The 72089-nt window shown below is 36.8% G+C and overlaps 3 protein-coding genes across 5 annotated transcripts in view; 2 read left to right on the plus strand and 1 right to left on the minus strand.

Annotated features, from left to right (window-relative positions):
- The first annotated feature begins 33723 nt into the window (after positions 1–33723).
- On the plus strand, positions 33724–35491 carry LOC136226737 (zinc finger protein ZAT12-like). The gene is made up of 2 exons (XM_066015374.1): positions 33724–35120; positions 35421–35491. Exon 1 carries the CDS (start codon positions 33806–33808, stop codon positions 34388–34390), a length of 585 nt encoding a protein of 194 aa, XP_065871446.1. The 5' UTR covers positions 33724–33805; the 3' UTR covers positions 34391–35120; positions 35421–35491.
- Positions 35492–40938: 5447 nt separating this feature from the next.
- LOC136225650 (uncharacterized) lies at positions 40939–41696 on the minus strand. 2 transcript variants are annotated; one of them, XR_010687211.1, is made up of 2 exons: positions 41458–41696; positions 40939–41379 (listed from the first exon to the last, which is right to left on the minus strand). XR_010687211.1 is itself a non-coding variant. In XM_066013753.1 (2 exons), exons 1-2 carry the CDS (start codon positions 41569–41571, stop codon positions 41281–41283), a joined length of 177 nt encoding a protein of 58 aa, XP_065869825.1. In that variant the 5' UTR covers positions 41572–41696; the 3' UTR covers positions 40939–41280. The 2 variants fall into 2 exon arrangements, 1 of the variants encoding a protein (XP_065869825.1); XM_066013753.1 differs by having other exon boundaries at positions 41494–41696.
- A 24016-nt stretch (positions 41697–65712) lies between these two features.
- LOC136226859 (uncharacterized) overlaps positions 65713–72089 on the plus strand; it is a 12045-nt gene continuing 5668 nt past the window's right edge. Inside the window, exons 1-2 of one of the 2 annotated variants that reach the window (XM_066015531.1) lie at positions 65713–65851; positions 66111–66323. In XM_066015531.1, coding sequence (XP_065871603.1) covers positions 66321–66323 — 3 coding nt within the window. In that variant the 5' untranslated portion in view covers positions 65713–65851; positions 66111–66320. Of the gene's footprint in view, positions 65852–66081; positions 66324–72089 lie in introns of both variants that reach the window. The other variant, XM_066015532.1, reaches the window with a different exon arrangement.

Genomic DNA, 72089 nt, shown 5'->3' on the forward strand with positions numbered 1-72089 from the left:
ACCCTTATGAGATGTAATCAAAATAGATTACCTCTAATTAACCAACACAAGATCAAGGAGAAAGAGGGATGAATTAGATTAATCAATCGATGGAATGCCGAATGAATTCTTGTCCACGAACTTGGGGATGGAATTCACTTTCTCTCTCTAGCTAGTAGATTTCAAAAATCACAAGGGGTGGGGCTAGAGTGTGTGTCGAAATTCACTAGGTAAGGGGTATATATATTATCTTATCTCTAAACCCTAGTTAGATAGGATTAGGTTACTTAATAGCAATCCAATTCGGAATAGGATTTCTAATTAGTATCTTACTATATATCTAATATAATTAGGATAATAATAAGTAACCTAGTTAGATAATAATAGGAGGACATTAATCCAATTAATAACTCCTAACTTGATTATCTCTTAATTAATTTAATTTCACAATCCTAATCCAATTAGGAAGAGTGGAATAAATTAATTCCCTTCCTTTAATACATATAATTTCGACCCCCCTTATCCATGGGCCTTACTAGGCTCAACTGGGCTTCCATCTATTAATCAGATCCATCTCTCTTTTGTTTCCAAGTCTTATGTGTGATCCATTAGGTCCTTACTACTTCTGGCCGTATGCAACTATTAAATTAATTTCTCCAAGAATTATATTTAATCCTTGCATAACGGAATGATGAACAGAGCATGTTATCGGCATGTCCGTAATCATTCCCCCAGAGTCCGTTAAGAAGACAGGTTGATTCTGCCATTAACCCTTCCGTATTAGTTACAGTATAATTCGATCCTTTATCAACTACATCCTTGAACTGAATCTTATGACTATGGATGATGTCAAGTCATATATAGCGAGACGTTCGTTTTACTTGTACAGGCCGAGTCAACTCAAATAGATAGGTTAAGTGAAATCTGTATTTCTACTCTTAAGCTATCACCTTGCAAGGATTTAGAGTCGAGTCTTCCACAAGCGATCCTTGGACGTATCTCCCATTCGTCGGGAGTGATAAATGCTCAATCCAATGTATAACTACCCTGACATTACCTCATGTGACACCCAACCTTTGCAGTTCACACCCCAGAGCCATCTCTGTTAAGGATCGTGGGACCACGCGATCAAAGTCTCACATTCAGTAATTCAGGATGACCAATTAACATTCCTTTGAGTCTGAGGATTATTTATACCTATTAATACCAATGAGATGAATAGGTGACAAGGACGAATCTACCCATCCTGTTATCTCAAATCGGATCCCCAATCCTAATGAACGACGTTTCATCGGATCTATGTAACTGTCCAGATATCTATATATGTGAAGCTTGTGAGATCAGCTTTCTATCGGACAGAAGACATTGTTACATACAAGTCTCAACAGTGATATGTCAATCCTAAACATCTCACTTGACTTGGGGTGGTTTTAAGTTTATTAGTTTATTATAAAGTCTTGTCTCACTTCATGCTTGTATGAACACTTTATAATCACTTTAAACAAACTTACGGATTTCCTTTTATTAGACTTTATTTAGTGCCGTAAAAGGGTTTGCCTTTATATAGTTATCAAACATATATCTTATTAAAACAAATGATATAAAGAACAATTCATTTACAATAAGTTTGCATCCTACAACCATTGTCTTTAGGACACTAAACCCCAACATACTCCCACTTGGACTAAAGCCAATTGTTTCTAAAACTTATCCCAGTAGAAGTCAAATGATGATCATGTACTTTCTGGGCTAACGGCTTTGTCAACGAATCTGCAACGTTGTCCTCGGTAGGTACTCTTTCTATTCTCACATCTCCTCTAGCCACAATCTCTCTGATGATGTGGTATCGCTTTAGGTAGTGTTTGGATGCATTATGAGACCGTGGTTCCTTTGCTTGCGCAATGGCTCCATTGTTATCACAGTACAGAGTAATGGGATTGACAATGTCAGGCACCACTTCTAGTTCTGTAATGAACTTTCTAATCCAAACCGCTTCCTTTGCCGCTTCCGCAGCAGCGATGTACTCTGACTCGGTCGTAGAGAAAGCCACGCTTCCCTGCTTGGAACTCTTCCAACTGACCGCGCCCCCATTCAAGATAAACAGGTATCCTGATTGGGATTTAAAATCATTCTCATCTGTGAGATGACTAGCGTCTGAAAATCCTTCAATTTTCAGATCTCCTTCTCCGTACACTAGGAACATATCTTTAGTCCTTCTCAAGTACTTAAGAATGTTCTTGACGGCAATCCAATGCTCGTCTCCCGGATTCCCTTGGTAACGACTCGTTACTGATAACGCGAACGCTACGTCAGGTCTAGTGCATAGCATAGCATACATAATCGAACCGATCGCGCTGGCATATGGGACTACAGCCATGCGTCGTTTGTCATCATCAGTTTTAGGACATTGATGATTGTTTAACTTCACTCCATGTACCATGGGTAAGTTACCTCGTTTCGATTCAAGCATGCTAAACCGATTTAGCACCTTTTCAATGTATGTAGCCTGTGAAAGACCAAGCAGTCTACGCGATCTATCTCTATAGATCTTTATACCAAGTATATAGGCTGCTTCACCAAGGTCTTTCATTGAGAAGTTACCGGATAACCATACTTTTACCGATTGTAATAGAGCAATGTCATTTCCCATTAATAGTATATCGTCCACATATAGTATGAGAAATGCTATAGAGCTCCCACTTGCTTTCTTGTAAATGCAAGCTTCCTCGCAATTTTGTTTGAAACCAAATTGTTTTATGGTTTCGTCAAAACGCTTATTCTAGCTTCTAGATGCTTGCTTGAGTCCATAAATGGATCTCTGAAGTTTGCAAACTTTATTTGCATCCTTTGATATGAAACCTTCAGGTTGCATCATGTATACATCCTCAAGCAGGTTTCCGTTTAGGAAAGCTGTTTTCACATCCATTTGCCAAATCTCATAATCAAAATGAGCGGCAATTGCAAGCATGATTCTGATTGATTTGGACATAGCAACTGGAGAGAAGGTTTCGTCATAATCAACACCTTATTTTTGACGATATCCTTTCGCTACCAACCTAGCCTTGTAGGTGCTAACCTTTCCATCCATGTCAGTCTTCCTTTTGAAGATCCACCTGCACCCGATGGGTTTTATTCCTTCGGGTGGATCAACCAAAGTCCACACTTGGTTAGTATACATGGAATCCATTTCAGAATCCATGGCCTCAAGCCATGCTTTAGAATCTGGACTAGTAAGAGCCTCTTCGTAGTTTTCGGGTTCGTCGTCTAGCACGGGAACCTCGTCATCATCTCCCACTAGAAAACCATATCTAACTGGGAGTTCACGAACTCTTCGTGATCTACGAATAGGTGCCACTGGAGTCTCATCTAATGGGACTTCTTCGGGTACTTCAACCGCTTCTGTTGTTTCAGCCGGCGTCTCTTCCTCTTAAACTTCGTCGAGTTCAATCACGCTTCCCTTTTGTGTTTCTTCGAGAAACTCTTTCTCTAAGAAGGTTGTGTATCTGGATACTATTACTTTCTGATCATTTGGATGATAGAAGTAATACCCTACGGTTTCTTTGGGATATCCAATGAAGAAACATTTATCAGATTTAGAATCTAATTTTTCGGACGCAATGCGTTTGACATATGCCGAACAACCCCATACTCTCATAAATGAGAACACAGGTTTCCTACCAACGAACAATTCATACGGTGTGGAACTAGCGGATTTAGTTGGTACTCGATTTAGGGTGAAGAGGGAAGTTTCTAAGGCATAGCCCCAGAACATCTTTGGAAGTAAGGCCATGCTCATCATGGACCGTACCATATCTAATAGGGTACGGTTTCTCCTCTCGGATACACCATTGTGTTGTGGTGTATAGGGAGGTGTCCATTGCGAGCATATCCCACATTCAGTTAGATAATTCAGAAAATTATTAGAAAGATATTCGCCACCTCGATCGGATCGAAGCGTCTTTATTTTCTTTCCTAATTGATTTTCTACTTCATTCTTGAAGCATTTGAACTTGTCAAAAGCTTCTGACTTGTGCTTCATCAAGTAGACATAACCATATCGAGTATGGTCATCTATGAAGCTAATGAAGTATCTGAATCCTCCTCTTGCTTGGACTGACATAGGACCACATACATCCGAATGAATGAGTCCTAGAGTGTCTGATACACGCTCACCTTTATTGCTAAAGGGTGTCTTTGTCATTTTACCTTTTAAACATGATTCGCATGTTTCCAATGATTCCGAATCAATTGAATCTATAAGCCCATCTGAATGAAGCTTTAGCATGCGTCTCTTGGTTATATGGCCTAAACGACAATGCCACAAGTAAGTTGAATTATCTAGTTTATGTCTTTTGGTATCAATTGCAAAAACAGGAGTTTTATCATCTAACACATAAATCCCATTTTGTGATATTCCTGAAAAATAAAAGATCGAATCTTTATAAAAATTGCAACTATTGTTCTTTATTGAAATATGAAAACCGTCGTCAACAAGACGGCTAATAGAAATAATGTTACGAGACATCTCAGGAACGTATAAACAATTCCTTAATTCTATTACAAGCCCAGAGGGCAAAAGTAAAACATAATCTCCAATTGCGATGGCGGCAACTCTTGCTCCATTTCCCACTCGCAAGTTTATGCTTCCTTTCTTAAGTTCCCTAGTCTGTTTTAGCTCCTGCATATTTGTACAAATATGAGATCCACATCCGGTATCAAGTACCCAAGATTCAGACAATGAAACTGTATTTATTTCAATATAGAACATACCAGATGTAGAAGCATCGCCCTTTCCCTTCTTGAGGGTGGCTAGATACTCCTTGCAGTTTCTCTTCCAATGCCCATCTTTACCACAGAAGTGGCACTCTCCTTTGGGCTTCTTCACTTCCTTTCCCTTGGACACAGCTTTCTTACCTTTCTTGGGATGTTTAGGATTGGGAAAATTCCCTTTCCTCTTCTTTGATCCCTCAATTACAAGAGCCGGTATGGCCTTGTCTTTCTTCATATTGGGCTCAACTGACTTGAGCATGTTTGCAAGCTCTTCAAGAGAAGTTTGCAAGTCATTCATCTGATAGTTCATGATGAACTGTGAATAACTCTCTGGGAGGGATTGAAGAATCAAGTCTATACTTAATTCGTTGTCCATCACAAATCCAATACTAGAAAGTTTGGTAATGTAGCCAATCATCTTGACACAATGTGTCATGACTGATGTGCCCTCTTGCATCCGGCAACGATATAGCAATTTGGATATCTCGTAGCGTTCGCACCTGGTCTGTTTCCCAAACAGTTCCTTTAGGTGCATGATGACGGAATAGGCATCCATCTCCTCATGTTGCCTTTGTAATTCCGACGTCATCGATGCAGGTATGATGCAACCGGCATGATCATCGTCAGCCTTGTGCTTCTGGTAAGCATCAATTTCCTCGATGGGAGCATCATCTTCCGGGATAGGAGGTATCGGTGTATCAAGTACATACCCAATTTTCTCGAACTTCAAAACAATTTTGAGGTTACGAAACCAGTCGGTGAAGTTTGAACCATTCAACTTGTTATCGGTAAGAATGTTTTGCAGATTGGTTTTAGTCATGATTTTAAGAGTATATGTTTAAACAAAAACCTGAGAGTGAGAAAGAGTAAACGTATGTTATTCATTTGTTTTAATGTGTAACAATCTAAAATTATAGGCCTTTTAATTTATTTCAGATTGCTCCCACTATTTTGCCAAATTAATAACCCTCCATATTAATTCGAAGAATTTCACAAATCCTTTAGTGAGCTAGGATCCTAACTCCTGAGATTTCGCCTTAACTTTAGCCAACAAACTAGTCTCATTCATTAGGTAGATTCATTCAATCAATCACATCTCGAATGTGACTCCTAGGTTATTGGGTTACTAACCACATTAGTAACTAATATGTCATTCATATTAATCCCAACCATTTTGCCCATTAGTGTATGAACAACATGACTTTTGCCAACCAATTGTCATACTCTAATTTAAGTATTACCCCATATTCATGAAAGAACTATTTTCGATAATCCAGGTGTTACCATAAGACCCCGAGCTTGACTTTTGCCAACAACCCAAAGGCCCCCAGTACTGCCGGCTGAATTATAATATTAGGGAGGGGCAACCGATTTTAATAACTTGTTTATTTACTTAACTTTTTAATGAGGGATTTTTATTTAAGTCTCATAATCTAACTTAGTCTTGATTTGCTTTAGCATACATCAGACATGCATTCACACATACATTGGCGTTATGGACATATCATCTAAATTATTCCGTCGAGCCAGAGACGGAATAAAAGGGCAAACCTAAGGAAATACTAACTATTACATATTTCTCTTTAGGTCCTCCGTCTTCTCCATGGCGCCTTGAAAATTACACATTAATTTTCTATACTACTAAAGAAAACTTCAATTGAAAATTGAAGGGAATAGATGAGAATAGAAATTACAATAGATAGTAGAAAGGCAGGACGCGCAGGCCCTATTTCAAAAATACCAAAAGAATAAAAGAGGGTCCAAATATGTCCATAACTCCAAACATGCAAAGACTCAATTAAATAAATTTAAGGGTAAATTCCAAAAAAAACCCCTGTGGTTTGATGTTGTTCCAAAAAAAACCCTTGTGGTTTGGTTTTACAAAAAAAAAGGCCCGTGGTTTCGCCGTTACCCGAAAAACGGAAAAGGCTTTAACACCGTTAAAAATGCTGACGTGGCAAGGGGTAGAGTTGGAAATTCGAATTTTTTTTTTATTATTTTTTTAATTTTTCTCTCTCTCTCTCTCCTCTTCTTCTCCTTCCTCCTCCTCCTTCTTCTTCTTCCTTCTTCTCCTCTTCCTCCTTCTTCTCCTCCTTCTTCCTTCTTCTTCTCCTTCTTCCAGAAATCTGGAATTTTCATTGCACGATTTCGTAATCTCCACCAGCGATCTTGATCTGAAACAGAAAGCTTCCGTTTCGTCCAACGATCGCATTAACAGCTGGTTTTTCAGTTTCAGGAAATCATCTGGATCCATTAACAGATGTAAATCCTCTATTTCCGATAGTAGTTTCCAGATTCTCTCTAGCATGTAGCAATCGCTTGATGCCATTTCAAATTTCTTCGCCTCGATTCTTTCAATTACGCGTTTAATTACCTCTTTAGTTACCTGAATCCATGACTCAAGTATCTGGTGTGTAGTGTACAGCGTTTGATTCTCGTGATTGTGTATTTGCTCGTACGGATTTTTGTTCAGATTGTGAACGTCGTTTGGCTTGCAAACCGCGAGTGTACGGACAACTCCTCATCTCACATTCGATCGAGTAAAGGATTTTCTGCGCGATGAGATTTTTGGAAATCTGGAAAAATTCCAGATTTCTGGAAATATTCCAGAAATCTGGAATTTTTCCAGATTTCCAGAAATCTGGAATTTTTCGAAACTTACAAAAAAAGAAAAAAAAAGGTAGAAGGAGGAGGAAGAAGAAGAAGAAGAAGAAGGGGGAAGAAGGAGGGGGGAGAAGAATAAGGAAGAAGGAGAAGAAGAAGGAAGAAGGAGGAAGAGGAGAAGAAGGAAGAAGAAGAAGGAGGAGGAGGAAGGAGAAGAAGAGGAGAGAGAAAAATTAAAAAAAAAAAAAATTCGAATTTCCAACTCTACCTCTTGCCACGTCAGCATTTTTAACGGTGTTAAAGCCTTTTCCGTTTTTCGGGTAACGGCGAAACCACAGGCCTTTTTTTTGTTAAACCAAACCACAAGGGTTTTTTTGGAACAACATCAAACCACAGGGGTTTTTTTTGGAATTTACCCTAAATTTAATTGGTTGATTACATAACTGATTTATGTAATATTTATGTTAATCACATTAACTTATCAAATTAATTTCCATCTAATTTTACTTCTAACCGTTTTGTATCTTTATATTAATTCTTAGATTAATATAACCATACAAAACTTCAATTATGCATGTCCCAATTATTTTGATTTCAATTCATTTAACGCTTTGATTTACAACTTGGTAAAAACAAACTTTTAAACGAATTTTCATTCGATAATCAAAACAGAAAACTATTAATTTCCGAAACGTGTATATATATATTTTATATTCAAAACTAATTTTAAATTTCATATATATATCAGATTTTCAATACGGTTGAAAAGCGATTTTCAGAAATAGGAAAAACTACAATAGTTTTCCATTTTATCTTTAGAATCAATAAAACTAATTTTATTAATCTAACCATAAAACTAATAGATTTTGTTATAATGATTATCAACCGAAATAATTAGGAACATACGCATAATCTATTTCACTTATTTATCTTTAGAATTAATTAACCAAACAATTTGTTAATTAATCCTAACCATAAATATTCATTCAATCCTATTGAAAGCTTCTAAATTTCATATATGAAATAACGGATTTAACGATGGCTCTGATACCACTGTTGGAAATAGGGCTAAGGTATAGCAGCGGAAATATAAAAATTTTAGCCTACTTCCTTTTAACCATAGGATCCGTTAATCGTTATTTCATATAAAGAGGGATAAGAAGATATACCTTTCGATGATCAATCTACCGTTGCAAACGAAGTGCCCACAACTTCAAAGGAGATGTAAACTGTTTACCAATCTGCCCCTATTCGAAATAGACCTTCCAGACCTCCGAACGACGATCCCTTCGGTGGAAACGTGGAAGAATGTGTCTAGAAGCTACTGTCCAAACATCGCGACGATCCGACGGTTCAATCTCCGGGAATCCTCGAAATAGTGAACTGACCTGATGTAGGCGAAGAAAAACGAATTTCTCCCTTTTGATTGTTTTTCTTCTTTCGTGAACACGGTGAGATTAAGTTAGAATCAACCCTTATGAGATGTAATCAAAATAGATTACCTCTAATTAACCAACACAAGATCAAGGAGAAAGAAGGATGAATTAGATTAATCAATCGATGGAATGCCGAATGAATTCTTATCCACGAACTTGGGGATGGAATTCACGTTCTCTCTCTAGCTAGTAGATTTCGAAAATCACAAGGGGTGGGGCTAGAGTGTGTGTCGAAATTCACTAGGTAAGGGGTATATATATTATCTTGTCTCTAAACCCTAGTTAGATAGGATTAGGTTACTTAATAGCAATCCAATTCGGAATAGGATTTCTAATTATTATCTTACTATATATCTAATATAATTAGGATAATAATAAGTAACCTAGTTAGATAATAATAGGAGGACATTAATCCAATTAATAACTCCTAACTTGATTATCTCTTAATTAATTTAATTTCACAATCCTAATCCAATTAGGAAGAGTGGAATAAATTAATTCCCTTCCTTTAATACATATAATTTCGACCCCCCTTATCCATGGGCCTTACTAGGCTCAACTGGGCTTCCATCTATTAATCAGATCCATCTCTCTTTTGTTTCCAAGTCTTATATGTGATCCATTAGGTCCTTACTACTTCTGGCCGTATGCAACTATTACATTAATTTCTCCAAGAATTATATTTAATCCTTGCATAACGGAATGATGAACAGAGCATGTTATCGGCATGTCCGTAATCATTCCCCCAGAGTCCGTTAAGAAGACAGGTTGATTCTGCCGTTAACCCTTCCGTATTAGTTACAGTATAATTCGATCCTTTATCAACTACATCCTTGAACTGAATCTTATGACTATGGATGATGTCAAGTCATATATAGCGAGACGTTCGTTTTACTTGTACAGACCGAGTCAACTCAAATAGATAGGTTAAGTGAAATCTGTATTTCTACTCTTAAGCTATCACCTTGCAAGGATTTAGAGTCGAGTCTTCCACAAGTGATCCTTGGACGTATCTCCCATTCGTCGGGAGTGATAAATGCTCAATCCAATGTATAACTACCCTGACATTACCTCTTGTGACACCCAACCTTTGCAGTTCACACCCCAGAGTCATCTCTCTTAAGGATCGTGGGACCACGCGATCAAAGTCTCACATTCAGTAATTCAAGATGAACAATTAACATTCCTTTGAGTCTGAGGATTATTTATACCTATTAATACCAATGAGATGAACAGGTGACAAGGACGAATCTACCCATCCTGTTATCTCAAATCGGATCCCCAATCCTAATGAACGACGTTTCATCGGATCTATGTAACTGTCCAGATATCTATATATGTGAAGCTTGTGAGATCAGCTTTCTGTCGGACAGAAGACATTGTTACATACAAGTCTCAACAGTGATATGTCAATCCTAAACATCTCACTTGACTTGGGGTGGTTTTAAGTTTATTAGTTTATTATAAAGTCTTGTCTCACTTCATGCTTGTATGAACACTTTATAATCACTTTAAACAAACTTACGGATTTCCTTTTATTAGACTTTATTTAGTGATGTAAAAGGGTTTGCCTTTATATAGTTATCAAACATATATCTTATTAAAACAAATGATATAAAGAACAATTCATTTACAATAAGTTTGCATCCTACAACCATTGTCTTTAGGACACTAAACCCCAACACAACCTAGAAGTCCTAAAGTGCCGCTGGTTCTCTCCCAGCTTCGTTACCTCCGAAAAGCCATTCTGTGAATGGATTGAGAAGAACGAATGGACATGCCTCTTCTCTCTCCCCGGAACCACCTATCCTCGGTTGGTTAGGGAATTCTACTCCGGTCTCCATGTTGACAAGGACGATGCTGACTATTTGGAGACGCACGTTAAAGGTCACAAGATTGTAATCACTCCGTCCTACTTGGCAACCTTACTCAACTTGCCTAACAAAGGAACCGAGTTTAGAACAACAAAAGAAAAGGTATCAACGGAAAAGCTTGACCAGATGAAGGGATTTTTCAAACCCAAAAATTACAAAGGAGAAATCCCCAGCACCAGTATGGGTCAAAACCAGAAGATGGCGCACTACCTATTCACTAACTTCATCTTCCCTAAACTCAACTCAGTCTCGTCTGCCTCCAACTTTGAGCAGTGCTTTATATGGCACATGCTAACCTATTGCCCACTCAATATGCCTGTATTTTTGGTAGGAGCACTTCAACGTGGGGGTAAGAAACTTCGACTAGGTTCTCTAATCACCAAGATCCTTGAAGATCACAAGATTGAGACCATCACTGAAACTAAAAGCTTGGGAAGAGAAATAACCGCGGCTCTACTATTTGGGTTATTGTTCAACCAACCTCTAAAGGGAGGTGAAGATGTTGAGGAAGATGAGGAAGAAAATGATGCTGAACAAGAAATTGAAACTGAGCTAGCAGCAGATGATGCTGAGCCAGAAGTTGAACCAGAGGAAGCTCCTGCCGATTCCCCTAAGGCAAAGAAGAAGAGAAAGACACTTGCCACTTGTGCAAAGGATATTGAAACTGTGCCCAGAAAGAAGAGGGCTATGACCAGAGGAAAGAATGTTGATGCTGACCTACCTCAGGTTACACCTCAGTCAGCAGAGAAAAGGAAAGGGCAAGCTGAGCCCGAGGAAGAAAGTCAAGAATCCCCAGAACAACCTCTGAGGAAGAAAAGTCAAAGTTCTGGATTGAAAGTTGTTGAAGCTGATCCAATTGATTGGGTTGTGACACCCAAATATCACTGCACTCAGAACATTGGGATTGATCTTGAGAAAACTCCAGTTGAGCAAGCTGATGAAGGAGAAGAACAAAGACAGGTTGATACTCAGCTTAATGCTGAAAAAACAGATCATGCTGAGTCACATAATGTTGAGCAAAATCAGGAGGCACATGTTGAACAAGAAGAAGAGGAACATCAAAAAGAGGATCTGAATGTTGAAGCCGAGGTTGAGGATGTCCATGTTCAAACTGACCCGTCACCTCCAAAAACTAAGTCCCTCAAACGACTGAAAAAGAAAGCTGTCAAAACCCCTCTTATTGATCTCCTGGCTGAGTCTCCATCTTTGGAGCAGATTACGGATCCATCTGAAATCCAGTTCGAGTATTTTTCCCATCATGTTGAGTCTCCTCCCAAGGAATCAGAGCAAAATCAAGCCTCTGTTACTCGCACTGAGGAACATGCCAAGACTCCACAGAATCCAAATCCTGCCGAGCAAGAGCTCGAAGATCCAGCCACTCAACACGGGGAGAAAGCTACGGATCCACCTGTTCAACCTCAACATCCTAGTATTGCACCTCATCAAGACCCAATTACTCAAGCTAGTAAGCACCCAACTCTACCACCATCCAGCTCCACCTCCATTCCTGCGTCTGAGCCAACTTCCACTGAGCAACATGCATACCTTAGTGCAACTCAGTCTGGCCGTCGAATCATAGAAACGGCTTAATCTCTTCTCAAGGAGTTCGCCACTTCTGATGCTGCTAGGTCTGCTCATCCCGAGTCAACAAATATCTCTGCCATCACTCAAATTCTTACTGAAATTAAGGGACTCAAGGATCTTATCAGTGTTGTAACCACCGTCCAATCACAGCAACCTAAGAAAGATCACATTGCCAAACTGACTGAGCTATTCCTTCTGATGATAAACCACATGAACTCCCTTGAAGGTAAATTCACAAATCTCTCTGCACCTACTCCAGGATATGCAACTTCGGCTGAGTTAGATCACCACTTTGCCAAGCTGAGAACAGAACTGCCCAACCTTGGGACAACGGCCAATCCTGAGTATGCCACATCCGCTGAGTTGCAGGGATGCTTTGCCAAGCTGACTGCTGATCTCACTTGTACACGAGAGCTTATTTCCTCCACTTCTCAATGTACAATTGATCAACTCAGTGAAGCCATCAGTCTTCTAAATGTCAACAAAGCTCAGATGGACGTTGATCCCAGCACCAATGATAAACTTTCACAAAGTATTCTGCAGGCCATTCGCTATGACAGTGCTCAACGCATCTTCAATGATTCTGCCCTATTGAAGATGTATCGTCAATCCTTTGCTCAGATTACCAGCTCTCTTACTTGGCTTAGCAAGTCCCATGAATGTATTATCAACTTGATCACTGGATCCATCCCAGTTCCTCAAAACATTCGAGATGATTGTGTTCCTGTAATCGATGGCTAGAGTGAGAGCATAAAGAGATTACAACGCTATTCCAATGTTCTATCCTCTGCTGCACGGAATGACACCTTTGTCTACAAACCCAATGCTGGAAAAACGGGGGAGAGAACTCAATATGGACTCAACAAAAGACAGGTGCATCAGGGAGCAAAGTAAAAGGAAAGGGTAAGGTTGTAGAGTGAGAAAAGAAAGGGTTAAGACTGTGCTTGAAGCACAAGTGAATCTTAAGACTAGTGAAACTTTTTTTTATGACTCTATTTTATGTGAGCACAAGTATTTTGCATTTGTATGTTTTACTCTAAGTTCCAATGAACTGTGTTTTTCATTCTGTTCAAATGCCATGCTTGTCAATACACATTAACATAAGCAAATTGAACAAACAAATACTCAGTATACATAATGACGAGTAAATCAAACTGAGTATTCAAGTATTTCTGAAAGCTGACCTAGACTCAAAATAAATTAGAACTGAATCTAGTCAGCACACACATCCTTAGTTTGTCTCAAAATAAAATCTTGGAAGGTTTAAGAGGTAAATTAACAGATGCAACCCTTACGGGGGAGAAATTTCAGAAACATGAAAAATAAATCAATCATGGGGAATTTCAAAACTGAGTTCCATAATTATGCATTTTGCCAACATCAAAATGGGGGAGTTTGTTGAAACACCTTTCCACAAGATTTTGATTTGACAAAATCATCCATGATTCAGAGACAATTAAATTTAAGTGCTTTATTTTAATTGTACTAATCCGTTTGTTCAATGTTGAGTATGAAAATAAAGATAAATATAAAAAGTAAGACAGGTAGAAGTCAGCATGAAGTGAACAAAACAAACCAAGTAAATGAAGGTCAGCATAAAAGCCTAAAGTATCAAGCTGAGTGGAATCAACCTTAGCATCAAGAGACTAAGACATAAAAGTCCAACAAAGAGAAGCGAAATGCAACTCAGCATAAGCAACAGCAAACAACAACTGTCTTATGAAGCTGAGCTGACTAAAAGCATACTTAGCCCAGGAATTGCCAAAGACAATGATTTACGTGATAGAAGCTGAGTGATTCTTCAGGACAGCATGAAAAAGTCGTTTACTAAAAGACAATGATTATCGCCCCTCTGTACCAATAATTGAATCCTTGGAAATACGCAGAAGACACATTCCGAGATGTATGGGTCAATGGATTATTGGTAAAGGACAACTGGCATAAAAAGACAAGCCAAACGCAAGAAGACAAGCTTGACGTCTGAAGGAATGCAGAGGAAGGGAATGGTCGGAACAATCTGAAGCTGGCCAGAATCTGTCCCCTAAAAGAGCCGTTTTAACATCAACGGCTAAATCATTTCAAAATGATCCATCACAGATTTTCCTATATAAGGACAATCAAACTTCTTGGATCATTGCCGAACTACAAAAAGAAAAATACAAGAGAGAAAAGATAAAAAAAAAAGCACTTAGATACAAAAAGAGATCTTACACCCATCTTCTATTCCTTGTGTAAATGCTAGAGTGATTACTTGTAATCTTCTAAAGTGTTCTTTATTTGAAAAGGAACAAGCGTTTATCAATTGTAAAATTGAGAGTGTTGTGCTGCGTGTTTGGTTGTAAACATTTAGTGGTAGAGAAATCTAGGTGCTGGGTTGTAGCACTTAGTAGGAGTTGAGTAGACGAATAGAGGAAGGTACTCTTGCATATTCAACTGCCTTGTAATTGGTTTGTGCTCTACCTTTAAAGAGCTCAGTATTGGATTCTAAAAGCCCGGAAGACTCTGGGGACTAGACGTAGGCGGAGAGGTCGAACCAGGATAAGTGATACTGAGTAATCTCTAAACTCTCTCTCAATATATATATGTGCATGTGTTGTGTGTGAAGTTTACTCAACATATAAAATTGTTTAAAGTTGACTCTGAGTAATTTCAAGTGCTGAGTTAGAAGCTGACCTCCAAGAGTGTCAATATCTAACTTATAAATAAAACAACCTTAGTCAATATCCGACCAAAGCTGTCTTATAGCATATCTGGCCAAGCTGACCAAAAGCTGAGTTGACAAACTCGCAAAAATAACAAAGTTAGCATACAATTAAATGAAAAAAGTTATATTAGTTCCTAACCCCCCCCCCCCCCCTTGGAACTAATCACACGGGACCAACACTCCACACCTCTTCTGGAGTTTTGTTTTCAATAGTTGCAGTTGGACATCGATTTTGAATGTGCACACACCATCTTTCAGCTTCAGACCAGAAAGTTTTGGGAACTTTCCTTTCAATTAACATTGATCGAACATCATTCATTATGGTCCTGTTCTTTCTCTCGGCAACGCCATTCTGTTGAGGTGTGTAGGCAGCCGTCAATTGTCTACTAATTCCTTATGATTTACAAAATTCTCCAAACTCAAGTGAGGTGAACTCACCACCTCTATCAGTCCTCAAACACATTATGAATGCACCTATCTCTTTTTCAACACTAGCTTTATAATTTTTAAAAATAGCAAAAGCTTCTGACTTTTCATGTAAGAAATAAATCCAAGTTTTACGACTAAAGTCATCAATAAAACTTAGGATATACCTCTTATCACTGTGTGAGGCTGGTTTGATAGGTCCACATATATCTGAGTGCACTAGCTGGAGTGGGTTTGATGCTCTCCATAGACTTCTCATTGGCATGGATTCTCAATGTTGTTTCCCGGTTAAGCAAGTTGTACATATTTCTTTAGGAGACTTCAAAATAGGTAAGCCAACCACCATCTTCTTGAAGGCTAATATTCTTAACCACTTGTGATCCAAGTGCCCGAATCGACAATGCCAAATGCGGGCTTCCTTATCAGATACATCTTCAGTTTGTAGGCACATGAAATTTCTTTGTGGAATAGATTCTAACAAGGATAACATTCTATTTCCACTCATATTAGTTTGCATAATCAAACCCTTCTTAGGGTGATATGCTTTACAAGTGCCTTCCTAAATTAAAATAGCTAACCCTCTTTCTTGAAGCTGCCCTATGCTCAAAAGGTTATTTTTAAGTTCATGAATATAATAGACATCAGATATTACCTGAATTATGCCATTTACTAGCACTCTTATACTCCCTTTTGCTACTACAACCATCCTTGTATCATTGCCCAGTTTTACTGTTCGGTTGAAATTTTCTGTCAAATCTGAGAACCATTCTTTGTTCCCTGTCATGTAATTGCTGCATCTAGAATCAAGAAACCATATATCTTCTCTCCTTGCTTGATGAGATTCAACAAAGGACATCAATAAGAGCTCTTCTTCCTCCAATTCTGCATAATTTGCTCTCCTCTCTAATTCTGGACACTCATATTGAAAGTGTCCCAAATTATGATATCTGAATCATTCAATGAGAGCTTTGTTTAGGGGTTGTCTCCCTCTACTTCTACCACGGCCACCTCTAAACGTGCCTCGACCTCTTTCTCTTCTTGATCTATCATCTTGAGTTACCTTTAGCACTTGTTCTTCCTCCTGATATCCCTGCATTCTTTGTTCATGAACCAGCAGACTTCCATGTAATTCATCAATACTGAAAATGCTTAGATCATTTGATTCCTCAATTGAGCATACCAGATAATTGAATTTAGCAGTCAACGATCTAAGTATCTTACTAACTACTGTGCTCTGCTCCATTGTTTCACCATTTGACTTCATTTTGTTCACTACAGTCAGGGTTCGCCCCAAGAAGTTATCTACTTTCTCTCCTTCTTTCACTGCCAACAACTCAAACTCATTTCTTAAGGCCTGAAGTTGTGCTCTCTTCACCTTCGTGGACCCTTGATACTTCTGCTTCATTGAGTCCCAAATTGCCTTTGATGTACTCTTGTTAAGAATTGTTTCAAGGATTTCTTTGTCAATTGCCTGAAACAGAAAGTTTTTGACCTTCAAATCCTTTAGCTTGGCCTCTTCCATCGTATTTCTCAGCACTTCACTTGCTGGAGCTGTCCCAATCGCAGTTGGAGGTATTCCTTCATCAACCAGGTTCCACATCTCTTTGCTCCTAAAGAAGTTCTCCATTGTCATTGACCAATAATCATAGTGGCCATCAAATTTTGGAATGGCTGGTTGCACAAACTTTTCTGAATTTGTCATTCTCACACTCTCAATTTCACACACCCAACTTGACCCACTGATATAACTCACACTCTCTCAATTTCACACACCCAATTTGGCCCTTTGCTCAGCTCTGATACCAAATGTTAGATTCGAAGTAACACTTGAATTTGCTGGAAAAAAAAGGATCAATATTATTCAAGAATAAAGAGGCTATAAATAGCCTTACAGCAAAACAGGAAACCACGCTTAACAGGCTAAGATCGTGGAGTAGAAAACATAATATAGATAAACTCTGTTATTCCTAAATATTAGGTCTCCCTACAAAACAAAACTCTCTTTAACAAATAGAAGACTTATTCAAAACAAATAAATAACTAACAATTTCTACCTTGTTAAACTCTCATATAATGAATCATCTCCTATTTAATGACAATATTATTAATGACTTTGCCTACTCTCGGGACAAAACTACCTTGATTAGGATGCATAAGAGTATACAGCAAATCAGGAACACTATTCGCTATAATCCTGGTCACTGTCTTATAAATCACATTACACAAGCTAATATGTCGGTAGGGTGTTGGACCTTAGGAGTCAAAACCAACAGGGTTTTATTAGCTTTAGCAATATCTCCCGTTATAATCTTCGACGGAATGGCTCTCTCTGAAGCAAAGAGATCATTATTTTTGCAAATGAGATGGGAATGGTTTAAACTACGAAAGGGAAGATTGAAAAAAAAATAATGCTCAGACGAACCCAAATCAAAGACTCCACAGTTGATGACCAAGGCAACTATTAAGGCAGTGATAAGCCTCGCCTTTCAGCATAGTTCATCAATTTACCATTTGATACTCTTGAAATAAAAAGAGTATAACATGAATGGAGAGAAAACAAGTTCTTTCTCATTGATTTTGGAAGATGAAAATACAGACTATATATCCGTTGCACAAAGCAAACGGTTACAATTTTGGAGGAAAGAGAAAAAGTACAGCTGTGCTAAAAAGGACAAAAGGAATGTGTGAGGTAGTGAAAAGGGAGTGGCAATGAGGTGTGTGGACAGCTGGAAGAAAAGGTAAAATATCTAAAACATAAAGGTATTAAAAAGCAATAATTCTTCACCCTCCCTCAAGCTTGGCAGGGAACAAATTGAGCAATCCAAGCTTGGAAACTAAGTACTGAAACTGAGGCGAATGCTGAGCCTTTGTGAAGATATCTGCAACCTGCAATGCAGTGGGAATTGGCATCAAACGAATCAGGCCGGAGAGAACTCTTTCACGAATGACATGACAGTCAATATCAATGTGCTTAGTACGTTCATGAAAAACCAGATTTTGAGCAATGTGGATTGCTGATGTGTTGTCGCAGAAAAGCAAGGCTGACTGGGGGTGTGAAATGAAGAGATTGTTTAGAAGACTCAAAATCCACTGTAATTCACAAGAAACAGAGGCCATGGCCCTGTATTCAGCTTCTGAAGACGATATGGAAACTGTACTCTGCTTCTTTGATCTCCAAGATATCAGAGAGTCTCCCAAATACACTGTATATCCTGTAATGGATCTTCTTGTCTCTGTGCAGGTGGCCCAATCTGAATCAGAGAAGGCTTGAACCTGTAATGTTGAGTTTGAGGGGAAAAACAAGCCCAAACCTGGGGACCCTTTAAGGTACCTGAGGACTCTATATGCCCTTGACAAATCCTCAGTTGATGGACTACTAAGATATTGTGATAGCTGATTAACAATATATGAGATCTCAGGTCTAGTGTGTGTGACATAAAGCAACTTGCCAATTAGTCTCCTGTACTCAGTTATATCCTTGAGAGGAGTGCTTATAGGGGAAGCTTTGTAATTTGGTAGAGCTGGGGTGAGAGTTGGCTTGCTGCCAAGGAAGTCATGCTCTTGTAATAGCTCGAGAACATACTTACGTTGACAAATATGAAAACCCTTTGATGTTCTTGCAATCTCGAAACCAAGAAAATAGTGCAAAGAACCAAGATTTTTGATGCTGAACTCAGTGTGTAAATACTGCTTGATATGCTTAATAGCATCAATACTAGTACCAGCAATGATAACATCATCCACATACACCAGAAGGATGGTGATACTATCATTCGTAGTGTTAACAAATAAAGAAGGGTCTGAAGGGGATTGAATGAAACCTGCGTTTTTTATGGAGGAAGTCAATTTCAAGTTCCATTGTCTTCCTACTTGGCGAAGTCCATATAAGGACTTTTTCAATTTACAGACTTGGTTTGGATAAGATGATTCAAGTCCAGGTGGCAGGCTCATGTAGACTTCTTCATTCAAATCTCCATGGAGATATGCATTGTTGATGTCAAGCTGCTCAACATGCCAACATTTCACTGCTGCTACTGCCAAAACTGTTCTCATTGTGGTGAACTTGGCTACAGGTGCAAATGTTTCTTTGAAGTCAATTCCCTCCCTTTGTGTGAAGCCCTTTGCCACCAAACGTGCCTTGAATCTGTTCACAGTGCCATCCGTGTTGTGTTTGATTCGAAAGACCCATATGCATCCTATTGGAACATGTCCATGAGGAAGAGTAACCAAATCCCAAGTGTCATTTGTGCCCAAGGCTATCAATTCACTTTCCATAGCTGCTCTCCATTTTGGATCTTGAGATGCCTCCACATAGCTCTTTGGCTCAGAGTGACAAGTTATATTCAAGACAAAGCTTTGTTTGATTTTGGATAAATTGCAATAGGATATTGATTTGGATAGAGGGTACGGTGTAAGAGGCAGTTGAGGCAAAGGGTTAGACACAAGTAATGAAGTGTGGTAGTCTTTCAAATAATGTGGCTGAATTCTGGTTCTTGTTGATCTTCTAGTGATATCTTGTGTGGTAAGGTCTGTATGCGTGTCCAGGTCTGTTGTGTTTAAGTTTGCAGTATCAATGTCAGATTCTGGGACTGGCATTGTGGGATTAAGCGAGGCTTCTTCTACTGTATCAGCAACATTATCATCAGGCATGGATAAATGCAGAATGTCAAGCTCTTCTTCACTGCACTTTGGTGGTTTCTCCAATATGTATGAGTCAGCAAAAGGAAAACAATGCTCAAAGAATTTTACATTTCTTGACACAAAGACTGTGTGTGTGGATAAATCAAGCAATTTGTATCCCTTAACTCCACGTTGGACTCCTAGATAAATTCATTTCAATGCTCTATCAGTAAGCTTGTGTTTGTTTCTGTTTAGTGTGGATGCATATGAGAGACAGCCAAACACTTTTAAGTCTGAAAAATCTGGGTGCTGTTTGTACAGTTAGTAATATGGAGTATGGTTTTATATCACTGTGGATGGCAGTCTATTGATAAGGTATGTGGCATGGACCACAGCAAATGACCAAAAAGTTTGAGGCAGGGATCCCTGTAACAACAAGGCCCTAGTGACACTCATAAGATCTTGGTGTTTTCTCTCAACTACACCGTTTTGCTGGGGTGTTTCTGGACAAGATTTTTGGTGGATTATGCCAAGGTTAAGGTAAAAATCAGGCATATGAAACCCAAGACCATTATCTGATCTCACAGTCTTAACCTTAGTCTGAAATTGTGTCTCTACATATGCACAGAACTGCTGCAGCAGCAATCTTGCCTCTCCTTTGGTTTTCATTAGGGAGATCCAGGTGTACCTGCTATAGTCATCAACCACAGTAAGGAAATAAGGTTGATCTGTAAATGAATCTTTCAATGGACCCCATATATCGACATGGATTAATTCAAAAGCACAACTCGAAAAGGTTTCACTTAATTTGAATGGCAAGCGTTTCTGTCTAGACAATTGGCATACATCACATGGATTTGGATGCTTTGAATTACAAATTGAAAAAGGACTATCTATTTTCTGCAACCTCTGTAAAGAAGGATGCCCTAGCCTCTTGTGCCAAATGTGTTCATCAGTGGATGAAGTGATGAGAGTTGTTACTTTATTTGAACTGAGCCCATTCTGCTGTACCAAATTATATAAACCCCCTTTTTCTTCAGCATAACCAATCATCTCCTGCCTTATAAGATCATGTATCACACAACAGGTTCCAGTCACAATAATTCCTATCTTGTTTGATGCAGTGAGCTTACTAGTGGATATCAAATTATAATTGAACAATGGTACATAGAGCACATTATCAAGGATTAAATTGGGTTGGAGAACCACTGTGCCTATATATGTAACCTTCACATTGCTCCCATTTGGTAATTGGACAAAACAACCTTCTACGGCTTTGTAGGTTTTGAAATAAGTAAGATCACAGGCAAGATGATTTGTGGCACCAGTATCAACAATCCAAGTATTAACAGTTGAGTAATTGAAAGTGGAGCTAAGAATTGTACCAGAATAACTGTGATTTGAGCCAACATGAGCAATATTGGCATATGCATTTACTCTGTTTGGTTGAGTGGAGCTTGAAGGTAATAGTGTCATGAGTTGGTGATACTGGTCCTTTGTTAAAGCATACTGTGGAGGCTCAATTGTAGTTGTCATTTGTTGCTTTCCTGCATCTTCATAGCCATCATTAGAATCCTTAACATTAACTGTGTTGGTATTGTTTGCCTTAGCAAAATTTCTGTTATGATTCTTGTTTCTCCCTGCATAATTTGGAGGGTATCCATGTTTCTTGTAGCAAATTTCCTCTGTATGCCCAGGTATATCACAGTAAGCGCACACTGGTTTGTTCTTGTTGTTGTTGTAATGTCATTTGGCATTGTTAGGAGATTTTTGAGTATTTGGAGGTCTGTTTTGGAAATTTGCAGACCCAGCGAAAGGCATGGTATCTGTGGGATTCTGTATTTTGACAGATAAATTTAATTGCCTCTCTGACTGAGTAGTAAGGGCAAAAACCTTGTTCATGCTTGGTAGTGGTTCCATCATGAGGATTTGAGAGCAAATATTTGAGTAATGTTCATTTAAACCTTGAAGGAAATCAATTACCTGATCTTGCTCAAATTGTGTGCGTATTTTGAGAAAAACACCACACTTACAGGCTGGGCTGCAGGTACACTTTGGCATTGGCCTCAAATTGAGTAACTCATCATACAAGATCTTCAATCTTGTGTAATATTCTGCAATTCCCAGATCTCCTTGCTTGAAGCTATGAATCTCCTTCTTCAAACCAGAAATCCTCAGGCCATCGCACTGTGAAAAACGATCGCGTAGATCCTTCCAAACATCATCTGCTTTGTCTATCCATATCACACTGTCTGCTATCTGTGGAGTAACAGCATGAATAATCCATGAGACCACCATATTATTGCATCTCTCCCACTGTGAATATTGTGCAGGATCTGAGACCGCAGGAGCCGTGATGGTTCCGTCAACAAACCCAAACTTGTTCTTCGACATTAGAGCGACCTTAACCTGGCGTGACCATGGATGATAATTATCTCCATTGAGAATTTGAGAAACCAGAGTCAGAGATGGAGATTCATTTGCTGAAAGGAAAAATGGACTTCCATTTGTTGGAGTCGCCATTAAAAAGCAAAGCTAGATCTGATTAAATCTTAGCATAAGAATGAAATCAGCAGAAGTGTATTTTCTGCTCTGATACCATCTTGAAATAAAAAGAGTATAACATGAATGGAGAGAAAACAAGTTCTTTCTCATTGATTTTGGAAGATGAAAATACAGACTATATATCCGTTGCACAAAGCAAACGGTTACAATTTTGGAGGAAAGAGAAAAAGTACAGTTGTGCTAAAAAGGACAAAAGGAATGTGTGAGGTAGTGAAAAGGGAGTGGCAATGAGGTGTGTGGACAGCTGGAAGAAAAGGTAAAATATCTAAAACATAAAGGTATTAAAAAGCAATAATTCTTCAGATACGATTATATAATTGATTTATATTAATGATTTTGGGATAGCTTAGTACTAACCATTAATTTCATCAAATAGATAATGTTTTTTTTTTTTGAAACATAAAACACAGAAATTATTTAAACATCTAATTAATTTCCATGATATCTTAAGTGTCCGTTTGTTTCCATTTTCGAAACTGCTTTATAAAGTATTTGGTAAAATTTTGAAACAACTGGAAAAGCAGCAACAAACAACAAATAAGAATAACCGAAACAAACAGACTTTTAAAGCCCGTTTGTTTTACCCACTGTCTGTCGTTGTTGTTTGTTGTTGGAAAAAACTGTTTTTCAAAAAAGCGGATATTGCTGCTTTTGTAAAATCCTACTTTTCAGGTGCAAAATGCAAACATGAGATCACTAACCAAATACTTAAAACTTTTTATTTTAAAGTTCAAAGGCAAACATTAGCATAAAAAGGAGGAACCAAACACTCGTGTTAATATTTTACTAATAAGAAAAAAAAAATCTGTTAAGAAGAATTTTATGATGATTTTTGAAATCTAGTTGATTAATTCATCAGGATTTAGGAAGTTTCCCAGAAAATTCTAATTCATGAGTTATCCTTTAACTATCAAATTAAATTATACCCGTCTAATGTCCTACATATTTATCAATTGCTGTAATAAAGTAAGCATCAAATTTATTTTTTGGCTAGCGATTTTATTTTTTAAACTTTCATATCATATTATTAAGTTATTTTAAGAGTATAAAGGTGAACTAAAAAGCATATTAAGCTAAAAATTCAATTAATTGTACCTCAGCAAGTATGTCATCTATAATGATGTAGATTGAAATCGACTGAAGGTTTTAATCGTAAACCAACAAAGAATCCGATCTTCTCAAGCTAAATTTGAAGGTTGAGTTAACCCAATGGATGTGAAATCCAAGCTCTCAATGGAGGCTATAAGTTTAATTCATCAAAAGTTGTGGAACATTACAAAGAGGAGAGTTTAAATACTCTCCCAAATAAGAAGGGAAAAGACCAAAAGCCCATAAATAGGGTTTTGGCCAAAACATGTGCACAATGGCAAAATAGGGAGATAGGATAATTCATGGCAAAAGAGTAATAAGAAGGTAATGGCAAAACAGTAAATAATGGTGGCAGAAAATGGTCCCCTCAAGGTAAGAACTTGGAGGAGAAGTATTCTCCTGGACAAGTACGCCCCACGCCCTAGCATCTACGCCCGCGTATATGTGCCTCTGAACTGGGAGGTGCTGGTTCGTGCTCGTTACGCGCGGCGTCTTGTGGAACACGCCCCGCGTCATTAGGCTCTTGAGTCTTAAGGTTCGGTGGGTGGAGATCTACGCGTGGCGCCCAAGGTGTACGCCCCGCGTGTTTGACCTTCTGGGGAATTTCCACCTCGGGGTTGTCATCCACGTCCCGCGTACTACTGGTGGCGCCCCGCGTCCCCGCATTGCTTGATTCTCCTCCCATATCCACACTCTCCACGCCGTGCGCCTGGATAGACACGCCCCGCGTGCCCTCTGTTTTGGTTTGTTCTTCCTTCTTCTTCGAGGGATTCTCTCGATTAGCTCCTTGCTGCTCCGGGCTCGGGCTTAGGGATAAGATGCCCTCATCATTCTCCCCTTCTTTGAAAGAGTCGGACTCCGCCTTCGACGCCTTGGTTGGCAACGTCCCCTCCGGCTTCCACAAGCTAAGGTCCTGCACATTAAAAGAAGAAGACATCTTCCCAAGCCAATTGGGAAGGGTTAGTTGGTAGGCATTGGCACTCATCTTCTTGGTAATCCGGTAAGGGCCATATTTCCTCAGTCTCAATTTGCTACTAGGAGCATGCATGAGTCGCTCTTTGCCCAAGTACACCATCACCTCATCCCCCACCTCAAACTGCACATCTCTTCGGTGCTCATCAACCTTGGCCTTGTCCCTACTATTCTTCTTCTCAATACTATCCCGCACTTCTTGGTGCATTTGGTGGTAGTCATTGGCTAAATTCTGAGCCGCCACACTCTTCCTCTATCCCTTCGGAATCTCCCCCAAATCAAGCGAATGGTTCGGAGCTTTGGTGTACACAACTTCGAAGGGTGACTTCCCGGTGGTTGAACTCACGGCGGAGTTATAGGCGAACTCGGCTTGGGCGATCACATAATCCCACATCTTGGGTTTATCTCGACATTCGCTCCTCAATAGGTTCCCCAAAGTTCGGTTTACCGCCTCAATTTGCCCATCCGTTTGTGGGTGAGCCGTGGTACTAAACTTCAAGGTGGATCCGAGGATGGCCCAAAGGGTCCGCCAAAAGTGGCTAACGAACTTGGTGTCCCGATCCGATACTATGGTCTTTGGTACCCCATGTAGTCTTACCACCTCACAGAAGAAAATCTTAGCAATGGCGGTGGCGTCACTAGTCTTTCGACACGGAATGAAATGAGCCATCTTTGAGAACCTATCCACCACCACGAATATAGAATCCATGCCGCTTTGGGTCCTTGGTAGTCCCAACACAAAATCCATAGAGAGATCCTCCCAAATGGTTTCAGGGATCGGGAGGTGCATCCGTAACCCGGCATTAGTGGCATGCCCCTTAGAGGTCTGGCAATCCTCACATCTCTCCACGATGTACGCCACATCCCTCCTCATCCTAGGCCAGAAGTATCGGGAGCTAACCGTCTCGAATGTCTTATCTCTTCCAAAGTGTCCCCCCAACACCCCTGCATGTAACTCTCGGATCACTCTTTCCCGTATGGATGTGTTCGGAAGGCACAATTGGCTACCCTTCATGAGGAATCCATCCACGAGCTGATATCCTCCCTCTTCGGTGCCTCTTCTACACTTCTCCCATTCAACCCCAAAGTCCGGATCCTCCTCGTATTCTCCTTTGATGTGCTCAAAATCCACTAACTCCAAGGCCACGGTTTTCAAGAGGGCAACCCTCTGGCTTAAGGCATCCGCCACTTTATTCTGTTGACCCGCTTTGTGGAGAAGTCGATAAGGAAACTTATCCACAAAAGCGGACCACCTAGCATGCATGGAGCTCCGGAGTTGCTTTTGACTTCCCAAGTACTTGAGGGCCTGGTGGTCGGTGTACAACATAAACTCCTTCCCGATGAGGTAGTGCTCCCACGTCTTGAGAGCCCGCTCTACCGCATAGAACTCCTTATCATAAGTGGCCCACTTCTGTCTTGAATCGCACAACTTCTCACTGAAGTACGCTATGGGCCTCTTCTCTTGCATTAACACTCCCCCAACTCCGACTCCACTCGCATCACACTCAACCTCGAAGAGCTTCTCAAAGTCCGGAAACGCTAAAACCGGAGCGGTACTTAGCTTCTACTTAATCAAGGCAAAACTGTTTTCTTGTTCATCTTCCCACTTGAAGCCTCTACCCTTCTTCAAACACTCGGTCATAGGAGCCACGATAGCGCTGAAATTTCGGATGAACCGCCTATAGAATGTAGCCAACCCATGGAAACTCCTAATATCCCCAACTGTCTTCGGAGTCGGCCACTCCCGGATAGCTCTCACTTTCTCTTCATCCACTCGGATACCTCTCCCACTAACCACGTACCCAAGAAACACCAAGCTCTCCATCACAAAGTCGCACTTCTTAGTGTTGGCAAAAAGTTGGTTTTCCCGAAGCAAAACTAACACGGCCCTCAAGTGCTCCACATGGTCTTCTAACGTCTTACTATGGATGAGAATATCATCAAAGTAGACCACTACAAACTTCCCAATCACCGGACGTAGTACTTGATTCATTAACCTCATGAAAGTGCTCGGTGCATTGGTCATCCCGAATGGCATCACTAACCATTCATATAGTCCGTCTCGCGTCTTAAACGCCGTCTTCCACTCATCTCCCGCCTTGATCCGGATTTGGTGGTACCCACTTCTCAAGTCGATCTTCAAAAAGACCTTGGAACCACCCAACTGATCAAGCATATCATCAAGTTGGGGAATCGGGAATTTATACCGAATGGTAATCTTGTTGATGGCTCGGCTATCCACACACATCCTCCACGACCCATCCTTCTTAGGTGTCAACAAAGCCGGCACCGCACATGGACTCATGCTCTCCCTCACATAGCCCATCCTTATCAATTCGTCCACCTTCTCCTTCATTACTTCACTCTCCTTGGGACTCATCCGGTAGTGAGGGAGACTAGGCAAGCTAGCCCCCGACACTAGGTCAATGTGGTGTTGGATGTCCCGTAGAGGTGGCAACCCATCCGGTAGCTCTTCCGGAAAGACGTCACGGAACTCATTGAGCAACCTCCCCACATCTTCCGGAACTTCTTTAGCTTCGCTTCCGACCCCATCCGTCGGTGTGCTTGACTTCACCATCACTACATAGACCGTTTGGCTTTCCTCACACTCGTTAATAAACGCCTTGTGAGTCGGACAAACGATCAAGGTAGACTTCCCCTTTTTTTAGGCTCTCCCAATAGAGGTGTTAGCAAATATCTAATGCCGTCCTTCATAAATCGGTAACTGTTCTTCCTCCCGGCATGGGTAGCATCCCTATCAAATTGCCACGGCCGTCCCAACAGTAGGTGGCAAGCATCCATCTCCACAACGTCGCAATAAACTTCATCCCGGTACTCCCTTATCTCAAGAGGGACCCTACACTTTTGAGTGACTTTCAGTGCTCCGACGTTCTTGATCCACCCCACACTATACGGACTAGGGTGCGCTTCAAGCTCTAACCTAAATCTCTTGGCTGCGGTATCACTGATAATATTCTCTTGGCTCCCACTATCAATGATCACATTGCACTTCACCCCTTGCACTAGACATTGGGTTCGGAACAATTGATGTCGCTGATTCGATTCCACTTTGCTCGAGACCAAGAGCCTTCTCACTACATGTATGGCGTGCCCACCATCATATTCTTCCCCATACTCATCCTCAACGGGAACACAGCAAACATCCCCTTCATCATCATACTCCTCATCGTCTTCGTACCGCTCAACCATGTTGGCGCTTCTTCTCTTGGGACACTCGTTGGAATGGTGGCCCGGCTCGTTGCATCGGAAACACTTGAATGGAGCCGGCCTTGCATAAGGGTTGTTGCCCCTAGGGGGTTGTGTCGCCTTAAAAGGCCTCACATCTCCACTAGGTGCCTTTCCCGCACTTGGCGCCTTGGGCTCGCTTGAACTTGCGACTCCCTTACCCTTGTCAATCCCCTTGGGAGCCCCTCTCCCTCCATAGGTATTCTCTACCCCGGCTCTCCTATAGCCTTCACGTCCTCTCAAGCTCAACTGTGCTTCGGCCTTCAATGCTAGATTACGGGCATCTTGCACCCGAATTACCATTTGCATTCCAATCCGGTCCTGAATGTTGTACCTCAGCCCTTCAAGATACCTTGAAGTCTTTTGGCTTTCGGTTTCCGATAAGTTAGCCCTCGCCGAAAGCCGCAAGAACTCCGAGGTGTACTCGTGCACACTCCTAGCACCTTGGGAACAATTTCGATATGAACTGTAGATGTACTGCTCATAGTCGGGTGGTAGAAACCTCTCCCGCAACATCGATTTCATCCTTAGCCAAGACCTAATCGGTTCGCTTCCTCCTCTTCTTCTTCCCTCCTTCACATTATCCCACCAAACTGAAGCCCCTCCTTTCAATCGGTAGGCTACTAACCGAACTTTCCGATCCTCCGGTATTCCCGCATAATCAAAGAACCGCTCTACCTCTAGCAACCAATCGAGGAAACCCTCTATATCGAGTTCTCCCCCGAATGTTGGCAAGTCCACTTTCAATTTGAAAGCATCATCTCTATCAAAGTTCCCTCCATACCCCATTCTCACATTCGGTTCGCCTCTATATCCGCCTCTACCAATGTCATGACCCCCATACGGATCATTCAACCCAACAACTCCCCTCTCATAACCACCTGCAACATTATCATGCACAATATCTATATTCCCGGCACGCACATACGCGGGACCAACAACATCATTTGCATGTATATCATTCCTAGGCCTATCATTCAAGGCATTATCATCTACCCTAATCCCCATAGTTCTAGCAATCATAGGCATTTCAAAATCATCAAAGAGATCTCCATCACTATCACTATCAATATTCCTAACGACTACGAGATTAGTCTGTCTTACCTCTTGAACCCGAGGGTCCAAGGCTTGGGGTGCATATATTCTCCTTGGTGGTGGTGTTGGTTGCCGTTCAAGTAGATGGCGGGTTTGTTCCTCTTGTCTCCGGTAAGGCTCTCCGGCTAGACGATTGTTGTTATGGCGGGTTTCTATTGTGAGTTCTTCAATGAGACGGCGCAACTCTCGGTTATCCGTCTCGCGCTTCTCCTCTATTGTTCTTAGAGATTCATTGATGTGCTTTATGTGGACTTCAAGTGTCTCAACTCGTTGCTCCATGGATCCGGTGGCTTCGTTTGTGATACGAGGTTGAACCATTTCTGAGAAGAAGTCTCCGGTCAAGGAAAACGACTCGGCTCTGATACCAACTGATGTAGATTGAAATCGACTGAAGGTTTTAATCGTAAACCAACAAAGAATCCGATCTTCTCAAGCTAAACTTGAAGGTTGAGTTAACCCAATGGATGTGAAATCCAAGCTCTCAATGGAGGCTATAAGTTTAATTCATCAAAAGTTGTGGAACATTACAAAGAGGAGAGTTTAAATACTCTCCCAAATAAGAAGGGAAAAGACCAAAAGCCCATGAATAGGGTTTTGGCCAAAAGATATGCACAATGGCAAAATAGGGAGATAGGATAATTCATGGCAAAAGAGTAATAAGAAGGTAATGGCAAAACAGTAAATAATGGTGGCAGAAAATGGTCCCCTCAAGGTAAGAACTTGGAGGAGAAGTATTCTCCTGGACAAGTACGCCCCACGCCCTAGCATCTATGCACCGCGTATATGTGCCTCTGAACTGGGAGGTGCTGGTTCGTGCTCGTTACGCGCGGCGTCTTGTGGAACACGCCCCGCGTCATTAGGCTCTTGAGTCTTAAGGTTCGGTGGGTGGAGATCTACGCGTGGCGCCCAAGGTGTACGCCCCGCGTGTTTGACCTTCTGGGGAATTTCCACCTCGGGGTTGTCATCCACGTCCCGCGTACTACTGGTGGCGCCCCGCGTCCCCGCATTGCTTGATTCTCCTCCCATATCCACACTCTCCACGCCGTGCGCCTGGATTGACACGCCCCGCGTGCCCTCTGTTTTGGTTTGTTCTTCCTTCTCCTTCGAGGGATTCTCTCGATTAGCTCCTTGCTCGGGCTTAGGGATAAGATGCCCTCATCATATAAATTACATATTTAATACATTAACTTGCTTACTGATCTCAATTTATTGATTAAGTATAGTATAAATCTAATAATTAGTTCTACTTAAACAAGTATATATAATACAAAAAATGTATTTTATATATCATAATGTATTTTATATTAATTAAAAGAAAGTTTGAATAATGAGTAATTATCCAAAGATGGGATGTTTGAGAAAATAAAGTATAACTTGATAAACTTTGTTAAGCAAAAGGAAAGAGTTGCTTGAGGAAGTGGATTAATTTATATATTAAACCATTATTAAAAAAAAAAAACATGCAAAGTAGTGTTATATTAATTAAAGATGATGGAATTAATATTAAAGGTTTGTTAAACATTCTGATTAACGTACGCAGCCGCTGATTAATTATATAATTAAGTTGACTTGCAGTTAAACAACTTCACAGCAAAATCTACTTCAAAAGCCACCTTTCCACTTCCATTATTTTTAACAAATAAAATAAAAATTAAATTTCTGACGAACTCTTACCTATTTTTATACTCTTATTTTTAATGGGTGTGTGCAGTGACGTATACGAACTGAACAGATTTTTAATGGCAATATTAAATAATAATAATGAGCAAATTCAAAGTAAAAATATATATTCAGTCAAATGTGCAATTTGCCTCTAAAATACAATAGTTGGCAATTGAAGGTAGATTCACCTTTTTAATTAGAAAATTAGGACAATATTTCCAATTTTGCTATACTAATTTTTTACAATTTATAACAATTTTAGACAATTCAATTTAAATTTCCGAAATAATTTCATGATTTCTTCAGAAAATATATTTTGCTAATTATTTTCCCTCAAATGATATTTAAGATACAAATATTTTTTTTCTCGTTGAAATATAAAAAAAAACATATTAATTGCATGTTTTTTTTTTGGTTCGTATTAATTGCATGTTTGATTGGTATAATCTTAATAAACTGGAATCTTAAATTCTAAATTATGGTTCCAATTTATTGGATCACCAAATGTGGCAATTATATAATTTTTTTTTTACACAAATCATTTTCTAATAAAGTAGTAGGTATTTCCAGGGGCGTATACAGGGGCCTGGGGGTGCCCGGGCCCCTCCGGCCTCCGAAATTACCATGGTCACGAATAGCTTCGGCCCCCCCAATATTAGTGTATATACACTCTGTGTAGTAATATTTCATTGTTTAAAGGTAGATGAGATGGTTAAAACACTTGTTTCTTTTTAAAATGTCCTAGGTTCAATTCCCCCTAACCTCAATTTATTTTAGAAAGTGTTTATTTATTTAAATTTTATTTTTCAATAATTATAAAACTATGTTACCATTATTAATTAATTTATTTATTTTCATAACAATTTTGAACTCATTTTTATTATGTGTTTTCCATTAAAAAATTAATTTCTTATTTTTGAGGCTCAAACAACTTAATTTCTGAATTAAATTTTAAAATTTTAAAATTTTAAAACTAAAAATGTAAAAATGTTATAATTTTTTTTAGAAACTAGTATTGAACTAATAAAAAAAATTTAAATATATCCCATTATGTGTTTGGCTTGTCCAAAATTCAAAATTTCAATATTTTAAACCTATTAGGTACTACATAAATCCAAATTTCTATTTTTTCGCTTGTTAGGCCTCTCTAAATCTCAATTTTTAATATATTTTTTTGACTTGTTAGGCCTTTTTAAATCCAAATTTTTAATTTTTTTGGCCTATTAGGCCTCCATAAATCCAAATTTCCAATTTTTTTTCCTCTTAGGTCTCCCTAAAATTGGTTCTTGACAATTTAAATTATAACACGTATATATAAAAAAATTAAGCAAATTCGAATTAGTAAAAAAAAAAAAATTCTCGGACGTAGTGCAAAATCGGCCCCCCCAACCGACTGATCCTGTATTCGCCACTGGGTATTTCTTTTAAGAGTATGCGCAACCTCCAATTTCTAAAGCGAGTTTTTATATTAAGCATCTAGTTTTCCATGTTACTGGTAGGATTCCCAATTTATATTTGGATACGTGTATGACGACCCCACATGATAATTAAAATAGTAGGACCTCTTAGAATAATTATGGATCCATATTACATATGTCAAAATATGTATGAGATCCTCTATTTGACATGAAAACCGGATGTTTCTAATAATTTGTCATCTAAAACTAGAGAGTTATACTTTTTGATGTATGAATCAAATATTTATTTATTTTTTAAGAGTATCTCATTTTTCAATTTAACATATATATTATATAGATAAAATAAAAAAGAGAGTTGGGGAATAGTTGAACAAGTAATTAATGAAAGTAGGGACCGACTTAAGGTGGTTTGGTATAATCTAGTAAATGACGTAAAGGGCAACAATAACCCTTTCACTACTTCAATTCAAACTTAACTTCTTCACTGCTAAGTCTTCTCTTGTTTATTTCTGCGCCTCACATTCACATTATATATTTTACACTAAAAATGGTGCATCATCAACACACACTCTCAAACTGCTCCACGTGTTAAATCCCGTTTTCAGCTCTACATATTACAACACTCACTCACCCACTCTGAAACCACCTTTCTGTTTCACAACAAGTTTAATATATTTACAGCATATGATGTAAAAATACTCCAAACATTATTATGAGAAATAATTTTATTTTCAGTGTCTAAAATTATGTAATTTTACCTCTAACGTTAGCAACGAAGAGTAATTTTATTCCTAATATTAGCAAGTTTAGTTAATTTCAGACATCATTATACAACACACATATTTTATTTGTTATTCTATACTAATTGTATATTTGTTGTTTCCAAAAAATATTAATATTTGAGATTTAATAATTGAATTAGAAATTAATATTTCTAAATTCGGTGAAATATTTAATATATTTTTGTTCAACTCGTACAAAATATACATTGTTATTTATATCTGTCCCAAAATTTCAGCTGTGCTAAATTTCTAAGAGTTCCCAAATAACTCATATTGTTGTGAGGTGTAAAAAGATTTGAAGTTTTTGACTAATTAATTACATATACATTAAGCCTTATATAAGAAAATAAAAATGTTAGCTAGGCTTGGAATAGAATGTGTTTATGGAATATTATTATAAAGATAATGTGATTCATGGATATACAAAAATTCAAAATCTCACTAATAATATTAAAATCAGTCAGTCCACAATATTCAGTCCACAAAGCTTGATCTATTTCACATTATTATTTCTGTTCAATACTTAACACAGAAAGAAAGAAAGAATCTTCTAGAAAGTCGTATGAAGATTCCAGGAAACCCAACTCAACCCCACTCGCTACCTGACTCGTTCTTCCCTCATATTGGCTCAGCTACCCAGTCATGCTTACGCATTATATCATCTACTCATATACATATCCAATCCAACATGCACTTTCTATTATTTTATTCCCCAAAATGTCCCCATCTCTCTCACTGCCTTATCCATCACGACACAAGGGCACTCACGTCATTCTTTATAAAGGTCAACTATACTCTAAAAGTCAACACTTTTTTTTTTCTTTTCTTTTGCTGTTACATTGCTCAACAAGTTAACCCTAAGATTTCTATAAATACCTTAACCCTAACACTTTCACATATTCTTTCTTTCTTTCATTACTTTAGCTTTCTTTTCACATTCAACCAAACAGAGCCTAAGAAAATATCAATTAACCACACCATGAAGAGAAGTTTTCACAATCTACACCCAGAAGTTGTCGATAGCATAAGCATGGCTAACTGCTTGATGTTATTATCTCAAGGAAGGGAAACGATGTCGTTCCCAAACTTCGAAGCCCTGAAGAACAATAATAATGTTAATCTAATTACTTCTTCAAATCGTGTTTTCGAGTGCAAAACCTGCAATCGGCAGTTTCCGTCGTTCCAAGCCCTCGGCGGCCACCGTGCGAGTCACAAGAAGCCGCGATTAATGGCTGTAGACGGGGGCAACTCGTCATCGGAGACTCAGTCATCTTCGTCGACTTCTCCGGCGAAACCTAAAACGCACGAATGTTCGATCTGTGGATTGGAATTTGCGATTGGACAAGCGTTAGGAGGTCATATGAGAAGACATAGAGCGGCGATTAATGATCATCAAAACGCAGAAATGGTGGTGATGAAGCCATCTCCGACGACGACTCCGATTGTTAAGAAATCGAATAGCAGAAGAGTTTTGTGTTTGGATTTGAATTTAACTCCGTTTGAAAATGATTTGGAGTTGTTTAAGATTGGAAAGACAGCTCCGATGGTTGATTGTTTCATTTAAATTAAATTAATTAATTAAGTTGGCTTAGCACATGTAATTAAATCTCATATATAAGCTAGCTATATATACATACATAGTATGTGTGTATATATAGAGTTAGGGTTTTTGTAATTTTCTTAAATCTTTCCTTTTTTTTCTTAAATTTAGGATATAAATGTTTTATTTTTATATTAATTCATTTGTTCATATATAGATACAATAGATATTACTGCATATGTTAATGTATGTAAACTTATTTTAATATTTTTTCTTTTTGACGAGAAACTTATTTTGATTTTCATTGTCTTCGCAATTTGTTGAATATGAATTTGAGAACATTTATTTTAATTATGACATAGTGATGAGAGAAGCATGATGTCATTAACCGCGGTTAGCATTATGTGTGTGTTTGGCTATTTTACCAATTTTAGAAATGCTTAATACATCACAGCCTTGAATTCGGTGTCAAAATAAGTTATCTTTCTTAATTTTTTTTTTTTTGTAGGCAAAGGAAAGAAAAACAAAATCCAGAAAAAAACTTAATCCGGGATTAGTCTGGGAAAGCTAACCCCAATAAGATCATCAAACAACAAAGAAGATAGGAAGCTCGGAGGCGACGGGAAGGTAGAAACACCAAGCATCCTCTCCTGGCCATCAGCAGCAAGGCGGTCAGCAACCCTGTTTTGCTCTCTAAAGACATGCCCAAAATTGATGGTATCGAAGGAGGAACATAATCTTTTGATCCCTCTTAGTAAGTTTTGGCTGCCTAAACAACTGGTCTTATTTTCAGAGATACTAACTTATAATATATGTCAAGCGATCTTATTTGAAATTTTAATTAGTTTAAAATTAGGTCTATTGGAAAATTTACTTATAGTTAACAATTGATACTCTGAATTTATTTAAATTGGCATACATTTTGATTTATCTAAATGTATTTTGTATTGCCACGTGGATTTAGGGGTTAATCATGTTAATTTAGTAAGTTTAGAAAGTTAGCGAGATATTTTGTAAATTCATGAGAATAATTAGTTCTTTGGACCAATTTCAGAAGACTGTTGTTGTATTGGAGCATCACCAATGAAGACTTCTAGTGGAGGGTGCTTGAAGTAGTGTCATGTGATAGAGAGAGAAATGACCGATTGCTTTTTTTTTTTTATGGTAATGTTGTCACATTTTGACAATATTGCCATTATTTTCAATAAATATACAATTTAAACAATAAAATAATTTTATATTATCCCAGATTCAACTTGGTGGGATGTTGTCCCAGATTTTTGTGGATCGGTCTTTTTTCATGATCGTGTAGGACGTTGTGTTTATCGCTTTTCCTAATTCTTTAGCTTCATTTTATTCTTTTTTCTTTTTGTATTATGACATTTATTTACTCTTTTAATAAATTTGGTTCGGAGCTTTTTTGGGTCTGTGATGGGAGTGCCAGCATAGCTGGGATGTCAGCCGCTTACCCTTCCTCGCTAACCAATCTTTAATAAAAAAAAAATAATAATTTTATATAGAACTAGATTAGTTAAACCTCTAGAAATTGCTTACATCCGAAATGTTTTTTAAGCTTTTAAAATTTGTGAGAATTGAACCACAATCTCACATTATGTGCAAAATTCAAAATACTACTAGAATAGGATACTCTTTATAAACACATGAGCAAAAATGTTGTTGCTATGCGGAAAAATTTCTCTACTAATCAATTCATATTATATATTTACATTTTTTTCGTTGCACCAATCATTTTCCATATAGTGATAGATAAAACGATTTCCATTAAATGGTCGAGTATATTATTTCTGAAATACTGTAAAATTTCTCGTTGCTACTGGCTAGTCACTTAAAGTGTAATAAAAAAATTAATTTCTTGTATAAGTAACTAAGAAGTATTCTAAAATTTCTCCAGTGAATGAAGACTATATTATACGTTATTAAGAGATATTGTAAGTCTGGAAAACAAAAACTGCCGCTCCTCCTTTCTTTCTTCTTCCTATCTTCAAGTTTTTTTTTCTCTTTTGTGGATCTACATTAAGGAGGAAAAAGGAAGTTCTTTCTTCCTCCTCTCAACGGGTTAGGTTTATTGTAAATTTTTTATTGTATTTTTTTCGATCAGTGTTTATATATTTTATTGGATCTCTTTATCCGTTTGAATTGTATCTGTTCTCCATTATTCTAATGTTTATACCTTTTCCGGATTTAGCAAGAGCGGAAACGATTTATTTTATACGTGGATCAATATATCTGCGTGGATGCAACAAATGAAAGGACTCAGATCCGAATGTTTGGAATGACATAAATGATGAAGATTCGATTGCAGTTGCTTTTCTGTGGATTTGGATTTCAATGAAGTATATGTTTTTTTTTGTTTTTTTGTTGGTTTTGTACCTTTTAGGGCTTTTTATGCTCTTTGTAGTCATTTTCGTCCCATTGTGAATTGTGTAAAGTTTTTTATCTTTCTCGATTCTTGTTGTATTTGTTGTTTTCGTATCTAATGAAGATGTATGCATTTTCAAAAAAAAAAAAAATATTGTAAGTTCAAAATTTTGTTTACATTATGTTAATGATTGTTTAAGCAGTGACATCATATCCTTCATGTTGCATGCCCTTCTTATATATATAAATATTCTATTAGGATTTTTTTATATTTGGTTTTAAGATTATCAATTTATTAATTATTTATATGAGTTTTATATTATTTTAATGAATTTTTTCATAAATAAATTAAAAGTTTAATATATATAAATGTATAAACAACTCTATTTCAGGCATACTGTTTAATTCTTTTTAGGGTAAATAATTATAAGATCCTTATGTTTTTACTTAATACGTCAGTAGGTCCATCATATTATTATAAAATCATTAAGTTTTATCTTAATCAATTGTTTAGTCCTTCTATTTATTTTTATAAATGAAAGTTCAAAATTGCCCCTAGTTATATTATAAAAAAAATTATCTTTTAGTTTCAAATTTAATCTAATTAATTTTAATGAAGTTTTTGAACTACATATATACCAAAATTAATATACTTTGAAAAAATATATTATACTCTTTCAAAAAAAATATCTATTATAAATTTTCTTAAATTATAATTATTTTTTATTACTTTTTTAATATAATATCTTTAAACTAAAATTAAATATTATTATAAAATTTTTAAAAATCATATATTTTTTTCATTTGTAAATTGATTAGAATTGTAAAAACCTTTTACAATGATAGTCTTACTGCTGTTTTAATAATTTTTGAAATATTTTTCATTCATTTTTTTAGTCAATAAAATTTACGTTATTAAATTAAAGTTTTATAATTACATAAAAATTAATAAATCAATTAATTTATATTGGAGTTTATATTGGATAGATTATGATTATTTAGGAGAAAAAAATATAAAATAGAAAAAATAGATGTTTTATTGTTAAAATATAAAGTAAAGGGTAATTTTGGTATTTTAAAATTTATTTAGTATAATTTGATCATTGCTCCAAGCATAAGGACTAAGGAGTTAACAAAAACAAAAACTGAAGGACTATATAATTATTTCTAAAAACACAGGGACGAAGTAGTGTATTAGGTAAAAACATAGGGATCTTATAATTATTTACCCTTTTTTATAGAGTTTCAGGAAAACATTATTAATTAATAAAGGTAAATAAATCATGTTAATAATATAATTAATATGTTATATTAAAAAAACTTAGAAAATATAAGATAGCGAATTCGGAAGAGTAGATTTGTGCAAAGAAAAAAGTTGTGGCTCTGGAAAACCTTGAAACCCTTAATTTGCATGATCGACTCTCCAACCCCTCCATCGATAGATGACGATGGCCCCGTGTGGATGGACTCCACTGACCGTCCTTCATACCGCGACTCCGTTATCGGTACTAAGACATCAATTCCACATCGTGTGATCTTCAGGCTGCAGGTTTGATCTCCGTAAACCAGGATAATCCATTAAAGACAAAGTTTGTTGTTGCACCCCAACTACTCGACGATTGGGCCCAAAAGTGGAAGGATGATTTGATTGTGAAAGTGTTAGACAAGAACGTTGGATACTTAGCTTTACAAAAGAGAGTACTAGAATTATGGAAGCTCAAAGGGGGAGTGAATATGATGGATGTTGGTAATGGCTTCCACCTCGTTCGATTTGACGTTATGGTTGACATGTATGGTTGACAGGGAACGTGTTGTTTGTGATGACTCTAGACAATCCAGGGACACTATCTAACTGTACGACAGTGGCCACCAGATTTCGTGGCTGCTTTTGCAACCGTTGCTTCCATTTTCTTATGGGTTCGTCTTCCGGACTTACCTGTCCAGATGTGCGATGAAGACTTCATCATGACTATTGCCAACTGATGCGCATGAGAACTCACTAAGGGATAAGTGTACCCCGTCGTTATCAAGTAATAAATTTCTGGTTAAGTCCAGGTTATCGTCCACAGGATTTATTTCTGCAAATATCGAGCTACTTGGTTTCAGGTGTTATCTAGGCTTAGGGGGTTTTGAGTTGGTTTTTCTAAGTTAATCTACTCCTAGGTTGATTTATACTATTCCTAGCTAAGTTATCTGATTCTAACTAAGTTATTCTACGCCTAATTAAGTTACTCTACCCCTAATTTTTTTCTATACATCGTGGAGCCCCTGAACTTTCGTCCTGGATCCGCCACTGCTCAGTATAAAGGAAGCAGAGCATAACAAATTTGAAAGGTTTTGGTAGTTTATCATTCAAATCTCAGAAGATTCTCATGCCTACAAACATGATCACATTCACACAGACCATTAAACATATATGTAAGCTGAGATAGAATATAAACGACTAGCCTGTTTGTTTCCATTTTTTGGCCACTTAATTATTAACAGGAGACAAAAAAAAAAAAATGTTTGGTAAAAATTCTAAATAAAAAACAGAAAAATCAACTAACACCTACTACCTATCCGTACTCACTAACAGTAATAGGTGAACCAAATGGACCCTAATACATCATTCCATGTTCCCGACTTCACAAGTAGTCCGGTAAACTAATTCTCAATTGAACATAGACCTGGTCTCAGCCACATTAGAGTATATTTTTCAGGAGACTAAAGACATACCAAGGTAATCTAGAGCACTTCCAAATCAACTACTCAAATGAAGATCAAGCATGGATTCTGCATACACTTCCCTTGCAAAACAGTTCAACAACATGAAGCAAAAACTAATAGGCAGGTAGGAGAAACGAAACCCTTTTAAAATCAAATGTTTACATGGTGCATTAAGAGGCCAAAAAAAGGATAAGGTATCAAAATAGGCCTACGGTTTTTGGGGAAGTATTAATTTAGGCTCCACGTACAAAATAGTACCAATGTAGGCTTAACGTTCAAAAAAGAGTATCAATTAAGGCCTTGATAACAGAACGTGGCACGCCATTCATTCCGTTATCGAGGCCCTAATTGATACTCTATTTTAAACGTTAAGCCTACATTGGTGCTATTTTTGTATGCGGAGCCTAAATTAATACTTCCCCAGAAACCATAAACCTATTTTGGTACCTTATCATTTTTTTTTTAAATGACTTGGCAGAAATGTAAGACACCATGATGCAATCCAAATGATAGTTCATGTTCCATAGGTAAAGTGCCAGGTTCTACTCCTCTTGGACCTTTTTTTAGTCATAAAATGTGATACCCATAGAGCTAAGCTGTTGAAGCGAATATGTCAATCTAAAGTTGATCAGTGATCACAGAAGTTATGATCAAGTGTTTAAAATAACATATCAAATTGATCTTTTTGATAGGTGATTCGAATAATTTGTTCAAGGTTGATCAGATACCCTCTAGATAACCCCTTTCCTATTACGGTTTTGTTGTGTACACTAAGAATCCAACTTCAGACCCAGCCTAAGTGCCCGTTTGTTCCCATTTTTCGGAACTATTTTTTACCTTTTAATCCTAAACTGGAGATAAAAAGTGTTTGGTAAAATTCCGAAACAGCTGCTTTTAGCATAAAAAACAACTAATATCTACTACCTACCCGCAACAGCAAACAGGTTCTAAGCAACTAGGCCCTTAGCTCAATCTAACCTTAATTGATTCAACTATTAAGTTGGATATCTCAAATCTTACTGAACTTAGTCAGCCGCTTTATGTTGAAAAGCACTGCAAACCTTACCCATAAACAGTGACGGATTCAAGGAGGGGCTAGGAGGGGTTTGAGTATTCACTGGTCATCAGAAAACGAAGAAAAACTCCATGAAAGCTATGAAATGAGCCTTAATCTTCAATGAAAAGCACCTAAAAAATATCAATTGAGCACCCATAAATCACCAGAGAGCACCCGAGTGTTTGTGAAGAGGACCCCAAGCATCCCATGTCACTGTTTGTGAATCCTGGATCCGCCGCTGCCTATAAATCCATCAAAGCTTGCACCTGAGCACCTTCTAAGTTAGGGTGTTTAAGGCAATGTGTTGCAATTTTTAGCACATTGACATATAAGTAACAACATCCAAGACTCAATCTCACTGGCATGAAACAGTTGAAGTAATGCTAAAGTATCCCAAATGTATCAAAATAAAACCTACAAGATGCAATTGAAGAAAATAACATAGAACGGTATCAATCAACTTCATATCTCAAGCATATTCATACAGGCAATCTTCCCTTCTCTTTCAACGCAATAACATCTTTTCATAATTCCATTCAATTACCCCCCTACTTATCTGAAAGGAGAGATGCTCCACCATTTATAAAATCACCCATATCCAAAATTAGTAAAAACTTATTTCGCATATAAATCTAGCAACTATCAGATTAAAAATTGATCAAGAACACACCTTTTCTGAAGCAAAATTTGAAATTCAAAATTGCACTTTCTTTACATAAACAGTCTCACTCAGTCTCTTCATTGTCAATTATTGATAACCTGATGTGGATCATTCTTGGGCATTGTTATAATTTTGATTATCGCTTTCGTTCAGTGTCCCGAACTTCTCCTTGAATGTGTCCTGCCTCTTTAACCACATCATGTGACCCTTCAACACCCAATGGAAAAATTCAAAATTTAGAAACTACCACTAAATGAATCAACAAAGCAAGTAAAGATGAATTACATGTATATGTAGCAGAGCCATATATCAATTGGATACCTGAAGAGCAGCAGCCCAGGTAATGAGGAAAGAAGCGATCCAGAATCTCTTGTCCTTAAGCAACTTATTTGCTTCCATTTTATTAGGATAATCCTAATTTTGAGAGAGAGAGTTTGAGAATTTGTAGAGTAGAAAGGTGTTTGGTTGATGAATTGGGGACGATACTTGGTTCTTCCGTTTGTTTCCTGCTCATGTATTCTTCGTCCAAGGATTATGGGCTCACATTTTTTGACCCATGTACAGGCTCAAATACGCTTTTTTTTTTTTTTTTTTTAATTGGCTTCTGGTTCTGAGGGAAGTGTTAATTTAGACTTTACGTATAAAATAGTATTAATATAGGTTTAATATATAAAAAATGGTACTAATTTAGGTCTTGATAACGGAACGTGACACGTCATTTATATTACTCCGTTAAATTAAATAATATGAATGATGTGTCACATTCTGTTATGAATGTCTAAATTAGTACCCTTTTTTAAACGTTAAGTTATATTTGTGCTATTTTGTACGTAAAACCTTATTACTTCTCCAAAAATCATAGGTTTATCATATTCCTTATTTCTTTTTTAGTACAAATAGTAGAAAAATGTTATTTTATATATATTACAGGTTATAGTTGAGTTAATAATGCATGTTGAGTTTGTAGGAAACGATCTCTTGTTAAAGTTCCATTAAATATATTCGCAAAGAGCATATGCACATTTTAAACATTTTTTTACGTTTTGTTTTGAATAAATTTAGTAACTATAATGTGAAAAAAGTGGAGAAAGATCCTGGGGCGGAGCCTCGGAGGCTGGAGTGGTGATGAAAATTTTTGTAAAACTATCAAGAAACATAACGATTCAAAATGATTGAATCATTGACACAGAATTCAAACGTAGTATCCAAACGGTAATCGAACAACACCCAGACTAGATGGTCGAACGGCGGCCGATGGCCGAGCAGCGACCAACAGGTCACGCCCGGGAATATGGACACGTGCGAACAGGTCGGTCAGCCCGACGCTAAAATAATTTTTTACACATTAAAAACAATTACAGAATACTAATTAAATCAATATTAATTATTCCGTATACCCAAAAATAAATTAGAAATTATAGAAAAATGTCAAATATTCAGATGATCGTATTGTGAAAAAACGACACCGAACGGATACCTGGAGACAATCGAACATTTTATCGAGTAAGTCAATCGAACATTTTAAATACATTTTATTATTTGATCTTTAAATTTTTTATTTAATTAGTTATTAAGTTAACTAGTTTTTTCTATATATTCAAATCTTAAATTCTCCATTTTATATTTCAATTAAATTAATTTAATTTTTATAAAAAAATTAAATTACATTCATAAACTATTAATATTTTCAATCGTACAAAGCGGTCATTTAAAACTGTTTAGCAGTCTTGAGTGAAGAACAAATGAAAGCTCTCAAACGACTCATGGGGTCGTCCAAAATATAGCAGTCCGGAATCAAGAGACAAACGAAATTCACCCAAACGACTTGAAGTCTCATTGCATGGTGAGGCTAGGATTTGATATGAAAGGAGAGAAAATAATATTACGTGCTTAGGTTAAATAGTGCTTTGATACGAAGTAGAAAATAACAGGTTGAATGATCTTTCCATTAACCTTTCAAGTATATTTATACAATTTCTGAATTCTATATAAGGCGGGATAATTATATAAGGTAAGACAACTAAGGTAAAACTAATATATAAGGTACAACAACTAAGGTAAAACTAATATATAAGGTGAAACAACTATACAAGTATAGACACTAGAGTCAGAAAACCTGTAATGAAAACTTCTGTAAAACGATCAAGAAACATAACGACTGAAAATGATTGAATCATTGACATAACGACTGAAGGTGATTGAATCATTGACACAAAATTAACACTCAGTATCCAAACGGCAGTCGAAGCACACCTAGACCAGGCGGTCAAACGACACTCGACGGTCGAGCAGCGACCAACCGGTCAAGCCCGGCAATATGGACACGTGCGAACGACCCGGCCACTAAAATAATTTTTTTACACATTAAAAACAATTTTAGAATACTAATTAAATCAATATTAATTATTACGTATACCCAAAAATAAATTAGAAATTACAGAAAAATCTCAAATATTCAGACGAGCATACTGTGAAAAAACGACACTGAATGGATGCCTGCAGACAATCGAACGTTTTATCGAGTAAGATAATCGAACATTTTAAATATATTTTATTATTTAATCTTTAAATTTTTTATTTAATTAGTTATTAAGTTAACTAGTTTTTTTTAATATATTCGAATCTTAAATTCTCCATTTTATATTTCAATTAAATTAAGGGAGATTTAATGCCTTTTATATATTCGAATCTTAAATTCTCCATTTTATATTTCAATTAAATTAAGGGAGATTCAATGCCTCTAGCCCCAAGATTCAGTGCCTCTTACCCGGCTTTTGACCCTTAATTCAGTGCAGTCTCAATTTGACTTTCCTTAAAAATTTCCAAAACGACGTTCTACTTGCAGAGCCGAAGGGCAACACTTCTGTACGTGATCGTAGTATATCACGTCATCTCGTCCCCGCTCCTGATCCCCTTTTGGCTGTTGTAGCTCTTGGGGGAGCGGCTAATGCAGTGAACGATCTTAAAGATTGCAATACCCAGCAACATATTGTGGTTACATATGTTTTCGATTGCCGACTTATAGTTTAAAATTTTACAAAATGGTACCTTGAGGTTCATTATGTTAACAAACACAAATCAAATTAACTAACGGTGTTAAAAGTCAAAGGAAAAAGAGTTACTTTGGTCCTTATATTTATTTATTTTATAAATTAATCCCCTTATTATCTAATTATCACAAACAAACCCCAAAATTAAAAATAAAAATCAAATACATCTTTTTCTCTATCTCTCTAATTTCTTATTTTTCTTCTTCTTTCTCTCTTTTCTCTCTCTTCTTTGTTAATTTATCTCTCTTTAAAAATACAAAATTAATATAACTTTGAAAGCCAATTATATAAACGAATATGAAAAAAAAAATTAACAATTTCCCCGGATTCAAAAAGAACAAACATATAAAAATTATAATTTACATCTTTGTTAGCCCTACAATTTTTCTATTGTCTAGAACCTAAATTATCATTTACAACATCATTAACACCAGATAAAATTAATTATCACTAATCTCTCATCAATCAATCTCAAATTGACATATTAAGATCAATTCGAGGTTTCTTCACCGACGGCAATGGAACAATCGAACTACACCGAGGACATTTCGGGTTATTTTTCATTACCAAAACATAAGATAAACAACCTGGACAGCCGGCGGCAATGGGAGAGAACACGGCGAGTCAGTGGCGGATCCAGGATTTGAGAGGGGCAAAACTCTATGTAAAAAAAATTTCGACAAAATAGCATTAATTGAAAAAAAATATACTTTAGTACATAATTGTTGTTCGATACAAAATGTCTTAAAATAATAATAAAAAAACTTCTAATGCTAAGTAGATCGACGATTACGAGGTGGCAATTAACATCTACGATCAGTCATAGTTTGAAAACGATCTGCTGCCTCTACCTATACTCCTTCTTTTTAGGGTTAATGTGCAAAAATACTCCTAACGTTTTGGGACATGAGCAATTTTACTCCTAACGTCTAAAATTGTGCAATTTTACCCCTAATGTTTGTAGCCAAGAGCAATTTTACCCCTAACGTTGATAAATTGGATCAATTTCAGACACTATTATAAAATACAGTCATTTTTTTCTTTATTTTCTACCCCTGCGGCGAGTTTATCTTCATCTTCTTGCATCTCTTCAATGGAGGATGAAGATGAAGAGTAGGAAGGCGACACCGACGATTTCCAGAGCGACGATCGTTTCCTGATCGGTTCTTTCTCTGCTCTTTCGAGTGCCATTTTTACTTTGTCTAGTGTGCAAACACTTTGATAATTGTTCCTCGACGATGAAGACGCCGACGGCGGTGATGAAAGTAACTTCAAGTCCAAATGACTTTCGTGGAACACATTAAGTGTGATTTTCGACGATGGGAAATTCAAGTCCTGAAGCTTCATCGCTGTTGAAAATGTTTGGTTGCCACTGATGATGACGACGGTGAAATTGAGGAGTTACCATCAAATGAGAAGATGAGATGATGGTAAACGATGGTTGTTTTATTTGATTTTGTATTTTTAAAAAAGGAAATTAACAAAAGGATAGAAATAAGAGAGAGAAAGAAAAAGAAAAATAAGAAATTAGAGAGGGATAGAGAAAAATGTGTATTTGATTTTTATTTTTAATTTTGTGGTTTATTTGTGATAATTAGATAACAATGGGGGTTAATTTATAAAATAAATAAATATAAAGACCAAATTAATTTTTTTCCCTTTGACTTTTAATACCGTTAATCAATTTGGTACGTGTTTGTTAACGGAATGAACCTCAAGATACCATTTTGTAAATTTTTAAACCACAATGCTGCAATCGAAAACAGATGTAACCACAAAGTTTATTTTTGTACTTTTTCTTTAAATTACATTACTTTTATAAAAAAAATTAAATTACATTCATAAACTATTAATATTTTCAATAGTCCAAAGTGGTCATTTAAAACTGTTTAGCAGTCTTGAGTCAAGAACAAACGAAAGCTCCCAAACGACTCATGTGGCTGTGCAAAATTTAGCGGTTACGAATCAAAAGACAAACAGAATCACTTAAACGACTTGAACTCTCATTGCATGGCGAGGCTAGGGTTTGATATGAAAGAAAAGAAAACAATGTTACGTGGTTAGGTTAAACAGTGCTATGATACAAAGTAGAAAATAACAGGTTGGATGATCTTTCCATTAACCTTTCAAGTATATTATTACAATTTATGTATTCTATTTAAGGCGGAACAACTATATAAGGTAAGACAACTAAGGTAAAACTAATATATAAGGTAAGCAACTAAGGTAAAACTAATATATAAGGTAAGACAATTATACAATTATAGACACTATAGTCGGATGACCTATGTTGAAAACTTTCGTAAAACGATCAAGAAACATAACGACTGTAAATGACTGAATCATTACACAAAATTAAAACATAGTGTCCAAACGGAAGTCAAACAACACATAGACCAGACGGTCAAACGACGTCCGACGGCTGAGCGGCGACCGACAGGTCAGGCCCGGCAATGTGGACCCGTGCGAACGGGTCGGTCAGCCTGGCACTAAAATAATTTTTACACATTAAAAATAATTAAAGAATGCTAATTAAATCAATATTAATAATTCCATACACCAAAAATAAATTAGAAATTACAGAAAAATCTCAAATATTCAGACGAGCGTACTGTGAAAAAACGACGCTGAAATGGACGCCTAGAGACAATCGAACATTTTATCGAGTAAGACAATCGAACATTTTAAATATATTTTATTATTTGATCTTTAATTTTTTTATTTAATTAGTTATTAAGTTAACTAGTTTTTCTATATATTTAAATTCTACATTTTATATTTCAATTAAATTAAATTGCTTTTATATAAAATAAATAAATTACATTCATAAACTATTAATATTTTAAATTTTAAGTTAACTAGTTTTTTCTATATATTTAAATTTTAAATTCTCCATCATATATTTCAATTAAATTAAATTACTTTTTCCAAATTCAAATAAAATAAATTATACTCATAAAGTATTAATATTTTCAATGGTCCAAAGTGGTCATTTAAAACTGTTTAACAGTCTTGAGTGAAGAAAAAACAAAAGCTCCCAAACGACTCATGGGGTCATGCAAAAATTAGCAGTCTGAAATAAAGAGACAAACAGAAACACCCAAATAACTTGAAGGCTCATTGCATGGCGAGACTAGGATTTGATATGAAATGAAAAAAAAATCATGTTACGTGGTTGGGTGTGGTTAGGTTAAACAGTGCTCAGTGCTCTGATATGAAGTAGAAAATAACAGGTTGAATGATCTTTCCATTAACCTTTCAAGTATATTTATACAATTTCTGAATTCTATATAAGGCGGGACAACTATATAAGGTAAGACAACTAAGGTAAAACTAAAATATAAGGTAAGACAACTAAGATAAAACTAATATATACGGTAAGACAACTATAAAAGTGTAGACACTAGAGTCGGATGACTTATCATGAAAACTTTCGTAACACGATCAAGAAACATAACGAGAAAAAAATGACAGAATCATTTGTTGAAACACCTTTCCACATAATTTTGATTTGACAAAATTGTTTAAGTATAATTAAAAACATATTCTAAAAACACTAAGTTTAAATGCTTTGGTTTATTTTACTAATGTGTTTGTTCAATGTTGAGTTAAATTGTTTATAAGACATAAGGATTAAAAGGCTCAAGCCTAATACAACAGTCAAAGCCCAAGTCAAACAGTTGAATACAACTCGGCCCGCGTTTGTCAAAACGCTGTCGTTATGGACAAAATGCAGCTCAGCGGAAGAAGGATCTAGAAGACCTTCAAGGAACAACTTCGGAACGAAGTTGCTGAGTTGATTCGACAAAGCGTACAAGACAGCAGCTGGCTAAGGAAAACTTCCAGACAAAGTGTTTCCACTTTGGGTAAAGTTCAGACGACACAGTATGCTGTCCAGTTGACTTTACCATAAAAGGAGAGACATTCTGCTGAGCTGACCAAAAGCTGACCGATGACAGAAGATACTCAAATCTGATTGGCCGAGAGCTCTGAGCAAGTCAGGATGACAACGACAGGGAGCCGTTTCCCTCCAACGGTTATTTCGAAATTCGAAATGACTGATGCCTCAAGACGTCTCTATAAATAGTGCCATCAGAAGCTTCATTCTACACAGAACTTGATCAAGCCACTACGCTGACCAAATTTCTACGCAAGTTCTCCAAGCAAAAAGCAAAGCAAATCTTACACTACATTTCATATCTTTGTGTAAAAGTCTAGAGTGATTATTCAATCATCTAAGGTGTCTTAGCAATCATTGTTTAGGACAAACACTTATCATTTCTAGAGATTAGAAAGGAGAGGCTGAGTACTCGGTTATAGTACTCAGCGAGAGATTAGGATTGAGTAGAGGTATAGAGGAAGGTACTCTTGTTATACTCAGTTACTAAGATTATAAAAGGTTTGAGGCTCTACCTTTAAAGAGCTCAGTAGAGGATTCGAAATCTCGGAACGTGTTTCGGGGACAGGACGTAGGCTTAGAAGAAGCCGAACCTGGATAAATCTGCTGAGTAACGTATTTCTTACCTTAAACTCCTTATATATATTGCTTGCTTAAATAACCAAAAACTGACCAAGTAAAGAGGTCAAGCTGAGTTGTGCGCATTGAACATCTGAGCTCAGGAATAGACTTTAAGTGCTATCTCCTGACTCAAGTCAAGAAACTGACCTAGTCACCAGTTGACTAAGCCAGTATCTTACTGATTACTCAGCGCCGCTGTTAAAACATTTTCTCTTAAGAAGAGAAGTCTGCCCTAAGAATTAAAAAGTTTAAATAGTTCCTAACCCCCCCTTGAAACTATACTTGTAACGTTATAAGGGACCAACAAGTGGTATCAGAGCTTAAAAGCTCACTATAAAAGGTTTAACAACCTTGAGCTGATCCCTACTATGGGCGAAAACAGTACTCGATTTCTCCCAGGAAACCAAACAACTCAGATATTGCCTGAGGGGCTGTCCATCACTCGGCCTCCCCTATTCTTCGGGTCTAACTATACCTTCTGGAAGAATAGGATGAAAAATTTCATTCAGGCTACAAATATGAGTGCCTGGCTATCTATAGTGCAAGGCCCATTTGTACCTGTCGAAGTTGTGGCTGGCCAAACAGTTGTAAAAGCTGAGGCCAAATGGACAGAGGATGATCTCAAGAAGCTTCAAAATCATGCTTCGACTATTAATATGCTTCACTGTGCGCTCGATGCTGCAGAATATAATAAAATTTCAGGTTGTGAGTCGGCGCAAGAGATCTGGAAGAAGCTGGAGGTCACCTACGAAGGAACCAATAAAGTAAAGGAGTCCAAGGTGAACCAGCAGATGAGACTGTACGAGCTGTTCGAGATGAATAATGATGAGGGCATATCTGACATGAATGCAAGGTTTACCAACATCATAAATGAGCTCAAGAGACTTGGGAAGATCTTCACTGAGGAAGAACAAGTCAAAAAGATACTCAGGAGTCTTCCTAAAGACTGGCAAGCAAAGAAGACCGTTGTTGAGGAAGCTCAGGATTTAACCACCTACAAATATGACGAACTCATCGGCTCGCTGCTGACCCATGAGATATCTATGAAAAACTTCGAGGTGAAGGAAAAATCTGAAGACAAGAAGCAGAAGTCTCTTGTCATGAAAGCTGACTCCACTGACGGGAGCTCAACAGATGATGAGGAGATGGCTATGTTCACAAGGAAGATGAAAAGGCTCTTCAGGAAGAATGACAAATATTCTAAGAAGCCTTACAGAAAGTTTGATAAATATAAAGCTGACTCCAGTGACAGCAAATACAAGAAAGACAACTCAAAGCCCATTACATGCTTTGAATGTCATCAGACTGGCCATATAAAGTCAAGCTGCCCCACGCTGAGGAAAGATAAGAAGAACGACAAAAAGGCAATGGTGGCTACATGGAGCGACAGTGATGAGTCTTCATCAACAGAAGCTGAGGCCACCGAGTCAGCAAAGATATGCTTCATGGCTGACGAACTTGCTGAGCCATGCATCTCTGAGCATGCTGACCCCTCCGTTGAATCTGACGATGAGGAGCAATCAAATGAGGTAATATCACTTTCCCAGCTCAGAAACGAAATGGGTAATGCCCTAAGTGATCTCTATACACTTGTCAAAAAGTGTAATAAGAAAATTAGAGCACTCAGCAGGCGCTGTGATGAGGTTGAAGAGGTCAAGCTGAGTGACCTCAGATACCTTCTTCAGGACAACTCAACTCTGCATGATAATATGAAGATCATACATGAGTCTGTCTCTGAAGTCCAGTCAGTTTCAAAGAAACTGAGAAAGGACGTCACAACTATCCAGAACCAATTAAAGGTTCCAAATAAAAGAAACATTCCTCTGAGAACTCAGTACCAAGGTACTCAGCAGAGATGGAATCCCCCGTGGAATGTCCAGTGTGACTTCTGTGGGAAGAAAGGTCACACCACAAAGGTGTGCTGGCATGCTCAGCACTGGGGTGCTGACCAGTCAGTGAGACAACCTAAACAGAAGGTCAGCTGTGACTTCTGTGGAAAGAATGGCCATACTGTCCAAGTATGTCGCCATAAAGTAAAATATGATGCTTTACCTGTTGCACCTAACAAGCAAGGACCCAAAAAGAATTGGGTACCTAAAAGTAACTAGTTACAATGCAGGTAAGCCTGAGATGCGCTGAGAAGTCAAAGATGTGGTATATTGACAGCGCATGCTCGAGGCATATGACTGGTGATGAAACCCAGTTCATCACGTTTGAGCGTAAATGAGAAGGAAGCGTAAGTTTTGGAGACAACAAGAAGGGTAAGATAGTAGGGTCAGGAACCATTGGAGGTAATCCTACTATTGAATCTGTCTCCCTAGTCAGCGGACTCAAATATAACTTACTCAGCGTAGCTCAGCTATGTGACAATGGGAGAAAAGTTATATTTGATGCTACTGGATGTAAAATATACGAGGGTGAATCAAATGAGTTAATTTTAACTGCTCCTCGCATAGATAATGTCTTTATGCTAGACTTAGAGAAAAAAGTTTTCAAAAACTGTATGCTTAGTATCAAAGGAAGAAAATTCCTGGCTATGGCACAGGAGACTTGGTCATGTAAGCATGGACCTCCTGGCCAAATTAGCAAGAAAGCAATTGGTTGAGGGACTGCCTGAACTTAAATTTGAAAAAGATCAATTATGCCACGCTTGCCAAGCTGGAAAACAAACTAAACAATCTTTTCACAGCAAAAATATTGTCTCAACTAAGCGTCCGTTAGAGTTACTACACTTGGATCTCTTCGGTCCAGTCCAGTCCAGCCGCTGAGTCTGGGTGGAAGAAAATTTTCCTTGGTCATTGTAGATGACTTCTCTCGGTACACTTGGGTCATCTTGCTGAGTAGCAAGGATGAGACCTTTGAGACATTTTCAAATTTGGTTAGAAAAATTGAAAATGATAAAGACCTAAAATTGGCTCACATCCGAAGTGATAATGGTGGAGAATTCAAAAACCAAAAGTTTGTTGAATTCTGTGAAGCCAGCGGCATTGACCACAATTTTTCTGCTCCTAGAACACCTCAACAAAATAGGGTTGTTGAAAGAAAGAACAGAACTCTGGTTGAAATAGCCAGGACAATGCTGGATGAGCATAGGCTTCCAAAGTATTTTTAGGGAGAGGTTGTTAACACAGTGTGCTATATTCTTAATAGGGCTCTAGTTAGACCTATATTAAAGAAAACCCCCTATGAACTTTGGAAAGGACGAAAGCCCAACATTGGATACTTTCGTGCCTTTGGCTGTAAATGTTTTATTTTGAATACCAAAGATAGCTTAGGAAAGTTTGACTCAAAAGCTGATGAGGCTATCTTTTTAGGCTACTCAATAAACAGCAAAGCATACAGAGTTTTCAATAAACGAACTCAAACTTTAAAAGAGTCAGTACATGTTGAGTTCGACGAGACTAACCCTGCAGGTAGATACCAGCCACTGACCAAGGATGATCCACACTCAGTAACCGCTGACCAAGAACCAGCTACTGAGTCATTCACTAAAAGGCTGACCAAGAGTAAGAGTGAACCTAAGATTACTTTCACTGACCAGTCTACTTCTGCAGAGATTGTTGAAACACAGACAACACAAGACATAAATCTACCTAAAGAGATAAGGATTCCAAGAGGGCACTCAGAGAGTGCAATCCTTGATTCTGCTGGGAATACCCTGATGATGAGGAATCAACTCAAGAGGTACCTCAGCAATGTAGCCTTCGTCTCAATTCAGGAACCTAAGAACTTCGCTGATGCTGAGGAAGATGAATTCTGGATGAGCGCAATGCAAGAGGAACTTGACCAATTCAGAAGAAACGATGTATGGGAGCTAGTGCCACATCCAAGGAGTCAGAAGACCATTGGAACAAGATGGGTCTTCCGCAACAAGCTGGATGAGCAAGGAAATGTAGTCAGGAACAAAGCAAGGCTTGTAGCTCAGGGCTACAGTCAGCAAGAAGGTATTGACTACGGTGAGACCTTTGCCCCAGTGGCAAGGCTAGAAGCTATTAGGATCTTATGTGCATATGCATCTTACATGAACTTCAAATTATTCCAAATGGATGTTAAGAGTGCATTTCTTAATGGAGTTATAAACAAGGAAGTTTATGTTAATCAACCTCCAGGGTTTGAGGATCCAAAATTCTCAAACCACGTTTATAAACTCAAAAAGGCTCTGTACGGCCTCAAGCAAGCACCACGTGCTTGGTATGAGAGGCTGACCAGTTTCCTGCTGACTAGAAATTATGTCAGGGGCAAAGCTGATACAACCTTATTCATTAAGAGAAAGGGTAAAGATACCATGCTGGCTCAAATTTATGTTGATGATATAATATTTGGTGCAACTAACGAATCAATGTGCAAGGAATTTAGCAAACAAATGCAGACTGAGTTTGAAATGTCGATGATAGGAGAACTCAACTTCTTCCTCAGACTTCAAATAAAACAAGGAGAGAATGGCATCTTCATCAGTCAAGCTAAATATGCCAAGGAGATATTAAAGAAATATGACTTGGAAAATTGCAAGCCAATATCCACTCCTATGGGCACTGACACTGTCCTCTGCGCTGACAAGAATGGTAAGTCAGTAGACAGCAAATTGTATAGAGGTATGATAGGCTCTCTACTTTACTTAACAGCCAGTAGACCGGACATTCAGTTCTCAGTATGCTACTGTGCTAGATATCAATCTAACCCTAAGGAATCTCATTACATAGCTGTAAAAAGAATCCTTAGATACTTGCAAAGCTCAGTGAACGCAGGTTTATGGTATCCCAACACACATGGCTTTACACTCGTTGGATACACTGACGCTGACTATGGTCGAGACAAGCTAGAACGAAAAAGCACCTCTGGAGGATATCATTTCTTAGGAAGCTGTCTTGTATCTTGGTTCAGCAAGAAGCAGGCGTCAGTAGCCTTGTCTACCACTGAAGTTGAGTACATTGCTGCTGGTCATTGTGTTGCTCAAGTCCTATGGATTAAGCAACAGCTTGAAGACTATGGTGTTCAAACAAAGACAATTAAGGTCAAATGCGACAACAAAAGTGCAATTGATCTATCAAAGAACCCAATTCAACACAGCAGAATGAAGCATGTCAGCATAAGACATCACTTCATTAGAGACCATGTACTCAAAGGTGAGATAAAGCTGACCTACGTCCCAACGGATGAGCAGCTTGCGGATATCTTCACAAAGCCACTGGCTCGTGAACAGTTCAGCATACTGAGAGAAGCCATTGGTATGTTTAATCCTCTTCAGTAATTTCCTGTTCTAAAATGAAAATTTATGCTGAGTGAATTACTATGCTGAATGATTTACACAAATGCATGCTGAGTGATTGTTATGCAGAGCACTTAACATAAAATACACATCCATACTAAGTCAATATGCACACCGAGTAGTAAATCTTAAACTGAGAAATCATCCTTTCATATACTACTAACCACTCAGAATCCAAAACGCTTAGTATTCTAAACGCTGAGTGTTAGATCCGTTGCATTTAATGCTTAAGCACGCGAATAGCCACCTAGGATGACGTATGCGCCGAATGTGTCATAAAAGCCAGGATTTTTGTCGGTTGACAATCCCAAGGCAAAACTGACACATGGATTCGATAAGATCCACACTTCACTGCTATAAATAATGGGAAAATCCCCATTCTTTATTTTCTTTACATCTACCGAATTCTAAGGCAAAGAGCTTTCTCTCTAAAAACTCTCAAAGCTTCCCAAACCCTTTCTGAAACTATGACTCAAGTTTCCATCAACATCTCCGGTGCCGGTCACCCTAAAACTACCAAGGTCACTATGCCGAGTAAAGGAAAAACTGGGCAAGCTACCTCCTCCAAAGAAAAACCGACCAAAGTCAGAACCTATACCAAGGTTTTTGATAATATTACCGAATGGAAGGTAGACTTCTCACGATGGGTCTCGGAGAACTTCGTGACTTCTGAGCAACCCTTCTGCGAATGGATATCGCAAAATGGATGGACCGAGCTGTTCTCCATTAGAGATCACACCTATCCTGACCTAGTAAGGGAATTCTACAAGAACCTCCAAGCCACCGATGATAACCAGGACTGTCTGGCAACAGTAGTAAAGGGGAAAACGATTTTCATCAATCCCACCTATCTGGCAAACTTGGCTGAAGTTAAAAAATGAAGGAGCAAAGCTGAGAAGATCTGGAGATCAGGATAATACTGGATACGTAGTCACCTTCTGTAAACCTGAAGGTCACTCAAGAGAAGTCTCCAGTTCCTCTATGGGTCAGCATCAAAAGATGGCTCACTATCTGCTGTCCTACTTCATTTATCCAAAGATCAACTGCACAACCTCAGCAACGAACTTCGAGCAATGCTTCATATGGCATATGCTGACATATAAGCCGATCAATATGCCAGTATTCCTCATTGTTGGCTTCCTAAGGAGTACCAGAACTCTAAGGCTGGGATCGCTCATCACCAGGATCCTCATTGATCATCAGATAGACCTAACTGATGAAGTTAAAGCTAGAGGATCTGAAATCACAGCAGCTTCGCTGAGGGCTTTAAAGTTCAATCAGCCTCTGAAGAAAGGAAAAACTGCTGCTGCTGATGAACAACAAGCTGAGGAAATAGCTGTCCCGAAGAAAGGGAGAAGAACTAAAGCTCCAGCTGCCCGCAAGAGGAAAGCTGTTGAGACCACTTCAAAGAAGGCTGAGCCTAAGGCAAAAAAGCCTAAGTCAGTTGCTGAACCAGGTCAGGAGAGACCTAAGTCAGCTGATAAAAGAAGCAGGCAAGATGAGCCTGAAACTGACTCCCATTGATGCTATTCCTACTGACATTGTTGTGCCTGGTGACTCCCACTACACACAGTGTCTAGGAAATGTAGCTGAGGAACAAGAAGAAGAGGTGCATCTGGACGATCAGTTCATTGCACAAGTTGAGGAAGAACTAGATGGTGAAAGCTCAGAAGATGACGAAGAAGAAGAGGCCAGCGGTCAGGATGACGCTGAGGAAAATGAGGAGACAACCAGTGAGATTGAAGCTGAGCAAGCCAATACTGAGTTGGCTGCTGGAGAAGAACAAGAACATGACCAACACAATGTTGATCAAGTCCATGAGCAAGCTGACCAGCTTGATGCTGAACAAGAAGAAACTTCTCCATCTCACTCAGGAGAATCTATTCAAGCTGACATTCCTCCTCGCAGAAGAAGATTGGTTAAGGCAAGTCAGAAGACAATCAGCGACATTCCTATTCCACAACCAACTCTTCCTGACTTCGTTATTCAGAAGCCAACCCAGGACCCTTCTGCAGTTAAGCTGAAATTTTTCAAAAGACAACCAAACTCTACTACATCGGCATCTATCGAAAAGCAAGCCTCTGTTTCTTCACCAAAGGAACACGCCGACTTGAATGCTTCTGCCAACTCAACAAGTCAAGTTGAGCCGATTACTGTAAATGCTGTTACTCCAAGCATTGTGCTGACTCCAAACATATCTGCTCCCATCAGCACTGACAGTATTCGAATTTCCTCTTCTCCACTCAACATATCTGCCGATCAATCAGTTCTGCCAGAACCTCAAGTGCAGATTGGAACCACACTACCAGTCACTGACCACGTCATTCCTCTAACTCCTCTTCCTACCGATCATACTGATGTCACTGAAGGTTCTTAAAGTTACATAAATGCCACTGAGTCTGGCAAAAGAATAATCGACTCAGTGCAAGCATTGATCAAAGACCTTCAACAAACTACTCCTCCTGCTGCTGGGTATTCAACTATTGAGACTACTCAGCTTTCCCAAGTCACTCAGCTTCTCAACGAAGTTAAGGGATTCAAGGATTTGCTGAATATCATCATTACTTTTCAAGCACAGCAAGCTAAGCAGGATTCCATTGCAAAGCTGGCTGAGATCCAGCTGACAACTGTTCAACACTTAAACACTCTACAACAACAAATTCAGACCCTGTCAGCTGCGAACACACGCTATGCAACTTCTGATGAAGTAAAGATGCTCTTTGCTCAGCTTCACACCGAGCAAATCAAAACCAACGAGCAAATGGCTTCCTATTCTCAGTGCTCAGTGGAGCAAATTGGTGAGGCTGTTCGATTGCTGAATATGAACAAGCAAGAGATGGATACTGACGTTATGAAGCAAAATGAAATGTTGTCCATCACCAAACAAACCTTCAATCACATACGTCACAGCAATGTTTAGCGTCAATACTATGACACCTACTTACTCAAAACATTCCATCAAGTCATTGTTGGTCTGACCGATGCACTTATATGGATAGGCAAAGCTGAAGCCTTCACAGTCAGCATGATCAGCGCTGCTGAGCTTAAAATACCTACCGAGGTCTCAGATAATGGAGTGGCTATTTTTTATGGTGTCAATGAAAGCGCCGATAGACTTAAATCGCTGTCCACAGAACTAACTAGAGCTGTCTTAACCGACACTTTTAGGATTCCTCCTCCCGATGCTGACAAAACGGGGGAGAAAGCATAAGCGAGAACACAGCATGAGTCTAGTTAGTCCAAACAGAAGAAAAAGAAATAGATATAGGCTAACTCAGTATAGGCTAAGTATGTAGTCTTTATGCCTGTCTTAAACTTTTGTTTGTAAACGCTGACTACCTACATTAAATATCAATACTTGCATCTTATGTTCAAACTCTGAGTTATGAATTATTTTTATACGATGTTGTGTATTATGTCATTATGTATCTTCAATTGAATCAGCCTTGTTTAAATGCTTATAAAATTATTGATTGAACCAAATGCTGATAACATGTTTGACATTGACTTATATATAGTCTTATAAAACTCATTGAACAATAAATTACTCAGCGCCCTCTGAATGTTGAAACCTTCCGCTTAACTCTGAGTAAAATAGAATATGTTCCATGAGCTGACCTATATCTGAATACTGACCTTAGACTTACTCGATTATACCTTTAAATATTCTGAGTAAAACTAAGTCATTAGCTCAACCCTTACGGGGGAGTTTACTAAGTTATATTAGGTCAACTATCATGTGGGAGCTCAACACTGAGTTCCTCGCTGAATAGTTTTGCCAACATCAAAATGGGGGAGTTTGTTGAAACACCTTTCCACATAATTTTGATTTGACAAAATTGTTTAAGTATAATTAAAAACATATTCTAAAAACTCTAAGTTTAAATGCTTTGATTTATTCTACTAATGTGTTTGTTCAATGTTGAGTTAAATTGTTTATAAGACATAAGGATTAAAAGGCCCAAGCCTAATACAACAGTCAAAGCCCAAGTCAAACAGTTGAATACAACTCAGCCCGCGTTTGTCAAAACGCTATCGTTATGGACAAAACGCAGCTCAGCGGAAGAAGGATCTAGAAGACCTTCAAGGAACAACTTCGGAACGAAGCTGCTGAGTTGATTCGACAAAGCGTACAAGACAGCAGCTGGCTAAGGAAAACTTCCAGACAAAGTGTTTCCACTTTGGGTAAAGTTCAGACGACACAGTATGCTGTCCAGTTGACTTTACCATAAAAGGAGAGACATTCTGCTGAGCTGACCAAAAGCTGACCGAGGACAGAAGATACTCAAATTTGATTGGCCGAGAGCTCTGAGCAAGTCAGGATGACAACGACAGGAAGCCATTTCCCTCCAACGGTTATTTCGAAATTCGAAATGACCAATGCCTCAAGACATCTCTATAAATAGTGCCATCAGAAGCTTCATTCTACACAGAACTTGATCAAGCCATTACGCTGACCAAATTTCTACGCAAGTTCTGCAAGCAAAAAGCAAAGCAAATCTTACACTACATTTCATATCTTTGTGTAAAAGTCTAGAGTGATTATTCAATCATCTAAGATGTCTTAGCAATCATTGTTTAGGACAAACACTTATCATTTCTAGAGATTAGAAAGGAGAGGCTGAGTACTCGGTTATAGTACTCAGCGAGAGATTAGGATTGAGTAGAGGTATAGAGGAAGGTACTCTTGTTATACTCAGTTGCTAAGATTGTAAAAGGTTTGAGGCTCTACCTTTAAAGAGCTCAGTAGAGGATTCGAAATCTCGGAACGTGTTCCGGGGACAGGACGTAGGCTTAGAAGAAGCCGAACTTGGATAAATCTGCTGAGTAACGTATTTCTTACCTTAAACTCCTTATATATATTGCTTGCTTAAATAACCAAAAAATGACCAAGTAAAGAGGTCAAGCTGAGTTGTGCGCATTGAACATCTGAGCTCAGGAATAGACTTTAAGTGCTATCTCCTGACTCAAGTCAAGAAACTGACCTAGTCACCAGTTGACTAAGCCAGTATCTTACTGATTACTCAGCGTCGCTGTTAAAACCTTTTCTCTTAAGAAAAGAAGTCTGCCCTAAGAATTAAAAAGTTTAAATAGTTCCTAACCCCCCCTTGGAACTATACTTGTAACGTTATAAGGGACCAACATCATTGACATAAAATTAAAACAGAGTGTCCAAATGGTAGTCGAACAACACCTAGACCAGACGGTTGAACGACGCCCGACAGCCGAGCGATGACCGACAGGTCAGGCCCGGGAATGTGGACCCGTGCGAACATGCCAGTCAGCCCGACACTAAAATATTTTGTTACACATTAAAAACAATTACAGAATACTAATTAAATCAATATTAATTATTCCGTACTCCCAAAAATAAATTAGAAATTATAAAAAAATCTCAAATATTCAGACGAGCGTAGTGTGAAAAAATGACACCGAACTGACTCATGGAGACAATCGAACATTTTATCGAGTAAGACAATAAAACATTTTAAATACATAATAACTATATTTTATTATTTGATCTTTAATTTTTTTTATTTAATTAGTTATTAAGTTAACTAGTTTTTTCTATATATTTAAATTTTAAATTCTCCATTTTATATTTCAATTAAATTAAATTACTTTTTTAAAATTCAAATAAAATAAATTACACTCGTAAACTATTAATATTTTCAATGGTCCAAAGTGGTCATTTAAAACTGTTTAACAGTCTTGACTGAAGAACAAACGAAAGCTCTCAAACGACTCATGGAATCGTGCAAAATTTAGCAGTTTGAAATCAAGAGACAAACGGAAACACCCAAATGACTTGAAGGCTCATTGCATGGCGAGACTAGGATTTGATATGAAATGAGAGAAAAATCATGTTACGTGGTTGGGTTAAACAGTGCTCTGATACGAAGTAGAAAATAACAGGCTGAATGATCTTTCCATTAACCTTTCAAGTATTTTTATACAATTTCTGAATTCTATATAAGGCGGGACAACTATATAAGATAAGACAACTAAGGTAAAACTAATATATAAGGAAAGACAACTAAGGTAAAACTAATATATAAGGTAAGACAACTATACAAGTGTAGATACTAGAGTCGAAGGACCTGTGATGAAAACTTTTATAAAACGATCAAGAAATATAACGATTGAAAATGACTAAATCACTGATATAAAATTAAAACGCAGTGCCCAAACGGCAGTCGAACAACATCGAGACCAGACGGTCGAACGACACTCGGCAGTCGAACGACGCCCGATGACCGAGCGGCGACCGACAGGTCAGGTCCGGCAATGTGGAACCGTGCGAACGGGCCAATCAGCTCGGCCCTACAATAATTTTTTACACATTAAAAACAATTACAAATTAGTAATTAAATCAATATTAATTATTCCGTATACCCTAAAATAAATTAGAAATCATAAAAAATCTCAAATATTCAAACGAGCGTATTGTGAAAAAATGACACCGCACAGACGCCTGGAGACCATCGAACATTTTATTGAGTAAGGCCATGGAACATTTTAAATACATTTTATTATTTGATTTTTTATTTATTTAATTAGTTATTAAGTTAACTAGTTTTTTCCATATATTTAAATTTTAAATTCTCCATTTTATATTCCAATTAAATTAAATTACTTTTATAAAAAAAAAAATTAAATTACATTCATAAACTATTAATATTTTCAATGGTCCAATGTGGTCATTTAAAATTGTTTGCAGTCTTGAGTGAAGAATAAACAAAAGCTTCCAAACGACTCATGTGGTCGTACAAAATTTAGCAGTTCTGAATCAAGAGACAAACAGAATCACCCAAACGACTTGAACGCTCCTTACATGGCGAGGCTTGGGTTTGACATGAAAGAAGAGAAAATAATGTTACGTGTTAACCACTACTCTGATACAAAGTAGAAAATAACAGGCTGAATGGTCTTTCAATTAGCCTTTCAAGTATATTTATGTAATTTCTGAATTCTATATGAGGCAGGACAAATAAATAAGGTAACACAACTAAAGTGAAACTAATATATAAGGTAAGACAACTAAGGTAAAACTAATACATAAAGTAAGACCACCATATAAGTGTATACACTACAGTCGGAGGACATGTGATGTTCCATAAAACGATCAAGAAAGATAACGTCTAAAAATAACTGAATCATTGACACAAAATTAAAACGCAGTGCCCAAACGGCAGTCGAACAACACCTAGACCGGATGGTCAAACGACACTCTGCGGTCGAACGGCGCCGGACAACTGAGCGACGACCGACAGGTTTGGCCGAACAATGTGGATCCGTACAAATGGGCCAGTAAACCCGGCACTAAAATAATTTTTTGCACATTAAAAATAATTAGAGAATATTAATTAAATCAATATTAATTATTCCGTACACCTAAAAATAAATTAGAAATTACAGAAAACGACACCGATAGAATGCCTCTAGTCAATCGAACATTTTATCAAGTAAGACAACCGAACATTTTAAATATATTTTATTATTTGATCTTTAAATTTTTTTATTCAATTAGTTATTAAGTTAACTAGTTTTTTCAATATATTTAAATTTTAAATTCTACATTTTATATTTCAATTAAATTAAATTACTTTTATGAAAATAAATAAATAAATTATATTATATTTATAAACTATTAATATTTTCAATGGTCTAAAGTGGTCATTTAAAATTGTTTAGCAGTTTTGAGTCAAGAACAAACGAAAGCTTCCAAACGACTCATGTGGTCCTGTAAAATTTAGCAGTTCGGAATCAAGAGATAAACGGAATCACCCAAACGACTTGAATGCTCATTGCATGGTGAGGCTATGGTTTGATATGAAAGAAGAGAAAATAATGTTAGGTGGTTAGGTTAAACAGTGCTTTGATACGGAGTAGAAAATAACAAGTTGAATGATTTTTCCATTAACCTTTCAAGTATATTTATACAATTTCTGAATTCTATATAAGGCGGGACAACTATATAAGGTAAAACAACTAAGGTAAAACTAATATATAAGATAAGACAACTAAGGTAAAACTAATATATAAGTTAAGACAACCATACAAGTGTTGACACTATAGTCGGATGATCTGTGATGAAAACTTTCGTAAAAGGATCAAGAGACATAACGACTGAATCATTGATACAAAATTAAAACACAGTGGCCAAACGACAGTCGAACAACACCTAGACCTAACTGTTGAACGACACTCGAAGGTCAAACGACGATCCACAGGTCAACTAAAATAATTTTTTACACATTAAAAATTATTACAGAATACTAATTTGTCAATATTAATTATTTTGTAAACCAAAAAATAAATTAGAAATTGTAGGAAAATCTCAATATTCAGTCAAACGTACTGTGAATTTTTGATAGACACATTATTGAACTTTACATTGTTGTAACATTAATAGCAAAATCAATGAAAATCCCTTAAAAAAAAACTAACAAAAGATGGTTTGGGCAAGGGTAAACTATATTATTGATGTTCTTAGTAAAACAAACCCCTAAAACTTCTTATCATTCACTATTGACCTTTCATTTCACACAGATTTTTATTTTTATTTTTATCACGTTAAGCCTGGATGATTATCAAAATCAGTTTTGAATATAAAACTTGGTTAATTAAGTATTATTCATTATATATGCGTTCATTTGTTTTAAACAAATCAGAAACTTTTTATAGGTGTGATATGATTAAACAAAAACTATAAAATCTTATTTCAAACCGTAAAAATTTAATTTCAAATACAGACGAAATGAGTAATTAAATATTCACAGCTAATTAATTTGTACAAATAATTACATGAGGTAAAATAATTATATGATAATAATTTATAATAATATAGATAATTTTTTTTTTTAAATTTTGTAACGAAAGTTGTATAAGTTAACTTTTCGTTAAATTTTTAGCAAATTTTTATCAATTTGGATTTAATGTTATAGTTATATAAAATTCAAAAAGTTTTTATATCAAAAAAACAAAATTTGGAAAACCGTACCATTAGTATAAAAATAAGGTTATAATTCAAGGAGCATAAATGTAATATACTAGTATGCTCTTTTGTCAGTACCACGTCACTTGAGTTTTTGAATTACGTAACATCTTGAAGTTTGAATGGTCCGAAATTCCACCATCGCTTTACTAGAGGCTACACACCATAGAATATCCAAGTCCACGGCTAATTAATATTGGCGGTTATTAAATTTAGATAATATAAAAGTTAGAATTTATTTTAATAAAATTATTTAAGATAAGTGTAAAAATATTTCTGTTAATTTTTAAAATGGTGTAACGTTGGTAGTTAAATAGTAATTTTAGATTTAATGTTTTTAAATTAGATCAATTTGAAAAATAATTCATCAAACTATGTTTTCAGTTATGAATATTGTCATCTACACTTCACATGTAAGTTATTTTATCACTTAATAGTAATAGAGTATAAACTATGTTTTCAGTTATGAATATTGTCATCTACACTTCACATGTAAGTTATTTTATCACTTAATAGTAATAGAGTATAAACATATCATTAAACGTGAAAAAAATTAAAAAAATAAAATTAAAACTATAATGTCTATTGCATGAGTTTAGGGGTGGCAACGAGTACGTACGCGTGGGTATTCGACACTATTCGATCATAAAGAAACTTCCCATACCCTGTATAAAAGAGTATGGAATGGGTATGAGGTCAAAACCATTATCCGTGACGGGTATAGAACGGGTACGAGAATACCCCCAGGGTATCCAATACCTGTTATAAATCTTTCATATATTAAAAAATATTATTATTATTTAGATGTGTGATTAAACCCAACATTTTATTGTTTAACCATTGATTGATACCATTAAACTACTTTATTCTTATTGCTTAAGGTTCAATTTGTTAAATTTTTAGATGGATGATTCATTAAATTTATATTTTATTAAATTTGTAATAACTTTTGTTTTACGTATTGATTCTTAATGGGTAAGGTACCCGCAGGTACCTGCGAATTAAACGGGATGGGTATGAGATGCAAAAAAGTATACCCGTTAGGGTAATGGGACATGTACGAGTAATAAAAAAATAAATGGATAAGAGTTTGATATTGATACTACCAGCGGGTACCCTACATGTTGCCATCCCTATACGAGTTGGATAAAAAATTTCAAAAAATTTCACCGATATTAATCTCCAATTATATTATTAAATCACAGTAAAACGAATTGATATGAAATTGGTGCATAATAAGGAACAAAATATCTGTGTTTTATAATAATGTTTGAAATTGACAAAACTTGGGAATGTTGGGGTAAAATTGCTATTGGTTGCCAACATTAGAGGTAAAATTGCATCATTTTAGACGTTAAAAGTAAAATTAATCGTGGTTTTAAATGTTATGAGTATTTTTACACCTTATCCTAATTTAATTTTAATTCAATAAGTCACTTTGAATATTCTTCGATTATTGTATCATCGAAATTGCTGATGTGATATCTCAACATGACATCAATGCCACTTAGCATATTAAGAAAATGTAACTATACATTGACAATCGATAGAAAACGTGTATTAATTTGTGGTTAAAATTTTAATTAACAATCTTTATTTATTTACTTGTTGTTAACTTTTTTTATTATATCATGACATTGAGATATATGATTAGATATGATCGATTCGAATGGAAAAATAATCGAAAAACGTCCAAAAATTACTTCATTGAATTTTACTCCTAACGTTGATAAGTTGGGTCAATTTCAGACATTATTATAAAATACAGATATTTTGTTTTTTATTCTGCACCAATTACACGTGTGTTGATTCTAATTTTTTTTTTCATATTTTGTATGGTTTAATAATAGAATCAGAAATTAAATTTCTTAAATTCGGTGAAATATTTGAATTTTTTTTTTTGCCAATCTTATACAAAATACAATATATTTTTTTTTATTTTTTTCTCGTTTAATTATATGTTTGTGACCTGGTACTACTTAGTGATAAAATGATGTACATATGAACCGTAGATGACAATATATATGATCGAGAAAGACATTTTGATGAATTATTTCTCAAATTGATCTAACTTGTCAATTTTAGGCCTTGTTTGGACAGTGGTATTTTAAAGTAAAGTAAGATAAGGTAAAGTAAGTGAAGTGTGTTAAATAACTTGTTGTGTTTGGATAGAATGTAAGGTAAGTGATGGTTTAATAATGTAATTGTGTTTAGTTTGATAGTAAGGTAAAACAAGGTAAGGTAATGTTATATATAAAATTACTTTTATATCCAAACAATGTCTTATTTTAAAATAAAACATAGAGGATAATTTTGAAAATGAAAGATCTGTCACCTGTCTACTCTCTAATTTGGAGTGTAAAGAAAATTAGTCAAATTTTACCTCACCTACCCTCATTTACTATTACATTCAATTACACCTCAAAACAAACAAGATTATTTACCATCATTTACCCTCACTTACTTTAAAATATCTCAATCCAAATAAACTATTAGGGATAAAATTGTTATTAGTTATCAATTTTAAGGATAAAATCGTACTATTTTAAATGTTAGGTGTAAAATTGCTCCTATCCCTAAATATTAGCTGTATTTTTCTATCTTATCTCTAATAAAAATAAACTCAAAGTGATTTTATTTAAAAAAATTAAACTGTTATGATCTTTTATAGAAGGTGTCCAAACTTTTGTCAACACAGCTGGCAGCTGGTAATTACCCCCAATTTCACAGTTAAAAATACCAAAAACCAAAGCACTCCCCATATCTAGCTAAAACAAAAAAATTAAAAATACTCTCACTCTGTCTTTCTGTAGGCTTGAATTTCGCCGGCGAGTTCTCCGGCGAAGGTATGATCCCTCGAAACTCTCACCTATGCCTTGATTTCTATGTTTTTCTTCCATTGATATTCCTTTCTATTTCAAATGTATGAAAATGTGTATGGATTTTACAATTCAGAATTCTGTTCCGAGCTCTCTCTCTTTCTCGGAACAGGTGGATAACTTCTTCCTCTTTGATCGTAACTGCATGTTGTTTGTGGTCGGAGTTGATTTTTCATTGGTTTGATTTGAACTGTTAGGTTTAATTTTCCGTTTGTTTCTGGAGCAGAAGGAAGCTTTTGGAGTTCGCTTGGCTGTTGCATGGCTTGAGGAGCTCGACCTTTAACAACGGCTTCTGTGAGTTACGGAGTCTTAAGGAGTACAATTGGTTCCGAGAAAGTTATCAGTTCCGGCTTTAGAGTGTTCGTCGCTGGGAAACGAGTTAAGCAAGCTGGTTTTAGTCGATTCAGTGAGTCCTTGAATTCGGTATCGTTCAAAAATGGTAGGCCTGGAACTCTATCTTGAAGCTTTTTTTTCCTGCAAAGGCTGCCTTAAGTGTCTATTTTATGTGAATACTGTTTGATGATCTTGATGGAAAATAATTAGTCTTCATTATATTTAACATTGTGCTTGTTGATCCCATAATAAGTACGTTGCTTTTTTTGTCCAACCCTTAAATCCTTTTATGTTTAATCATAGATCGAGCTTCAGTTATGGGATTGATGATGGTATTGGTATGCCATTCATGAATCCTTTCTTGGAATTTGTCTACAGTTTGCTTTAACGAATGTTATAAATGCACAAAATAGGTTGGTGGGTGATTATTATATATCTGGATTGGGAGATGTTCAGAGAAACTTGTTTATGGAGCTTTAAGATAATTCCATTGCAATCATGTTTTCACAGTGATTGATTGGATTTGCAAACTGCAAATAGTCGCAATGGGCTACTACAAGGTTATTTTCTTGTTTAAGCTAGGCTTAATGCATATTTAGACCCTTGAACTTGACACGTTTTTCCTATCATCATCCCGAACTTTTAAAATAACGTATCACGCATTTATAGTTACCTTTAAAAACTTATCACTCATATATAGTTGGCTTTAAAAACCTATCATACACTTGTAGTTGTTTATTCGGATCTCCTCCACACAAAATCATTAATCTGTCATCCCATCTGTCAAAGATGATAGATCAACGATTTTGTATGTAGAAGGTCCGAATAAGCCAACTATATATGTGTGATAGGTTTTTAAAGCCAACTATATATGCGTGATAAGTTTTTAAAGGAAACTATAAATGTGTGATAGGTTATTTTAAAAGTTCAGGTGCCAATAGGCAAAACGTGCAAGTTTAAGGGTCTAAATATGCATTAAGCCTAGCTTAAACTTAAAAATAACCTGTCGTAGCCCATAGCGACTATTTGCAGTTTGCAAATCCAATCAATCACTAGGGAAACATGATTGCAATGGAATTATCTTAAAGCTCCATAAATAAGGTTCTCTGAACATCTCCCAATCCAGATAATAGATATATAATAATCACCCACCAGCCTATCTGTGCACTTATAACATTCGTTAAAGCAAACTATAGACAAATTCCAAAAAAGGATTCATGAATGGCATACCAGTACCATCATCAATCCCACAACTGAAGTTCGACCAATGATTAAACATAAAAGGATTTAATGGTTGGACAAAATAGCAACATACTTATTATGGGTTCAACAAGCAGAATGTTAAATATAGTGAAGACTAATTATTTTCCATCAAGATCATCAAACAGCATTCACATAAACAACTATAGAGTTTATAATTTGTTAAGGTGGCTCCAATTGCTCATTGGAGCTTGGAGTGTTATTAGTGCATGCAAGATAATTGAACCTTCCTAGGATTGAATATAATGAAAATTTGGCCTATAATTTGCTTAAGAGTTTGCTTTTGTCAACAGGCATTTTATTGAAACTTTGTAATTTGGCATACTGTAAATGCTACCAACTCAAATTAATTTGAGTGTGCATTACTGTCTAGTTTGTTACCCACCATGCAACAGTTTATGGATACTGATGTGAGATATAATTGAGAAGAAAAGGGAATTGAAACCTTTGTATCATCAACCAACTTGAACAATGACCCACAAACGAGTCAAGAAAAAAAAAAAGCTTGTTCTTCATCCAAAATGGAGTAGAAGAGAACAGACTCTTGAAGCATCCTTTTTCTGAATGCTCCAATGTTTTCCAGTCTAACTCTAACTCCTTTCTCTCGTGGTTAAATTCATGATTCATTTGAAAATCATGGTGTTTTCTTGCCTTTGTCCTTATGTTCGTATCTGGTTTTCCATTACCAATTTAAATACGTCTTAATGATCATTGAGTGAACAAAACCTTAGGAGACAACTTTCGTAGACTTTCTCGTTGATGGACAATTGTCTAAGTAGTAAATGAAAATTTTATCTAGCTTGTCGTTAAAGGCTCCCTAACAATTTAACTACTAATTGTTTTCAATTTAACTGATTTTAAGGGACCTCCAATGATGCCGTCCATGCTCACATTACTAGAAGCATTTTGCATGGGCTGCTAACAAATAATACTTGTATGGCCTGATAGTCTCATTTATTGGAAACATCATATTGCTGCCTCTTAATATTTTCCATAAAGCTAAATCAAAAATTAGTTTGAAATTAAGTCTATGTAGAAATATCATTTTTTTTAAAAGTTGTGCGCAATGCACTTACATTAAACAAAGTAAAATTACATTAAAGACAAAGTAAAACCCTCAACCCACCCCATGTGATTCGAACCCATGACCTCTACAGTCATTTAATTAGTTGACTTATTGCTCCTATGTTTATTCTTTATTCTTTTTGATATTTGTGTTGAATATCAATATTCCTTAAAACAGTTTTAATACATGCTCTATTCCTTAACATGCTCCCCGGACCCTCGCTCAGCGGGGACGCGTAATGCGACCGGGCCGCCAAAAAAAAAAAAAAAAAAAATGATTTTCCGTTTTTATACAACTTTGAATTACTGTATTTCTTCCCTTTTTACTACATAATATATATTTATTAAACATAGCTAGAGTTAGAAAGAAAAACGTTCTACTAGATTGGCTTTTTTGTACTGGAATGGATTTAGTAAAAGCAATAATTATCCTCAATAAAAAATTGCTCAAATTGCAAACTTTAGTTCCATTTCTAATTAAACTAGGTCAAATGATAATACAATAGTTTATTTTTTTATTTTCTTACATAATTTTTTTTAAAGGAATTGAGAGGTTATTGTATTAATTTCTAGCATTGCTAGAAGTAGTTCTTAAATTTTTAACTGAGAATATAAAGATAGAAATGATCAACTTTCTAAATATAATATCTTTGATATGACAAACGGATTTAATGCAGTCACAAGACCTTTAGCCTTCGTTATCAATCCTTCAACATAGTAAGCAACTGCTAAACATACATACCCTACATCAAATGGGACTCCTTGGTTCTCCAAGTTAAAAGTTGTGTGATCAAACTGGTGTTCTTTTATTCATTTGAGGAAAATGTTGTGTGAGAATGTATGAACATATTCTAACATGTAAATACACCTTTGATTGTTGAACTGAGAAAAAGGTACTTCATTGTCATTGCAACTTTAGTTCTCTCTCTTAGACACTTCCCCTCTTTACTTTGAATCGTCCTAATCATTTCTCTTGTTAGGGTCTGCTGAATCTGTCTTTACTAACTCCAAAACTTTCATAATTACTGCTAGAATTGTTAAGTTAGTGAAAAGTTTGGTGGAATTTAGGCATTTTCTATGCATAAGTAAATTTGTTGAAAGCTTTATGTGGAGCTTTACAACTTTATAAGTTGTACTTTTCGCAGCCCTAATATCAATCTTTTGTTGGCTAAGCTTTCTCAACAACAATTTATGAAGAATTGTATCTCCAAAAAACTTTTAAGTAATTTAAGGTTTCATGTGTCTTGAGCTAAAGCAATTTCTAGATATATGGTGCATGAAAGTAGAGAGGTAGATCTGAGCATGATTAATGATGTTTATTGCCTTGCAAATCCAAAGTGGTAGGTACAAGTGACATAGGAATTTACAAAAGCAGGCTAGTCTATACAATAGAGAACTATAAAAAGAATCGACAATCAAGTGCATATATTGAACAAATACTCTTTGTTTATGTGAGTTGATGCTTATTTCATAAAAGAGTTGTTGATTTGCATGAAAGCAATGGTGAATTCTCTAAATAAAAGAACTCATTTTATGAGAAGAAAACTTTTAATCAAAGAAGTTACACTTTCATTGATTGAAGTTCCGTAGATCAGAAATACAAAGATGGCTAGAGAATCTTTCTCCTCCTTTAGAATCTTTTGTTTCTTTTATTGAGTACCCAAATATTGACCTTAAGGACCAACAATCCTCTTCCATATTCGTAAAAGTTCCTTTTCAAGCTTAATAAACCTCATTCTTCCACAACAACAACAACAACAACAAAGCCTTAGTCCCGAAATGATTCGGGGTCGGCTAACATGAACCATCATATAAAACCGTGAAAGTCAAGTCGTGTCAGCGACACAGATTCGCTCCCTCCAATCCGTCCTATCCACTACCATATTTTCCTCAATTCCCAGTAAACTCATATCACTCTCGATCACCCTCCTCCAAGTTTGCTTAGGTCTTCCCCTACCCCTCACCACTACATCCCTTTGCCACTCTTCGGTTCTCCTAACCGGCGCATCAAGCGCTCTACGTCTCACATGGCCAAACCACCTTAGTCGGTTTTCTCTCATTTTATTCTCAATAGATGTGACCCCTACTTTTGTCCTAATTATTTCATTACGCACCCGGTCCTTTCTCGTATGACCACACATCCATCTCAACATACGCATCTCCGCCACCGACATCTTATGGATGTGGCAGTGTTTCACTGCCCAACACTCCGTACCATATAACAATGCTGGTCTAATTGCCGTCCGGTAGAATTTTCCCTTCAATCTATTAGGCATGCCGGGATCACAAAGGAAACCCGTAGCACTCTTCCACTTCGACCAACCAGCTTTAATCCTATGAGCAACATCTCCATGAAAGAAAATTCTCATCTATAATGCTTTACTATTAACCTATCCAATTACTTAACAACAAGATATGTCTCATTCTTATGGTTATGCTTTTCAAATATCAATCCGCTAGTTGCTTTCCATTTATAGAAACATACCTTAGATGATTTCTTATCATTTCAAGTTTACCACCATGTAAAATTAAGTTTCTTATCAAAGTTGGAATTAATTGTTAATCTCGTAAGGACTCAAGATTTAAGTATATGAAGTTAGGCTCAAGGTCTTATGTTATGATCATGAAATTCTAGATTGGGATTTTCTCAATCTCTTGGGTAGGATGGTATCCTAATTTGCTTTTAGAACATTAGCTGATAAAATAAAGGTTAAATAATTTATTAGTCCTTACATTTTTATCTAACGTACTGTTTAGTCCTCATATTTTAAAAATATACCATTTAGTCTTTAACTTTTATTCTATTCAATAGTTTAGTCCCTCAAATATTTGAATTACGAGGACTAAACAATGTATTATTAATTACGAGGACTAAACCGTGTGTTAGGTAAAAATGTAGGGACTAATAAACTATTTACCCTAAAATAAACATATTCATCATCAAAACACGGTTTCACATCAAGGCTAACTTGTTTGAGGTAAAACTAAATATTCATGAATTTTGTATTTAATTTGAAAAAAGTTAGAAAAGCAAAAAAAAAGTGGATTCAACTTTAGTAGAACTCGGGGTCCTCCTCGAGCATAAATTACCGTGGTCCCTACAAAGAAGCAATTGATTTGGAATTAGAATGGAAAGAGTAGAGTGAAAGTATGACAAGGTTTCCATAACCTTCAAAGTTACCAGAACCGAATAAGTTGTAGTTGGCCTATTCTCTTGTTTTATAAGCTAGGGCTAAGGTTGAGCAAGCTTGCTTCCATCCTGTTATTCTATAATCTATCATATCAAGCCAATACATAGTGTAGAAAAATCAAGTAGTACTCATGAGATCTTTTTGTCAGAACATAAGCCCATGATGGCAAAAAGCCTTCTTTTCCCAAATCTCATTTGATTTCGAACCGTAAGAAGAAATGAAGCAAGGACTTGGTTCTCCAAGCAAAGTAATCTTGTTGTTGCCGCTATAGTTATCAAAGGTGCGCCTTAGGCTCAAAGGTGCTAGGCTCCAATCATGTGGCTTGAGAAGCCAAGCCTTGCCGGAGGTACGCCTAG

This window comes from Euphorbia lathyris, chromosome 4 (genome assembly GCF_963576675.1).
Source record: "Euphorbia lathyris chromosome 4, ddEupLath1.1, whole genome shotgun sequence".
Classification (NCBI taxonomy): Eukaryota; Viridiplantae; Streptophyta; class Magnoliopsida; order Malpighiales; family Euphorbiaceae; genus Euphorbia; species Euphorbia lathyris.

What these genes read in the sequence shown, in the direction of transcription:
- LOC136226737 (XM_066015374.1), top strand. Translation starts at nt 33,806, where the DNA reads ATGAAGAGAAGTTTTCACAATCTACACCCAGAAGTTGTCGATAGCATA.
- LOC136225650 (XM_066013753.1), bottom strand. Translation starts at nt 41,571, where the DNA reads ATGGAAGCAAATAAGTTGCTTAAGGACAAGAGATTCTGGATCGCTTCT. An exon ending in CCTGGGCTGCTGCTCTTCAG is followed by an intron (nt 41,380 to 41,493) that starts GTATCCAATTGA and finishes TGGGTGTTGAAG; the next exon opens with GGTCACATGATGTGGTTAAA.